A 72,089-nucleotide genomic window follows, 5' to 3' on the forward strand; every position below is an offset into this window, starting at 1 on the left:
ATCTTATAGTTAAATCCATACAAATAAATGATGAATAAGAACTAGACACAGCATATACAAGTCACCAGGCTGCAAGCATGGAAAGTAAAAGGCCTTATTCCACTAGTCTCTGCATAGCATTGACCAAACTGTTAGTGTCAAGAAGGTAAATGCAAAAAGATCATTGTTCAGATGTTGGCAGATTTTTTCATGCAGACCACTGGAGAAAATTCAAGCAGGATTTGTAAGACCATATGAAATACCCCTGTGAAATCAAATGAAGCCTTCATGAAAAACTCTTAAATAGAGTATCAGTTATTTTGAATTATTGCTTTTCCTTAAAATGCACCATTTTGTCTTTGTGCAATGTGCATCAGGGAGTTCACTAGCAGGGATTGCTAACTATGGTAGGCATTAATAAAAAAAAAATTAAAAATAATATTCTATTTTGAAAAACCACATTACCAGACTTTGCAGTGAGAACTGAACTTAAAATGAGAAACAATGTTTACAGTTTTAACATCTTCCATGGAAATGCATCACAACTTTATCAAAATTACATTTTGTTTATAAATGTGTGCATTGCATTGGGCACTCAGAATTGTATACACTACTTTAACGCACATAAGAAACCACCATAGGTGGATTGTTCACAGTCCACACTGATGGGGGAGAGGCCTATGACTCCTTGACAGTCTGTTTCTTGGAAACAGTTATTGAATTTGAATTGTTCCATCATTTTAAACTAATGGGTTATGAAAGATTAGCAAAATACACTGACTGCTTTATATGAAACAGATGCAGTTTAGATTCAAATTCTCTTAAAAAAGAAAAAAAGAACCCAGGCTGTAGTAAATACAATTGTATCTGACAGTCAAGCATGTGATCCTTTTATTTTGTTATACAGCAAAAAATTACAATTTGTGTGTCAGTGGGACCAGGTGAAGCCGCTATATATATAAAAAAAAATTGACTGTGCTCCAGCAAGATTTCAAGTTATTCAAATAGGGAAGTTGGAGGAAAGTGCAGTTAAGAATGCTTTCAGGGGGGATTTTAATTATGTCTAAGATGCCACAATAATGTAAGAAATCATGTGACAGGCTAATGAATGCATTTTTTATTTTTAAAAAATTTTGATATTAGAAATTCTAAAACACCATCACTCTTCCTTTTGCAGTCTTGGTTTGGACTCTCCCTCACGAAACAGATACATTTTTGGTTGGAAATATCCAACCAAAAAAGGAACATGGGTTTTGTAAGAAATGCTTTGGGGTTTTTGACGAGCTCTGGCAAACATTCATTGCAGATGCCACATTTTCAAAACTGTTTCCTGAAAAGAGAGGCTATTCACCAGCACTGTGATAGACAATGACATTTTGTTTTCAATAAGCAAAATTAAATGCTGGAAAGAAACCACAGTTAGGTCACTTCAAGAAATTTGGTACACATGTAATGTAAGAACAGAGGATTACACACTCTACACCATAACAATTCATAGAGTGATTAGGTTGGAAAAAGCCCCCAGAGGCCAAATAATCCCTCTGCTCAAAACATGTCCAATCAGATCAGGCTGCTTGGGGACTTATTCAGCTGAATTTCAAGTATTTCCAAGGATGGCGATTCCACAACCACATTACATCAAGCATTCATGGCCCTGTGGATAGGACAACAGACTGAACCTTAAATCCAATTCCAGTGGTCTTGAGCAAGTCTGTTATGTGACCTTAGATGATTCAGTTTCTCCACCTGCAAACCCTGAACTATTAGTCAAATCTGCATAATGTTCTTTAAGATGTGGCTTATTTTATTGCATTATAAACACTGTCTAAACAATGATATATTTAAAGATGATGCCACTGCACAGTAAATATTGTTACATTTTTTTATTCCACCATGGGAGGGATTAAACTAAAGAAACATGGAGAAGCTGCATTTTACATAAGCTAGCAAAATACTTTGAACAGTTACAGCGACCTCAGCTCATAGAGGCCTCAACTGTTGGCACCTTCAGCACTTGGCTTCTTTGCTACCACTGATACTGGTGACTATTCAAGGTGCACAGATCTCACCTGATAGTGGCAGCCTTTTCATTACGTTTTCAGTGTATGCATTTATTTTGGTTACCTTATTCTCAGATTTTATATGATTTTGGTTTGCTTTGTTTTTTGTTTTGTTTTGTTCTATGTCAGGCCATAGCTATTGTCTTTCTGCTAAAAAGTAATACATCCTGGGATGTCATTCTTATTGGGAGTAGTGCATGTAAGGAATCTGCTGCCTATTTGTGAACAGCCCATGCTTAGAAATTCACAAGATAATTCATCTTCTTGAATTGATAGAGCCACTTAACTTTACGATGCTGATGATGATTTAAGTTCTGATCTGTTAACGACATTCATAAAGAATATAAGCATATGGAGTATTAGCTGCAGTCTTCCTGCCACCAGCACTATTTAGATTATGCAGGTGAAAATCCCAAACTAGAGAGATCTCAGTTTCAACTATTTTTGCTTCCAATGGGGTTTGGTTTAAAGATATTCCCCTTGAATTCATTTATGCCTCTTCCTCGACCCTTTTTTGGTTTTGAGATACATTCGAATCATGGTGAACTTGCAACATCATGATGCAGTAGCCAGACATCATAGTGTCAAATATGAGTAAACAGTTTGGTTCATCTGTCACAAGTGCATCTCATTTCAAAGAATAGCATCCAACTGACCTCTGATGGAACATGTAACTCACCACTTCCACAGTTTGAAATTGTGACCACTGAAGTCATAGAGCTTTTAGGTCAAGAATGCCAAACATTTTAAGTCATGTAGATTCTACCTCTTTATGTTAGTATCACTGCATTTAGCTTTCTCACATCCCATTATTAGGGAACTGGAGAATCTCTCTTACTAAGAGACAGACCTGGGGCTCTTTAGCCTGGAAAAGAGAAGACTGCATATAAATATCTAAAGAGTGGAGATGAAGAGGATGGAGCTGGGCCCTTTTCAGTGGTGGTCAGTGATAGACAAGAGGCAGCGGGTACAAACTTGGTACACAAGAGGCTTCACTTAAACATAGATAAAAACATCTCTATATGGAGGGGGTTACAGGGCACTGGAATAGGCTGCCCAGAGAGGTTGTGGAGTCTCCTCTGGAGATACTAAAAATTCTGTGTTACCATGAGGGTTGGACTAGATGATACCCAGAGGTCCCTTACAACCCCTACCATTCTGTGATATTCCCATTTGGGCTATGGTCATGTGAGCAATGACAGTCAACAAGGATTTCTTCTGAGATGAAGCAGAAATATGATACAGCATTTAAAATTGCCCAAGGGCCAGGTTATAGGACTCCTTCGTTGCCATCTCTTCCTCAGAGACCTTGAACAAACCCAGTGTGCATTCAGTTTCTGACCTTTGTTATGCAGATAATAAACCATCTTTATCACAGCCCCCACAAGGCTTTGCACATCTGAAAATGCTTCAGCAGCCTTTCATTTGTAAAGACTGTGAAACAGCCCAGTTCTCGCACTGGTTGCGTTTGCATGATTTATTACGGTTGTAGCCTGCACAGGCAGATTTGGACGCTGCGTCAAGATACTATTCCGGGACCCTGCGCGCACTGACATCTGTTCGGTAGTAACAGCAATGAAGTGATGACGCAGCGATGGCTATCGCTGCCTCTGTGCTCAGCCCAGAGGCCCCGAGGCCAGCACACCTACCCCTGCAGCGGGGCCTGTATTCGGGTGTGACAGGATGAGGTGCCCAGGTGCGTTTCACCTGCCAGGAAAACACCGCCCACCACCTCCTCTGGGAACGGAGCCCTCCAGGGGGAAAACAATAAAATTAACGACAGGAGAGCCGGGAAGTGGATCTGGGCTGGGCGGTGCAGGACGCACCTAGGCCTGGCGGGGCTTTCCTGGCCCGCTCTGCGAGGTACTTTCCGCCCGTGCAGTTAACCTTTGCGTTACTCCCACTTGGCCCCAAGGGGTGGAAACTCCGAGCAGAAACTTCTCGGGGTGGGCGATCGGAGCGATAGAAGGTAGTTTTAGGTAACGTGAAGTTGGCTGCAGAGGGGGGGCCAAAGGGGTGCGCTGTGGGAGGGCTGTTTGCTGGCCTGCGGGAAGGGCTAGGCGATGTGAGCAGCGGCGCACAGGGACGCCCCGAAGCAGAACGGAGGTGTTCCTGACGCCGGGTGGTGAGGAGGAGGAGACGGGGGCGAGAGATACGGCCGCCGGCAGGGCGGGATCTGCTGACAGGCCACCTTCGGGCCGAGACAGTGGAGTAGGGGAGGCCGACGCAGCGCCCTGCCCGCAGCCTCTGCCCGCCTCCCCGCGGCGGCCTTTGGCACGGACCGGGGATAGCAAACCACGGGGGACAGCGAACAATGGGCGCCGCGAGCCGCGGCCGAACAAAGAGGCGCGGGCGGGCGGGCGGAGTGACTTCACCGCCGGGCCTGGCCCCGCCTCCGTCCGCAGAACCTGCCCCGCTGCTGTCTCCCAGCAACCTCGGGTTGGGCGGGGGGCGGGCAGGGGGTCGTGGGTCCGGCGCGCACCGATCACGGCGGGGCCCGACGGCTCTACAGGCAGCTTGGGCGGCAGCTGCAGCGCAAACACCGCTGGCCGTGCTCCCGTGCCGCCTCCGGTAACGGCGACGCGGAGAGGCGACCCCGGCGGCGGCTCGGGACGGCGGCAGGCAGCGCCCACCTGGCGGCGTGGCGCCCCCGCGGGAGTGCGCGGCGGGGGCGGGAGTGGGGTGGCAGCCGGAGAAGGGCGGGGACAACCCCCGGGCGGTTGTTGCCCTGAGGAAGGTGCGGAGCCGCCGCCGCTCCCTGCGCGGTGCCAAGTGCCTCCCCACAGCCGGGCGGGGCGCCCCTTGCGCGCCGGGCTGGAGGTGGATGGAGGGAGCTGCTCTCCGCGCTCGGCCGGGACCCCGCCGCCGCTGCCGTCGCGGGGCACGGGGGCGCGGCGGGCGCTGCCCCTGAGATGCGGCGGCCCGCGCCCGCCCCGCCGCTGCCGAGCGCCCTACCTGTGCCGGGCCTGCCACCGCCCCTCCCCCGGCCCCGCCGCCGCCGCCCCCGCGGGGGCCGGGACTGAGCGCGCCGTGGCGCCGAGACGCGGCTCCGAAGAGAGGGTGAGGGAGCGGGAGCGGGAACCGTGCCGGCCTTGGCGCATGATGTGGGTGCCGCTGCTGGCGTGCCTCACCGCGGGGATCGTCTCCGTGCCCAAGTGCCAGCGCGGCCCCGGAGCCCTCCTGGGGGCAGCCCGGCTGCTGGCGGCCGTGCCGGGACTCTGCCAGCGCCGTAAGTTGCCAAGCCCCTCGGGCTGCTCGCCGTGCCCTCGGCTGGTTGGAGTTGGGATTGGGGTTGGTTTTCTCGCGGGGGCCATGTGTGGGCGGAGGGCATACCCAGGGTCGGCAAGTGTGCCGTGGGCTCAGGCCGTGACAGCTGGGGCCGGCCGGCGCCGCGGGCACATAGCACCGCGGCTGGCCAGGCGGGAGTTGGTGGTCGGAGGATATACCTGCGGGGAGAGCCGGGCAGGAGCGCCTGGCCCCTGCCCAGGCTTCACACTGCTTCAGTACCGCTAATGCGAGACCGTGATTAAATCGGCCTTCCTAGGAGCAACCGGCCGCCACCGAGCCGTAGCAGGTCCTCGGGAACGTGGGGAGCCCGTGGGGATTGTCGCGCTCCCAGGGTGCTGAGGGTCCTGCTTTGCCCCGGCACCCGCTCCGAGCCGCCGAGAAGTAGCACACAGACATCTCCCTTCCCGGAGATCACAAACTGCAGACAGGCAGTTCTCAGGAATGGAAATGCTCGGGTTTACATCGCTTATGTGGCATTGAGTGGCAGGGTTTGAAGTGGGGAAAGTTAACGTGAAGTTTGTCTGCCTTCGAGTAACCTGTATACTTACAGTACCCTGCGAGCTATGCTACTGGCTCTAGTAAATGCGGGTAACTCCTCAAATTGTGGAAGGGCTTTCCAAACACCCAGGCATCAGGCTTGAACCGTGCAGGCTGAAAACAGTTTGTGCAAATTTATCTTTGTACAGCAGTTGATCAGACAGGTTAGTCAAATATTTCATACAGGAACTTACTTAACTGGTAGTGGTCAGAAAACCAGATCAAGTTGTTTATCACCTTTCCTATGTTTTTTCCTCTCTTGTGGAATAATTGCATATTCCTAGTTTGAGCCTGGAATGAATTTAAAATGTTAACATGTAGCCTCTAAAAATAAGATTTACAATGGGAACAGTGTATTAGTCTTAAATTCTTTATTGCATATGTGACAAATTCGTGCCTAATTCAGTGGGATTTGTCCAGTGCTATTAAAAACAATGGAATAATTTGTTAACTTTCATAGAATAATTTATTTTGTGCTTTTGGCTTCAGATTCTGAATTCAAAACCAAACTAAATGTCAGTAGGAAAAATAAAATATAACATTATTAAATTCCTTATGGAACATGGCATCTTGTATTTAGTATCCCAGATTCTTTTTTATTCAGTTGAATAGTTGAAAGACTAATTGAAACTTTATGGAGAGGATAGTTCTGTGCCTGAGTGCAGTGCTGTGCTTGCTCATGAGTGTCGTTCCGGAGTACACACTAGTGCAAATTGTGCATCAGAGCAGAATGCTATAAAGGAAGATTGTGCATGAGTCTTTTGCTCTCTTTGTTGTGCTTGATAGTGAAAATATACATGGGTGATACGTCATGGGTTATGTTTTCTATGACAACAACTGCCAAATTGGGCAGACTGTAACTCAGACCTTATTTTTTCCTCTTCTTTGAAACCTCTGCTAATTCATGAAAGCTGAAAGTCACAGTGAATTCTTTCCTTCATACATAATCACTTTTACAGGCTAGATCCACAGTTGAATGAAGAAGAATGTTTTTGAGTTTTTTTTCTGTGAATGAAGACATGAATTTTTTTCTTTATTATTGTTATTAGTGATGGTGGTGCATCTTTCTCAGTTTTGGTTGTGATAGCTCTGTCAGCCAGTGCAGCACCACCTGGATCCTCTGAGCAGGCTGCTTTGAGAGGGAATCTGGTCAGCAGCTCCATGTACAGCTATTTGGCTGCACAGCTGAGCAGCCACTCCTCTTTGCCTTGACAGTGCTGAGCATGGAGAAGAGCATAGTGCTGTACCATCAGCGAGTTCAGTTTAGTTAGGCGCAGAGTTGGCAGAACCTGGGTATCTGTTACATTGAATTTCCAGTTCTAAAAGAGACTGGAATGAAAATGAAATGTATGTGGGACTCCAGTTCATTCATTCTGGGTGGAGCATTTGTGACCCTTCTGATTGAAAAATAGATGGTTTGATGTTACCCAAGGTAGTTACTCTGCAAACTGCCATTTGAGTTGTGATTTTTCCACTTGGGAATAAGAAAAGGTAGAATTTGGTCCCAGGTTTGGAGTTAGAAGAAGTGGAAAAGGAAATCTTACAACACTGTAAAGTTGCAAATCCCAAATTAAAGGTTCTGTAAGCTCAGATAAAAAGGTTATTAGTGTTGCCGCCTTCTACAAAGGGTCCCTTGTTCAATAAGTCTTACCAAAGGAAATCTGCAGTTCACTAAGCCAACTAAAACAAATACCTGACATAAGAATGGACCTAGTTCCATAGCAATTTCTACAGATCCCGGATTTATATTTGACACTAAAACCTGACAGGCTTCTAAAGATGTAAACCAGTGAACTGAATAAAATCTGGATTCTACAGCAAGAGCATGTGCATGCATTGTATTAACCAGTTGTGCAAGTGCTGACTTCAGTGGAGACAGTCAGTTACCTTGCCTTATACAGAAACTAAACTATTGAAACTCATTAGTTTTTATGTGCTGTATAAGCACATAGAACATGTAGGGCTTAAATACTGAGGAATGACTGATGGTTCAAGGTTAACAGAGGACATGGATTCAAATCTCAGCAGTGTCTCAAAACCAGTTTTTACTAGCATTAAAATTTGAAAGCTAGGGTATTTGGGGCATTGTGAAAGTCTAGGTGGTTATTCTTCAATGAAGATCAAGTAAGCAATTTACTTGTGATACGCAGAGAGGGATGGAATGGCATGAAAATCTTCAAGAGTTGTAGAACAGCCATACAACAATTCTGTTACAGAGTCATGGCTGACAAATCTCTTGACTCTTTAAAAGTTGCTCTTTCCAGTTTTTAGTGTGCCATTTGGAATAGGAAAAGTCAAACAAAAAGTCAAAGTGGTTGCATTTATGGTTTTATACTGGTGGTTGCATTTATAGTTTTTAAAATATTTCCATGTTGCAGATGTTTGGATGGGGTGAGATTAGGAAAAGAGAGAACAGTTTACCAACTAAAAAACAGTAACTGTACTCTCAGTGCTCTGGGAAGATTGTCCCTGTCATTTAGTACATGCTGTTGCTCAAGGAAGTTGTGAAAGGCAGCCCACAGACTGCTTGCAGCAGGAATACTCTCTATAGCATCTTGAAGAGGCAGTAGCTTCTTTTCTGGTCTTTAAACTTTCAAGGGTTGGAATCACAACATGAATTATACCCCATTAGTCAATAGGCCTGAATAAATTTGATTTTACATGAAAGTACAATTTAAGTTGAATTTGCCTCCCCAGAGCATCAGAAAGATGTCAGACTGTGAGTTTTATGGAAGTTTAAGAAAATCTTCATAAAATAAACCCTCATCTATTTGTATGTTCAACAAGAGGACATTAAAATGTCAGATGATAATCTCCCTTATACTTCACAAAGTACATAAATGCTGGTGACATTTTTTCGAGTCACTAGAAAGAGCTCATGATGACATGTCTGTATTAATTGTATCTTGAATTTGAGACAATCAGTATTAGTTAGTAATCTACAGGAGGAGTTAATGAGAAGAGAAGCATAAGATACTGTAATTACAAATAGTATAAATTGACATGGACTGCTGATATTTATCAGGATGTTTTCGGAAAGCCAGGTTCATCATCGTTATTTTTGGAAGTCCTTAGTTAAAAGATAAGGATCTCACTTCTCTAGAATAGGCTTGATGTAAAAAACATTAGAGTTGCTGTACAAATAAAATCTACACTGCATACATGAATTATTTAGCATCAGTGTACATTTAAAAAACTGCATATAGAAACTGCCCCCATGTTTTTAGTGTCAGGATAGGTATATCTTAAGCAGTGATTGGAATTTAATTGTTTCTGTCATTAGAACAGGAAGGACAATGGCTTTCAGTCCTAAGCTTTAAAGTTTGCTCTGTGTTCTTAAAGTACATTAATGACACTAAAATTCAATGTTATATTTTCAAGAATCACATGTGAACTATCCTGTGCACTGGTAGTGCAGACACCTTTGTATAAGTCTGGCTTTGCAAGTTGAATGTACTAAACCCAAAATTCTGGAAAAGAATATAATTTTTTTTTGTGTTAATAAACTTCTAGTGTTTTTAAAATGAAATTCTCAAGGCCTCAGTGTTTCTCTTTCCATTTATGTCCTTTCCAGAGAAATCCAGCTTCAAAACTCCTGTATATGTCTATTACTAATTGCTGACTTCTGTCTAACCAGTGGAAATATGTAATACTTCTTTCTGATCTGCTTAAATAGGCATAATTTATGATGTTCAAAGCAGGATACTGTCTGTTATTCTTCTCTAAGCACTTGAAATTTATTATTTTTTTTTTCTTTTGGCAGTTTACATAAATGGACTTGGGCTATTTAGTTTAGCTTTTGGGGAGGAAATAGGGCTCTAATGAATTAGTTCACTGTCCTCTGTAATTGAACCTTTCTTAAAGAAGAAAAGTAAGCTTCTTGCCAGACATTCAGGATTCCCCCTTGTTCTGGTGGCAGAACAAGAATAACCCCTCAAGCAAAATGTATTTCAGGATGATTGGAATTTACAGCATTAGAAAGCTGCCAGAAAGGCAACTTCCAGCTAAGACTATTCTCTGCCTAAATTCATAAATTTGCAAAGCTCATAACTGACTTCTTTTCTTCATAATCTTCTATGCTTCTCATGACTTCACTGTCATCACTGTCATACACCTGCAGTGATTTGTGCCTCCTATTACCCATGGTGACAATAGTAAGTCTGAAATATCTATAATTATCAAAAGATACCAAGACAGAAAATTTAATTGTAATTCTTGGTGGAGGAAAATTCTTTAGCTTCAGACAGGTGGAATTACAGTACTGGTTGCTGGATTTTTTTTATATATATTTTTTTCCCTAGATCCTTCTCTGCCCACTGACTTGGAAGTTAGGTTGTTAGCAGCAGTATTTCACTGGCTTCAAATCTTGAATACTTCAGTGGGTTTGGTATTTTGGTGTTGTATCTGTGTTACGAATACAGCTGCATGATGTATGGTGGCATCAGAAAAGTAATCCAAGTGTGATTAATCTAGTAACTGCCCTTTCCAAAATAAATTCTGTTCCTTCTCAGTGTTCAAAAGGATTTAGGCTAAGTGAATTCCACTTGTTCTACTGTGCTTAAAAGTACGATTTATTTCTATGTCATCACTGCAGGGTGATAAGGGTTAGTACAGTGCTGAGGACAGCTTACTTCTCTCAGATGGGAGCTTCTTGCTGGAAAGCTGAACTGAGATCTCATCTTGTACAAACAGGATTCCCAGGAAATAAGTAAACTTGAGACAACTTACACTTGGACAAATGATGCAAAATTACCTAAATTAAACTAATAACATTACAAAGGACACTCTTCCAATCTAAGCAAAGCTATTGGATTGCATTTCACTGTCAAAAATGTTGTGGACTTGCTTCAGAACATTAAATAAACTTGTTTAAAACCTAGAATTTGCATGTTTGAAGGCTGTCTCTTACAGCATTTGCACTGCACCTGCAGGCCTTACACACATGTGAATACTTAGTTCCAGAAGCACAGGCAGAAGCTTGTATTCAAGCAGTGCGTGTGCACCAATAGTTGCAGTTAGTATGTGAGTGCATGTTTTATAGACTGTGGTCATGTTCTGTGTAATCTCTGCCCCCAAATTCTAAAAAAAGCTAACAGGCTTGTAACACCTAAAATAGAAGCTGGATGTCTGTTCCTAGAGAGGTATGGTTGGGGTTGGGTTTTGATTTGGAGTGAGAGGAGGAAGGGATGTGTTGAATATTTGTGAAGAATGATCTCCTATTTAAGAAATTAATTTCTCAGTGTTCTCTTAGAAGATCTTTGTATTCGTCCATTCTTGATCTATATATCCAGAAATGCACTATAGTTTAACTCACCTTTGAAGGATGTGTAATGCAGCTGTTAATCATACAGATGCAATCTTAAGAGTCTCTTGTGCTGTTATCACACAATTAAAACATCACATCTAACTGTTTCTGCATTCAAAGAGCACAAAAGTAACAAAAATAATTTAGAGGAAAATCCCAGAAAGTTTTAACCACATTCCATTTATCTCAGGGCAAATAACCATGTTTGAGGATTGAAAACTCTAGTGAAAAACAAAATACAGAAGCACCAAATGCCAAACACTTTGTGTTCCAGAAGGCAATAACATTTTCTAAATATCCTTGCTGAATGAAAGCTCCTCCCAAACTTGTACACTACTTACTACAAGTCCTTATGGGGTGTTGGCTATCTTCTCTGATACCAGGCATAGCTTTTATTTAATGTTACTGACATTTTCACATTGTGAGTATAAACTATGTATTATGTGTTCAACGTTTTGTTTTAACCTGGACGTGTATTCCAAATATATCTATACACACAGGTTTTGCTTTGGGGCTTCTGGTTCATTTCTGGAAATCTGTAAAAGCATGTTTGGGTTATCATTTTGTGTTCAGAATTGGGGAGCTGGTTGCATTAGGTTTTCAGCTTTGAGACTTAGGGGCTGAAATACAGAGTAGGCTTGTTCCAACTCACTGTGTATGCAAATAAAAGGAAGTGAAGTGAGTTGTGTGCAAAAGTGAAATGAGTTGTTTGCATTGCTGTGAACTGAAAACTTGTGGGTTGGGTGGTCTGTGGTGACAGTCCTTGGGAAGAAACAGCTCTGAGCTGTTGCCCATCCTCTGCACTGTTTCTGGGTGTGTGAATGAAGGCGCAGTGCCAAGATGAGATAGTGGTTTTATGGGAACAAAAGCTATAATTTGATGAAGACTACATATGCAATAGAAAGGTAGATTAGGGAGGTGATTGAGGGTTGAGGGACTGGTTTAAGGAGGTAGAGCTATAGAAGATGTTGGGAGATACAGCTTGGGCTTGTTCTTTATTCAAGACTGAACTCCTTAAGCAGGTAAAAACCAGTCATTTGTACCTACCTTTATATTCATCATGACCTCATATTTAGGTAAATTCTTTATAGTATACACAGAAATATACTGATCATTGTAGACTGTTGTGCTGCTTGGTAGCAAGTTAGCTATGAAATACAGCAGTAGCTGTTCCATGCTTTGCTCGAGCAGCATGACTGTGTCCAAGCTGGCCAGCTCCAAGGGAGATTGTAGCAGCTGGAAATGACTAGAATATAATGATTTCCTATGCCCAAGTTTCATTCTAGGAAACTAGGGAATTAACGCAGCTCCACACATCCTGAAATTTCCTTTAAATCAAGGGATTTAATAATAGTTAAATGATTTAAGCTCTCGGTTCCATCTGCTTTGCTTTTTTTGTAATGGAAAGCTGCACAAATAGGTCCATGAAATCTGTGCCATAAAAGCTGATGGCTGTGGGAAATAAGTATCTTCTACTGGTATTTTCAGAGTAAATTGTCCTGTATGTTTTTACTTGCAAGAAACAGAATAGGTTGTTTTCAGAAGCTAAATAATCTTTGATTCATTGTTTGCAGGCATGGTCTGCATCAACAAAAATTGTGTTGTGAAAAATTTCAAGGTTACATTACTTGTTTTCATTCTGTATTGCAGCTTGGGAACAAAGTCAGTCTAGAATAGTCAATAGCTCTGTCTCCCACAGTCAAGGTCATGTTTAAGGCTATGGTTTGAATGTTGCAAGTCATTCACTACTATACCAGTAGCTATTTTGGGTAGAACCTTTTCCAAAATGCTGCTTTGCACATCTCTCTAAAAAAAAAAAAAAATTAAATACTCTATATTGATATATATACAAGGAAAACTTGAGTTTATAAGCATCTGTGAGGCTTCTGGTCTCCAAGTTTTCCTCGAGTGATGTGCAACATTCATATAAATGACCTAACTTTTCAGAGACAAGGCTAAGAAGAACATGTGGGCTCAGAGAGGTGTCAGGAGCACCTCCATGAAGCCCAGTGTCTATGTCATTCCCTAATTATGGAATTGTCCATACACTGCTTGGGAACTCCATTGCCACATGCCACACAGCAGACTTTTGAAATATTTGCTGTCCCCCAGCATTAGTCATGTCTGTCCTTTTCTGCCAGTGCTTTCCTAATGCTGTGTTGACAAAGGTCTGCCTCTTTTCCTCCTCCTTTTCCTCATTCAGATGATAATCCAGTATCAGTTTTCAAGTTGCATCACTCATAGCTTGCACAATGTCCAAAAATACAAAGATTCTGGTTACTACACTTCATAGATTGCAAAGGCACAAACCTTCATACAATAAGGCTGCATTGTTTTGCATTTTGATGACTTTTTTATATAATTTCTGTCACTCAGTAATGCCCCTCAAGTTCATAGAGTGCTGGGTTCCTATGTAATGCAGATTAATTAGGGACCCCATAAACTATTGGGAGTATTGGCAGTTAGGAAAAGAAGCACGTGTCAGCCATCAGGATTTACTAGTGATGCTTTTCACTACATTTATCCAGGTATGCCTGTATACTTCTTATTTATGTCTCACTGATACCTCTTTTTTTCTTTCTGTATGGTTTATCTCTTCCAGTATACTCCATTTTTCTTGTTAGTACACTGTAACACTTGATTTTTCTTTTAATGAGTGATAGAAGGATTTGGCAGTTTTGTGGTTTCTTGATTGTTTTCATGACAAAGTGGTTTTGCTCACTCCCCATGCTTTCAGAAGTATTTTTCCAGGACTCAGGATTTAACAAGGCCAGACATATTTTGCACCTTTCTTTTACACATCTTCTTTTCCTTAAAAAACCATGTGCCTCTTACATGCCTAGTTTTAGTTTACTGATTCATCCCTTGCTGGTGAAGGACAGTTCAAAATATCCAGTGTGCAGCTTAGCTCCTTCTGTCTGAATAGTAAAATTAAAGTGCAAAGCCCTTAATAGAGAAGTAAAGCCAAATAACAAATCCAGTATGTAATAGAAAAAATGGAACAAAAGTCATCTGATACTTTTGCTCAAGTAATCTTAGAAATTTATTATAAAGCATAATAGATGTACAGTTTTCGAGTTGAAATCTCCTTTTCTGAGCAAGGATGAGGACCTCTTAAAGCTGGTAGTGTACCTTGTAACCCTCTTGGAAAGACTGGCGGTCACAAAGTGTGTTTTTGAAACATGGCATTGTTCACAAAGGGTAGAAAGGATTACTGCTTGTTTGGAAAAAAGGGGGGGAAATCCCTAATTCCAGGAGCACAGACACTCATTTATTTCCTTGTAATCTGAGCAAGTAAGTGTCAGACACAATAACTATGGAAAAAAATAACACCCCTCTCCCCCCGTAGCATTTTGCATCTTTACAATGCTTCTCATTGTGTCTACACATTCAGCCAATGCAAATTGAGAAGCTTGTGTTAGCTGGGATAGTTACTGTCTGTCCCCTCTGCAGGAGTCACGTTGCCTTATCTCCTGAAGACAGAACTGTGAAGGTAACAGCAGTATACTGCATAAAACCTTCAGCTTTTTTTCATAAGTGATGCTACACACAAGTTACTGAAGTCCACATTGTGGACAGGGGCAGCCTGACTGCTGCTCTAGATCATGACTTGATGCAGAATTTAAGGAAGAAAGTTCTGTGGGGACTAGATAATTCTGGATCTTCTTGCCTTAACTAACGTGTAACAGTCTGAAGGCCATGATCAGGGAGTATTTGCTGCTAGCTATATTTTGGCTTTCTCTTTTAAAAGCAAATGGTACACCCTCCAAAACCACCACAAACATGTACCAACAGTGAAACTGATATAAATCCAAATTCTTGGCTGTACTTGAACAGAATGCTGTTTGCAAACCTGTTTAACATCCCTCTGAATGACAGTGTGCATTACTATTGTTATTCCATCCCTGAGATAAATACCCTGATCATGATAAAGTGATTTCCACAGCAGTGAGGCAGGATATGATTGTAACATGGATGATATTTGTTTTGCCTCCATCCCTGTTGTTGCTGAGGCTTTAGGCTTGCCACACCTGTGATTACTGTAAGTAGTTGCAGCCGTTGGAACACGGTTGTGTTTTGTGGAGGAGGCTGGAAGAGTGTAGCTTAACCTGCTGCACTCATTTTTTATTATATGCATATGCCTGTGCAGTTCCCACCACAAAATTTGGCCCTTGTTGAAAATAGCTTTTGGCATACATCAGTTTTAACTAAGCCAGTAGGAGCTTGCCCTTAAGTTTGGCTGAACAGTAACTCAGTCTTGTCTGGGCTCTGTTTTTGGTAAAGTGGCAGGAAAAATCTCAGTTCTTCTTTGAGCCAACTCATAAAAAGAAATGTTTCTTGCTTTAACATACAATTTTTAAAAGAAACTGAGAAGTTTATATTAAGTCAGTTATGATTTTAGAGTAAGTTTGTAACTAAATAATAAATATTTGTTGAATGAAAGCATGCCCATAAATGATACTGCTATAAGAGTCTAGGTACTTGGGAACTACAGTAGTGATGTCACCAGAATGTGTCTCAGGCATTAATAAACCTTTTTCAAGTTCCTCTTCATTCCAAAAAAAATCAACTTTTGGAGCCAGTGGTACCAAGCTTGTGAATTGCCAATCTGTGACTTCATGTTGCGAAAATGGAGCTCTTGAGACTGGAGAGTTATCAGCAAAGAGTTTTGCATCCAGCAAAACTGTGTATCTCATTTGTTAAAAGTATTTCATCTGCCATGATGACAATGAAAACTCAGATTGGATTTTAGTGTCTTCTGCCTTAGTAGTTTAGAAAGGCACACACCTCCCCTGTATTTTCCAGACAGGCTGTATTAATAAACTAAATCAAGCTTTCACATATTCAGTGAACTAATCGTACAGGGAAAGGTAAAAAAGGGACAGTTATTTTTCAGTGAGTTTTCTGATGCATCTGGAAATACGGTACAGTTTTTCCAGCCATAGACACATCTTATTTATTTATTTATTTTTAGCAACTGCACATTACAGTAAGGTGTTAATGTTTTGCTGTGTGGTCAGTGGCACTTAATTTTGGGAAATGTATGTTATGCAGATAGAATTACACCTTTTAGAAAGGAGTCTCAGACATTGCTACAAGAAATTAATTAGGCCAAACTCATTATTTGGTCATTATGATGCCCAGGAATTAAGTTGACTTATTCCTTATCTTCATAGCTAGAAGGACAGGTCTCTCATTTCTTCCCATCAACTATTTATTCTTATCAGATTAGGTCTTTCTCTTACAGTATGTATTAACATGTTTGGTCACTTCAGAGTTCCTGTTTTCCTCCCTGTTTCGTCCCATGGTGGTCTTTAGCCACTATTATACAGCTGATCAGCAATTCATGTCTTTCACTGTCCTTTGACACTTTACTGAATACATCCCTCTGCTCTCTTTTTCTTGTAATGCCTTCTATCTCTGCAGTCTTTGGTATCCAGTTGAAGGTGGGAGTGATGTTTCTGTGCCAAGAACAATTACATTCCTTTTATTTTCATGCCTTCCACAACTTTTCATCCTGTGTCTTTGTACTTTACCAGTACTGTCTAGAAAGGGATCTGTTGCAAGCTCTGCAACCCTGTGCATGTCAAGACCTACCTGGAATCCTCATCGTCATTCTCCTCCCCTGTAGTTTGCAGTAACTTTTTCTATGCCTCCAGCTCTGCTCCATCAGAGTGCAGAACATAAAGTGCTGTTGCCATATTATAAATTCAAAGTTTTATTGTGTCAGTGCCAAATGAGCTTGCTCTGATTTCACATCCAAGTTAAACTTGCTGGTTTGTTTTTATAACAAACAAATAAAAACTTTTTGGATTTTGTCTTGTTCTTCTCCTTAGTAGTGACTCCTTTATTTATCCCTCTTCACCTCTCCCACCCTTTAATCAGTTTTCCCTCTGTTTTACGCCTTCTTGATCTACTTTTCAGCTTATTCTTTCTATCATGCATGTAACAATTTCCTTCCCTTTTGTATACGTTTCTTTTCTCACCTTGCCTGCATGGCAAGGTTTGCCAACAGCAATTTATATGAAGCAGAAATAGAGGTGTGACCTTTGAAATGAATGAAATTTCCACTAACCTATGTGTTATCAGTAGAGTGCTGCAATTGTGCTGCAGTAGGCTTTTTCATCTTCTTAATACTGATAATGATATATATGTTGTTGATAACTTGCAAACTCCAATTAGTTCCTTGAATCATAAGTTATTCAAACTGACCTGTTGAGGACTAGCTGTTCATGTGAAGTCATCTTTGAATCCATAGCTGAAATCATTTACATAAAGACAAACCAGATATATTAGTATGTGTTTTTCTAATAGTTTTCATATACTCTAAAAAGAAAAATGGTTTGCATTATTGCAAATTGGAAAGAAATAATCTGAGAGACAGTACATGTAGCCAAAATTTTGGATGAAAACCAAACTTTTCTTCAGACTCTTGATACAATAATCTACACATTATCATGATTAATTAACCTATGTAGCCTTGCTAGTCTGTAGTAATTAATTTCATTTTTTTTCCAGTATATTTTATGCCTTGGTGATTATGCCACAAAGTTGCAGTGTTGTTAAACAGCATTACTACTGTCCTGTACATTGAAGAGTTGTACTATGGGGCTTCCACATAACTCTTTGCAAGTAACTTCTGTCTTATGTAGAGACACCCCAATCTACAAAAGACTTGTGCTGAATGTGCTAAAGGGATACACTAATGCTGACATTCATGCTGAGCTGACCAAATCTCTTGAAAAGGCTGCCTCTTCTCAATTCTGGCTGCCAAAGCTTCATAGCATAGAGTGATAACTTAATCAATGACCTATAAAAGCAAAGATTTGAGAAGTACATAAAGGACTTTGCTGAAAGACCTGTTGGTAGGCACAATTTTTGCAGTCAGTACAGAGTGATGTGTTTTCTATCTGTGACACATGTAATTTGTATTTGCTTCTGAAAAAAGAATGATGTGCCTTTTCTGGGAAACTATTCATTCCAGAAAATGCAGAAGGAGGAATATTTATAGAAGGTGAGAAAATATTTTGGGTTCCATGTGGAGTGAATAATGAATAACTCAGTGAAGTAAGTGCAAGTGACTTAAAAGGAAAGTGTCTATGAAGAGATAAGCTACCTGGTAATTTTTTAGTTTGTTTTTTTTTCTGTTAGGCAGTAAATCATCAAGGTACATGCCCAAGAAAAACTTTCACTTAAAAATTATTCTAAATCAGGATCTTAAAAAATTGGCTTTGACAATGGTGTGTGTTGAATCTGTACATATAGTTCTAAACTGTAGACTAAAAAAAGTGCTGCAAGTATTCCCTCACCGGGCTGCCTTTGTTCTGTTTTACTTCTGTTTGGATACGTTGTCATCACGCTTAATCTGGTGAAGTAATTTTTGAACTCTTGGTTTAAAATTAGGTATTTTACAATTCCCACATATCATCATAAATCATGAGTGTTTGGCTTTGTGTTTCATTGCAGCGGAAAACAGATGTGCCACTTCAAATGCAGGAACATGCACAAAGTGTCTTGCTTTGGGCCCAGAGTGTGGATGGTGTGCTCAAGAGGTATGGTATTATGCTTCATTGCATTTGAATTTTTATTTTAGCTGTTTCTGATCTTTATAAACATAAAAGACTTAAACAGTGAAAATTATTGTGAGAAATAGCAAGAAAATCTTTTAAACAACTCCTGGAGACAGAACCTGAGAAATCATATATATTTTGTTTCCAAAGGAGAAAACACAATCTTTTATTTGGAAAATTGCAGCAATTTTAAATAAAGTGAGAACTTTTTAATGCATTCCATCTGCTTTGTAGACAGCGTTGGCAGACTTACAGTAGCTTTGAGAGTTCAACAATTTTTGGCTTCAAAAGCCAAATTACTTATCAGTAATTTATATTAAATCCTCATTATGTATCAGAGCAAGTCTATATGTAGATGCCTATTGCATTTAGCAAAAGGTTTTACTAACAATGGGGTAATTTTGACTTCATATATTATGACCCTGTCAGGAATGGAAAAAAAATAACATTTTTCATTTTGACACTTGAAATTAATTAGTTTTGAGACTCAGTGTAGAAGATAGACCTTAGGTAGTGAGAATTTTCTGAATTTTTTTTGCTTTGCAAACTGTTAGAATATGGGAATTTCTGGTTTTGTCTGACAGAAGAAAAAAGCCAAATGATTACATGATTTCAAATAAGGCTGGACCATTTTAAGCACTTCAGAGGAGCAAGGTTTTGCAGAATATCACTTACAATTACAAGCTCATATGCTCTTGAAGGTCACATGCATATTATCTGTAGTAGCTTTCAGGTCAGTAGACAAGGTAAATAAGTTTCTAGGGTGTGCCTGCAGGTGATAAGGATTGTAAGGTGCTGCTCTAATTTTGTCTTAGATACTGTATTATTGTGTCTTGGAATGATTAACTTGGTCTGCAACAAATACAAGGGTAAGTAATGCAAGGATTAAGAGAGGCATGGATGGCTTGTTTTTTAAGCAGAGCCTTAGGGCCATGTATATATGACACAGTGGGTTACGATGAGGAGTGGTCTGTTATTGTGGCCTGATGTCCTGCCTTACACGGGGCATTGTTTTATTCTGCTGCATCTGTATTTGTCACAGGACAGCACTTGTTAGCTTTCCAGGGCTATGGAGCTGCAGTAGACACTCAGATTTGACAAGGTTTCACTTCTGCTCTGATTCTCTTCACTTTTCACATCCTGAGCGCGTGGAAGATGACTTTGTCAAACCCTCTTCAACCATGCTTTGTAATAGCCAGTTCAACACAACTCTCCATGGTTGTGGAATGGCAAAACCCATTATATTGGAGAAATTTTCCAGAATTACAGGAGCAGCTTCCACTTAGCCTGGTTCATCTAAACCCTGTTTGGAAAGGGAAAATTATCTCTGAGGAACACTTGCAATGCTTTGTAATACTCTCACGTAGTGAACTTCAGAAAATGCTACCTAACAGTTGTTGCTGCTAACAATGAGAGTTGCTGAGTTCTTTATACATTTAAAAATCTACCTTTTTGAAATGTATATACATCCAAAAGGGTATATAGGTAGCAGTAAGCTAGAAAAGTAGTCTCTGTTGTCTAGGTTAAAGAAAAAATATATCAGAGGTAGACTACAAAAATGAGTTGGAATTTGGAAAACAAGATTCATGACTGTCAAGTTTTATTCTTCAGGGGCTTTCTCTGGTCTTTTTGAGGTCTAGATCACTATTCTCTAATACACAGTTGTTTGCACTTTTTGATTGTCTTCCCAATCTGTCTGAAATATCAGAGATTGTCCATTGTTTGGTACCCAGCTGCGGCTGGGATGAGCCAATGCTTTGAAAGAGTACAAAGGATCTTGTCTTTTTTTCCCCTTCCATGATCAAGATCATGATAATCATCAGATCTGTGGTCAGAAAGGAATTTTGCATTGGAGCATGTTGGTACAATTTTGACAACTCTGCACTTTTCACTGCAACAAAGGATGTGGTGCTTCTGAGCTCATCCCACAACTAATCACTTTCCTGTTGTTACAGGGTGGGGTTTTTTGTATCTTAAACTGTCCAGTCCTGTAGTGCATAGCTTCCTCTTCCAGGGCATTGAAGTTATATAGTGCAGCGGGTTTTTGGATTTGGTGGAAGGTACAGGGTAAAATTTAACATCTATGGTAGACAAATTCAGGTTAGATAAAACTAAAGTTAATTTTTGCTGCTACTTTTAAATTTTAGCCTGAGTAACATTACCAGTGGATTCCTCTGAAAACTAACCTGCTTTGATATATCATGTGAATGAAACTTCCTTGCTATAACTAACCCACAGCATAGCACATAACTTCTTTTAAGGACATAGTGACAGCTGCTGGTTTTCTTTTTATCCAAAGTCAGCTTGTTCTTATTGTGCAAGATTCTCTTTCTCATACAAAAGTTTTGTCCTTAGGAGAAAAAAGTAATTGTGGCAGTTAGGTTTAACTTGTAATTTAAATATTTTGTCATTGCCCTTATTAAAAACATGTGGCTTACATGAATTCGTTCTACAATTTATGCAATTATAGTAGCATATTTTATTGTTTCAAAGACTATTATTTTAGTTTTCCCTTTGAAGATATTATAGATGTTTTTTTTTTCAGCTCGGTTTGTTTTGTACTTTTTGTCTTTTATAAAACAGGATTTCATGGCCGATGCAGCACAGAAAGGACGCTGTGACACTGTTTCAAACCTCATGAAAAGAGGCTGCCACTCAGACTTTGTAGAAAATCCCACAGTTGATGTCACAATACCCAGTGACCATGAAACAAATACACAAGTGACGCCAGGAAAAGTTTCAGTCCAACTGCGTCCAGGTTGGGTTGTCTAACACATTGATACTGTAGTCAATTTAAGCTAAATACAATGCTAGTAAGTAGAGATACTTTGTGAAGAAGCAGCTGGAACAATTATTTTGAAGAGCAATGCTATAGCATATTGTAGAGCTATGATAATGTTGCTGCCATATTCAAGTACAGTCTTCAGCAAGAAGTGTTTCTGCCAAACACAGCTCTGAAAGTCAGAATAATGCAAGTAATAAGTGGAAAAGGGATTTTAGGTAGTATTTTCTGTTGTGGTTTCCTGGTTCTTTTTCTTTAGCATCTTACACAAATTATTTTCCCTTACATATGTATAAACTGTATTCCTTACTGAAAGTGAATTGAGTTAAAGTTTCTATATTCATTATTTGATAAGCTTCTTGATTAGTTGGTTACTTTTAAGTGCATTAACTAGACAACTATGAAGATGCCAAGGCCCTTATATAAGAAAGGACTGGATTTCTAAAGGAGAGTTATGTATTAACTAGACAACTATGAAGATGCCAAAGCCCTTATCTAAGAAAGCACTGGCTTTCTAAAGAAGAGTTAGATAATCACTTCCTAACATTTCATTCATAAATTGTGAGACACCTGACCCTAGAAGAATTTACAAGTCCCTTTATGGAACTATTTAGCTTCAGCTGAACTTGGGTTAAATCAGTGTATATTCTCTATCTCTAAAATAGATGTAGCTGACAGGAGAAGGGGAAGGTGATGCAAAGGGTTGAAGAGTATGTTTCACGTCATAACATTTAATGTATGTCTTTCTTTTGCAAACAATACATAAGTCATTTCAGAGGCATCAGTCTTTGGTAGAAAAACATGAAGGGAACAGGAAAAGTATCTTGCTGGTCATCACTGTATAAAAGATACTTTTCTGTCAATTATAAGGTAAAAATGAAGGATCTGTATGAGTGTAAACCACAAAGGAACTCTTAACTTTCCATCGTTATAATAGTAAAACTGAGAAAGTAACATCAGCATTTCCTCTCCTTTCCCCATTCTTCCAAAGAAATGACTGATATTCTGCTTTGTACTGAGAAATGGTCTCAGAAATTGAGGTGGCTTTAGATGTGTCTGTAATCACATTTATTTCCAGAGGCATACTGGACTCAAAGGAAAAAAAAGAGCTTTCTAATGTTTGATTTAATGAATCTTTTTGCCAATAAATACTGGTTTAGAGTTCCACATGTTTTAAGGAAGTTCGTGCATCAGGGAGACAGAAGACTGAAATTTTGAGGGCTCCAGAAGAATAACTTTTGACACACAGATATATGCCTATATTTGTGCCTCAAAACAGAAATATAATAGAGTATAATCATGCAGAGAAAGATGGGTTTATTTTGATACTGGAGGAGTTTGTCACTGTTTATATATACCAAACTGTCAGAATTTATGTGGGGAAAAAAAGCCAAACCTGCACCAGACATCTGACTGTATGGAAAGTGGAGTCCTGCAGCAGTTATCTACAAAGAGCACTGCAATTTACATTGGCAAAGAGAAAATATAAACAGTCCCTTTCCAGCCTGCCTGTAGGCCCCCTTCAGGTACTAGAAGGCAGCTGTTAGGTCTGCCTGGTGTCCTCTCTTCTCCAGACTGAACAACCCCAGCTCACTTAGCCTGTCCTTCTAGGAGAGGTGTTCCAGCCCTCTGATCAATTTCATGGCCTTTCTCTGGACCTACTCCATCCGGTCCATGCCCTTCTTGTGTTGAGGGCACCAGATGCACCAGAGAGCTGGATGCAGAACTCCAGGTGAAATCGCACCAGAGCAGAGTGAAGTGACAGAATCACCTCTCTCGATCTTCTGGTGTTGAACAGAGAAGTCACATCTCAGGTCTTTTTATAGTGATTCTGTTTCTGATTGTGTTTAAATAGCTTTTCTTGAAAAGTTGCCTAATTCTTTTATTATGTATCCCTTCTTCCCATGCTTTCCTCATCTTCACATTGCACTGCACTGTGAAGAGTCATTTCTTCTGTGAGCTCACACTTTGGGTGACTTAAAGTAATGAACGATTCGATGTTATGCATGACTGTACCAAGGCTGCCCATGCTTCAGTCACTTCACTCTGCTGCTATTAACAAAATATTAGGCAAGCAAAAATGTAGACACTATGTTTAGTGGCTTCCAAAGCATTTAGAAGTTTTTGTTATATATGAGAATGTGAATCGTTCTGTAGGAGGGAGAGACTTTTGTCATCCTGAAAAAAAAAAAAGAAGAGTTCTGTTGTGTATATGCCAAAAGATGGAATTTTGTTATATTAAAACCTCTTTTTTTTTTTAATGTTTTGATCCTATTGATTTCTGTCATGGAATCTCTGGAGGTATATTGGTATAAATTTGAACCATAATCTATGTGAGTTTTTCAGGTACATACGTAGGTACATATGTAGGCTTATATGGCAAACTATTTGCAGACTGCTCTTATGTGCTTAGATGTGTCAACCTTGAAGTGACTGACCACAATTTGTATGCAGATCCATGTCCTTTGTGAGCCATGAATGCTTTTTGGTATAATGCCAGAGGGATTGCATAACCAGGAGTTTAAAAGGAAATGGAAAGAAGTCAGATTTTTACAATAAATTGCACAGTATTCCTGCAAGAAAAAAAAAAAAGGCAAGATGACCTACAAAGAGCCTCTTTATGACCTGTTTTTGAATGGTGCTTCAAGGTTTCATTTACTCTTGGGAGATTTTCTTGTTTGTTTGTATTTCTCTTTGCTGACACAGGCAACTTTTTGCTGAGATTGCTACAAAAATAAATTTATTTTTAAGAGTGTCTATGCAAAAATAGTAAATAAACTTATTTGTTTCCTTTGAATCAGGAAGTGAAGCAAGCTTTATGTTGAAAGTTCGTCCTCTAGAGAAATACCCTGTGGATCTTTATTATTTAGTTGATGTCTCAGCCTCTATGCACAACAATATTGAAAAATTAAATTCCGTTGGATTTGCTTTATCTAAAAAGATGGAGAATATTTCTCTTGATTTTCGACTTGGATTTGGATCCTATGTGGATAAAACTGTGTCACCCTATATTAGCATTCACCCAGGTAGAATCCATAACCAATGCAGGTATGTTGTTTTTGTATATTTACTGTATGACTGAGAAATTGTTTAATTACACAAACACACATTATGCATATTTATTTCTAAGGCTCTTAAGAATCTGCCTTTTTTTCATTGTACTTTGGTTCTCCAGCAAAGTTCTTAAGAAAGTGCTGAAAATTGTTACACAGTGGTTACTTCTGAAATACCTGGTGAGTGGTTTCAGAAGAACTGTTCCTGTATCAGGAAAAAAAAGTACTGTATTTTCCTTGGCAGCACAAGCCAAGCAGCATACTGGCTTGGTATATTTGAATATGTTTGGCTTTTAATTTTATAGTTAGCGGTTGTGTTCTTAGTTATTTTGGGTATGTTGCCTAGATTAATCAGAAAGCTTTGTACTTTCTGACCTGGGACTTCTCTTGTGTTGTGAGATTGTGTATTCATTAACTCTTCTCTTAAAACTCTTGCTTTTTTGATGTGATGCAGTTTCTTTCAGCTCACTTAATGAACAACAATGATCCTCTGGTTTATTTCCACAATTGTAATATGAATGAACTCCCATTTTAAATAGGAAAGATGTTCTGACTTGCATTTCTTTTTCATGCCATGTCTTTTATACCTTGCATTCAATACTTGCATTAACTTTCAAAACCCTTTGGCAAACAAGATTATTCACAACAAACCCAAATCTGTATAAAATGTAATGCAACAGAAGTGAGTTGGGTGAAACCTGCTCAGTATCTCTGAATTAGAAGAGCAGTTCAGCATGTGCAGTAAATTCCACTGCTGTAAATAGGTCACAGAGCAATGCTCTGTAGAAATGCTGTGGCATTAGATTCCTTATGTCAGACTTCATACTTTCTCCCTTACATGTGATTTCAAAAAGTATCATTTGCAACTAAAATGTTACTTGGAATTGTTTCCTATCCCTTTAATGAGGTAGCTGTCATTATTCTCAACATTCATTTTGTGTGCATTTACTTACTACTAATGGATGTAGGAACTTAAATTTGATTTTGATTTTGATCCAGTAGCCTGTGTGGCAGGTATTAAAGGACCTTAATGTTGTGATGGCCTTTCTCAGGATAATGAGCTGTTGTGAACTCCTTCTTAGGATAAGGAAGAGCAAAGCTGTACCCATCTGTAGATGTTCCAAAAGGGATCATGAACTCTCTGGATCATACCATCACTCTCTGTTTCTTTTCATTCTGTAGAGAAACAAATATTAACTAAGTTCTATTCTATACATTTCCATAAAAAACAAAAATTGAAGTAAATTAGAAGTAATTCCCACTGCACTTTGTCTCACATGGAGTTATTCTTCTTTCTTTCAGTACTTGTTTTGCTGTGCATATGTACATCTGCATTAGTCACAGGATTTTATGGGTTAATAGGGATACAATATTTACACCTCCTTAAAACGGCAAATATGGAATGTATTAGACTTCTGTTTTGTTTTATTTTTATGCAGTGATTATAATTTAGATTGTATGCCTCCTCATGGTTATATTCATGTGCTATCCCTGACTGACAATATAGCAGAATTCAGAAATGCAGTGAATAAGCAAAAGATTTCTGGGAATATTGATACACCTGAAGGCGGTTTTGATGCCATGCTCCAAGCAGCTGTGTGCCAGGTAAAGAACTTCTTAAAAAGAGACTAAATTCAAAATATCAGTTCTAGGCCTTAAAATAGTACCAATCTTTTTTTCCTTCTTTGCCATTATTTCCACTTTAATTATACATTTCTTTTTCCAATTGAAACTGAAAAGGAGAGCATAAGGAAGTATTTCTCAGTATTGGTTAATAATGTTCATATTCTGGCTTTAACTAGCCCAGCCTACATAGGGTGAATGATGAAAGTAATTGCTTCCTGCTTGAATAAACACATGTATTAATTCAGACAATTACAAAATTAATTTCAAAAAATCATTAAAACCCTCCTTGTGTTCCTAAGTGAAGACCTACCATTTGACATTTCTTCTGCTTAAGAGTGTATTTGAAAATGGAAGCATCAGTTACACCTCTACTTATGTAAATGAGGAAAACAAATGCACTTCAGTGTCATCTCAGCTTTTAGGAATGTGTATGTAAAAACTGTACAAATCAATTGAAAAAAAAAGCTTTTGTGTACTGATAAAATTTCATCACCATCTCTCCCATGCAGAACAACAAAAATATGCATCAGTAACTCCCAAGCTTATAAGCATATTAAATACTAGGAATTTGTTTGCTCTAAAGGGCTATTTTGCTTGTTGTTTCTCTTCTGTGTGTAGTACTGCAACAAAAGTTGTGGAAGTTGGCTGATTTGTGATTTTGCTAATGCTCTAGAACATACTCATCTCTGGTCCTCTTAAGGAAAGGCATTGAATTCCTATCCAAATCAGAGGCTTGGTGTGTTTCTCATATCTTGGGATGATGTCAGGACAATGCTTTTATCTTGTCCATCTTCAAAGTATTTTTAATTTTTTTTTGAGCATGGGATGACTCAAGGACAAAAGAAAATCCAATAGTTTGATTTTATTTTCAAATTTTGATAAGCTGTAAAACAGGTTAAAAAATGCCACTCTTCCTGAGTTCTTACAGGTGTTACAAAAAAATATCCTGGAACTTTGGAAATGCTTTAAAATTCAGTGTTGCTCGTTGGACACATTCCACACTTATGACATGAGAGCTCTAGAATAATACATGCTTCCAAAAACAATGGAATGGAAGCATTCATAACAATGGGGAGGTTTTCCTGCTAGCTGTATTGTGAACCAAAATGGATGAGAACAGTGCACAATTCATAACAATCATCATGATGTATACTTTACAGTGCACTCACTTTGCCTACAAAGAACTTTACCCCTTGCTCCCTCTTGCTTTAACCAATACATACTTGTTGCAAATAGTAACACATTAGGACGTGAAAGTACTTTAAACTTTGGCTGCTGTGACGTGTAGGTAGGAGTCTTGAAGTGATAATGTAAAATGATGGAGTCTTAAGAGCAAGAAGTTTCTGGTGCTGCAGAAGAATTTGGCATTATTTAAGATGCAATATGTTTATAAAGAAAACTTAAAATACTCCTTCTTTAGGGGAGTGCTATCTGGGATTGTCAGAGGGAGGCTGATACCTAATGTGTAAACTGGAACGGATACCACACCCCTCTGTACATACCATCCCTACTGTTATGAGATACTTAACCATGCAAAGCTAGCAGGGAATGAGCTGGAGAAGGAAGCTAAATCCCTCTGCAAAGCAAAGAAAGGATGGTAAGAGTAAGTCACGAAGCCTGGCTGAGTACAGGGATGGTATCACAGATACACATCTCATATGAGGTGAAAGATACCTGGCAGTGTTGAGAGAAATGGTAGAGATGAGACAGTGTTGTAGGAAGGAGGAGCAAGGAATGATAAAAATGGAGTAAAAATGGAATTGATGAAGAAGATGGAATAATTGAGAGGGGTAGTAATGAAAAACAGGATGAGGTGATTTGTGGATGCCACTAGAGTTTGATTTAAAACAGTTTATTCCTTTTAGGAAAATAAAATATTATGGAAATACAAATTTGCTATTAAACCCTTAGGATGGTGATCAGATGTAGTGTTTTGCAGGTGCATAAAGACACTCAAATTCTAGTTTACTCGTTTGTTGATCATATGTCAATGTGTCTTCTGGAAAGCTGTACAGGAAAAAGAAATTCTAGAATGATGAGATTATAAAGTAAATATAAAGTAAAAATAGAAGAGGGCAGGAAGTGCCAATATGAATGAATGCATATTTATTTGTTAGAATGCTCTTTGAATCCCAGACATACACGGTGTGACAGCTGTTACCCATGCCCACTATAAAATGTATAACTTGTATGTATTTTGAGAGACCTTTGTTTAAAAAGCAAAGAAAGTGGTGTGTCTCAGACTCACAGTGTTAGCTTTCAGATGTAGGCCATGATACACATTTCCACATTCCATTAAAGAATGCTTTAAATGGCCTGTTTTAAACACAGTGCTGTTAAGCAGTGTAATACCTGAAAGAAGACTTTGATGTTCGTGTTTCATTTTGTTGTTTATTGTTTTTCCTGCTTTCTTATGCTTAACTTTGTTTTCTTTTTAGAGCCATATTGGATGGCGTAAAGAAGCAAAACGGCTGCTTCTTGTGATGACAGATCAAACTTCCCACCTGGCCCTTGACAGTAAATTAGCAGGGATTGTAATTCCCCATGATGGAAACTGTCATTTGAAAGATAATGTTTACGTCAAAGCTACGAGTATGGTAAGGTATATGTCATAGATTCTGCCTTCAGAGAAGCAGTGTAAAACCGTAAAGAAGGTTTCTAAATTGCTACCAAATCATTGCTTTTATTTCAGTTCTTAGTATAGGACTTTTCCAGGTAAGCAAGTTGTGGAATGAAGAATCATTCACCTGGAAATATGAACATTGTTTTTGTCTGGGATAAAGTATTTTGGAGTCTGAGACTCAGCAGAGGAGAATATGTTACTGGGATTGGTGTGGGGGGTTTATTATCATTTGATAGTAATGAGCAGTTCTTACATGTGTATATAAGAATCATGCTAATCCTGCTAATGAGACACAGGTAGTAGTCTTTATGGTCAGAAGATGCATAGTTGCATTGATTGAAAAGGCTTGGTAAAAGTAAAACAGAAAATATGCAACAGCAATGGGCTAATTCAGCCATGATGAACCAGAAGACACTCTTCGTGCCACAAAGCTGTGCTGTAGCATTAAATACATTTGAGTCTCACATTAAAAAGCCAATATGTGGTAATACAAACCTGTGCAAAACGTTGCATCAAATTCACTGTAGCAAAATAATACACCTTCATGTGCTTTTAGCTTCCAAGTGACAAGTGACTGATGAATCATTTAAGAAACATGAATCACTACTTAATTGCCAGAAAACAGAACTATGGTATCATTCAAGCACGTTACAGTTTCATTCTCTGTGTTTTCTGTGCATAGTTAAATTATATAGCCTGTGTTCAGCCCAAGCCAGCAATGAGCTGGTGAAGTCAGTGTGGGCTGTGTGTGCAAGTAAGGCTAGTCCTGAATTCATTCCCAGCAACTGGTGTTTACAAGGATGGTGGGGCCACAGGAAGTGTGGCTGTGTTGTGTGTGATCATGAAATACGGGAGGTTTCTGGGAATTGGTGGGTGTTCTGGACCTTGCTAAGTAGAGGAGGGAGCTGACTGTGTGCTGACAGGAAGGTTGTTTGGATTCCTGATTATCTGATGTTCTTGCATTCATGTACTCCCTCTGTCACCTCTTGGATATTCCCTCACAGATGTCAGGATTGTTTCCCTCTAGCCGATCTGTTCAGTTTCAGTATTTCTGCAGTGTCCCTGGGATAAAACCAACCTTCCTCTGTTCTACTAAAAGCAAATAATCATGAAACCTTCCTTTCCCAAAGCAGAGTATGCTTACAGGTTATGGTGTCCCTATCTCTTAAGGGAGTTTTTTTGTGGTTTTGTTTTGGGGTTTTTTTGGGGGGTTGGGCTTTGTTTGTTTTGTTGTTTTTAATGTTGTTTTTGGAGGTTTTTATCCTTACTTCTGTGCTTATTAAACAGTTGCTGAAGATACAAATCTTTTTCTGGTGTTCAGGATTCCTTTGGTAGTAAAGATACTGTCTGTTCAACCTATATTTATTTATTATCCAACTTGAGAAATTAATCAACAATATAAGATACAGACAAAGTTAATGAATCTCTTTCTAAGCACCTATGATAGATTGATCACTGACTGAAGAAAGACTTTGAACTTACATTTTGAATTCTGTTTGGGAAGATCCTGATTTCACTGTCCTAGATAGAAAAAGAAATTTCCATGATTATTGCTCTTGATACCTTTTATGAAACGAAATGAGGTAGGCTTTTTAGCCACCCAAATCAAGTGACCTTGAAAGATGCTTAGATCTGTGGTGGCTTATTTCAGCCCATGTGTTTACTGACTGCCATCTCATAGTTTTCTTACAACCAGGGTCTAATTCTCACATGCCCACATGTAACAGGGGCAGTAATAGAAAAGGGACAGACTGGAAATCTTTCTCAGTATCAAATATTTTCTGGAGTGGCTTTGATATAACACAAGAGTGTCTGTAAAAATAGGTGTACTAGTTTTCTTTTTTTTTTTTTAATTTTCATGGGTGTGTGTGATTATTTTAGTCATAGGGATCCCTAAAGAAGCTTCAAATGAACAAGTAAAATTGATATGGTGGGTAAAATACTATTTGATGGTTAAATCAAATGTCACAAAAGGCTATCACCTTTTTTAAAAAAATAAATCATATGAAACATATTTTTGCTTTCTCTTTTCCTTATCCAGTTTGGTTGTGATATGCTAAATTAAAGAGCTGCCTGTAAGCACATTATTTTCCTACTTTGATTCTTAGATTGTAGTAGTCTTGAGAAGATTGCATTTTGGCATATATTTATTATATCCTCGTGCCAGTCAAGAGGACTTTGCTTTAGTTACTTGCAGAAGCTTAGCCTTTACATCAGAGGTGTTTCCAGTTACTCACTTTTCTGCCTGTTTCTCTTTAACTTTTGCTAAGCAGTCATGCAGAGGTCAGCAAAAAAAAGCATAGACAGGAAAGGAATCTAGTCCATTTTAATGAGATCTGTGCTTGGTTAACTCCCTTTCTGAACTGCTTAACATCTGTATTAGTTATCTTCTCGGCTCAACACAGTAGGTTAAAATAGTAAGATGAATGATGTAATTCAAACAAGAAAGATGATCTAAAATGAAAGTATGTTCACCTGAGTAGTCATAGAAAGAGATAAGATAAAACCACATAAAGTATAGCAAGGTTTTCACATTAAGCATAGCAAGGCACTGCAAGTGACCAAGAATTCATTATGCCATGTTTTTACATGCTTAAAAGAAAAAAAGATAGTGTGGGTCTGTTGATGCTTTTATATTGCAACTCCCTTCTAATAAAAAGAAAAAAAAAATCTTTCTAGTCTGAAGTGAGACTTTAATATGCTACTAACCAAGCTGGATACACTTATGTGTTAGAGCTGACAAACCGATGAAGCTTTAACTTTACTTGTAAGCAGAGTAGGTAGTTTGGGGGTCCAATCTCTGCACCCTTGCACATCTACGCATTACATCTCTTGACTTCAGTAAGCTCCATCTGAATAAATTTTTGAATCATGAGAGCATGGAAACCCATTTCTGATACCACTAGTCCTAGTTCTGCTGTTAGTTGCAGAGATGTTGAGGGGCCACTCTGCTGGAATGTGAACATGTCTAGTGTCACATGTTAAGCAGGAAGACTGGCTTATTTGACCACCATCTCGTGATCTCTCAAAAGTACTCCTGTCATTCATACATTTACAGTGCAGGAGGTATATGCAGAGCATCTGGCTTCATTCACTCATGGCCTTGGGTCACCTAATGTTTCTGTGGTCTGCCAGCTAGTTGAATGTACAGCACCATGGAGGCTCACCACTGTGCTCTGTGGTCATGGGGAAGGAAGGAGGTTCTAGTACTGTGCTCTAGGCTACTGAAAAGAGCAATAAAGCCACTGCTGCTGCAGTTCACCCACAGCTACTGTGTAGTGAGAATGCATGCTCATTGGACCCTCATGTATGGCACACTCTCCAGCTGCAGCTGTCAGAAGGCCCTTTTACTGCTGTTACCTACCTTCCATCCCTTAAGGAATACTATCTCCTGCCAAAGGGCAGAAATGTTGAGCATGGACCTTGACTAAGATCAAATTGCAGCAAGGAACTCCTTTGTTCTTTTTATACAAGACTCTTTATGATGGTGCAATGTGATGGAAAATGGATTTTGCTCCCTTGCATAACTTAGTCTCAGATGTCTTGGCATTCAGATTACTTACTTCAGATTTTCAGGGTGTCTGGAGTAACAAGTATCATTGAGGAGAATTTAATTGTGCAGGGGAACTGTGTTTGTGCAGAAGAGAGACAGTATGGGGCAGATGGTGAAAGATACAGGGAAAAGAAAGGCATCAGAAGTATAGAGGGGAAAGAGCTTGAAGGATTTGACATAAGTGGAGGTGTCCAGATGGTATCTCTGTAAGGGGAAACACAGGTCAGGTCCCCAGTCACTTCTCTATATTTAGTCATGAATTCTAAATGTTGAATTTACTTCTTGAGAGATGTTTTTGAGTGTATAGTAAATAAGCAGTAACTTTCAGATGCAGTTTATTTGAGAGCACTGGAGCTGGGGGGTTCTCACATAGCCCAAGTGTACAAAGCCCACTGGGACTGCATAAACACCCTTGTGCTTCCCCAGATCTTGGATAACATACCTCTTACTTTCAAAGACATGTCAGACCTCTCAATAGGAAGTGTACAAGGGCAGGTCAGTGGCACAGGACACACCGTCATAGGTACTTCACCAGACAGAGCAATATCATTACTGGGAAGAGATGTGAAATTCATGCTACCTTCTTCAAACACAAGTCTCAGTAAGAAAGCGTTGCAGGCTGTAACAGTGACGACTGGAGACATCACTCCTAAGGCAGGTCTGGCACACACAGAGAAGGAGAAAGCTGTTAGCCATAAATTACATATGGCAGAGTAATGACATTGCTAGAAGGTGACCCAGTGGCTGCATTTAGCTGATGTGTCTGATCCCTTGTGCCAATATACATTTTGGAGAAACAAACTTAATTACTCACCTTGCTGTTCCCAAAAGCACACCTCATCTCAGTGCCCCCATATGGTACTTTCTCCCTGACTTTCACTCAGGAATCCACCTATCACTCTCAGATGTCTTGTTATTCTTCGAGACAGACCATGGGCAATACCTTAGCCATACCTCTTAAGCATCAGACTCAAATTAGTACTGTATGAAGCCCACCGTGCAGCACCCCTGCACAGCTGGCAACAGATAACCTTGTCACAGTCTTAACTGGTGCTCTAATGATTTTTTTCTCACGATCTGTTTATTTAGCTGGTCCCATCTTCTTTTGAATGTAGGCTGAGCATTGCTCTGTATATTTAGAAATAAAGATTGGGAGGATTTTGGAATCCTATGCTGCGTCCTATGTGGAATCTAAGTTTTTTACCTTCTAATCTGCAGTCTTCTCTGTTGTATTTTGCAGGAGCATCCATCTCTTGGGCAGCTGTCTGAAAAACTGATTGACAATAACATCAACGTTATTTTTGCAGTCCAAGGAAGCCAGTTCCATTGGTATAAAGTAGGTTAGAAACCTGATTTATTTTTCCAATTTTGAAAGCACAATATTTATATTAAAAATTAAAACCGGGCAATAATGATTATATTTTTCATAGGACCTGTTACCTCTGCTGCCTGGCACTGTTGCAAGACAGATAGAGTCACAAGCAGCAAATCTCAATGATTTGGTGGTAGAAGCCTATCAGGTATGATCAGAGTGACAATATTTTATGTAATTTTATGTGCAGAGACTTTCTACCTTTCGTAGCCTGAAGTTGGAATTTCCTGAATCTTGGCTCTTATCTGAAACAGACAAGGATAAGTTCCTACTTTCCTGAATATCCAGGTTGGTAGGTGACGCTGTCACACGATAACTGTCAAATTCTCAGGCCATCAGTATCTCAAAGCCAAGAGCTAGCACTTTTTCTATTCTAAGGATGCTTCTAAATATGCTTTTTTATTCTCTGCCCCTGTTGCTGTGTCTTTGGAAGAACTGTCTGGCTTACTTAAATTTTGGCACCTCAGATCATTACTTACAGACCAGGCACACTGTCTAAGGCACTATGTAAATTCAGAGCAGAAGGATAGTGCAGTATCTAGAAGGTTTTACAGCATAATTCTTAGAAAATGGACAACAGTTCAAAATTTACAAGGAGGTAACTTGACAACAGTGGGTATTGTGTAAAGCAGAATTTATACTGCACAAAGCAGTGTAATTACTCTGAGTTTTGAGACATAGCAGGGATTGGGGAGAGACAGGATTAACAGGGATTCGGGAGAGAACAATGGAAATAGCTTTGTCAAGTCTCATGGGGAGTTCTCAGCTGCAAGTAATGGTATGGGACAGAGAAAGTAGTAGTATGGGAAAGGGTATAAAGTCATCTTTCATTGATGATTGACAGGGAATGGCAACTTGAAAGTGGCAATTGACATCTTGATAGTGAATGAAAGATAGCCTGATAAGAGGTTCACAAACAGCTTTGAAAATGAAGCCAAGTTGTATATATTTGATGTACTAGAGACAAGGAGCCCACAGAGCAGTATCAAAATGAACATGATGTGTTAGATGGTTGAATGATGATGAAGTGTGTGGTTTATGCAAACATGCAAGTTCAAAGGTTGAAAAATCTGTTACAAAGCTATATGCAAGATATGGACATATATCACATTATTTTTAATTAATTGGACATGGAAGGCTGAAATTATCGATTGTACTAGGTTAACTATTTAAAACAGGCTATTTGCCTTCAGCAAATTGTCTGTAACAAAGAGCCAAGTCTCAACTCTCTTCCCAGTCAATAGAGTGTCTCTGTGCACATTTTTCTCACTGTCATGTTGGAAGCATTATACAGAAGGCAAAGACATTCCAAAACAGGAGATTAGGTGCAGAGAAATTGCAGAGTTGTCATTGATATTGTACTTTCTCAAATAAAATCCAAGAATCTCTTTTTGAATATGGAGGTTTGAAAAAAATTGCTGGCAAAAAAATTTTGAAGATCATGGTCCTTTAGTATGCCACTTCTACACAGTCTAGCCTAAATTGTGTCCTGGTTTTTAGAGTACAGCGCAGGGCAAACATTCAAGGAGAGGAAATGAAAATTTACAAAATAATTATTTAGATCAATGGAAGATTCTGTGGGACTTTCCTGTTCCAGCCACCCCCAGTTTGCTCATGCCTCATTTTAGTGATTTAGACACTGTGTTCCTTCCCATCCTAAACTTTATTGGATTTGACACTTTGAAATTTTTACCACAGGTTTAGGAGCTTGTGATATACAAACACAGAGTGAACACAGGGCTTGAATGTTTTGCTTTCTTGAAAGCAAAAGTAGTTAGATAAGAAGTTGATGTTCAATGACAGTGGGCCTCTTGCACTCTTGTTCTAAACAGGGAAACCTTAGGCTTAGTTGTGGAAAACCCTGGCTGAAAAATCCCTGGCTAAAGAGCCAAAGATGAGTCACTACTTTTTAAAAAGTTACTAAGATAAACATGTGTTCAGATTCATGCAATTACATTTCCATTTGTAGCGGTAAAAATATCCCACTAAACAGAATTTTTTAATAGGAATGTGCCAAGAATTTTAATAATCTCTTTGTTCAGTCTTCAGCTCATAAGTTTGTACAGAGCTCTAATAAATTGTAAAAATGTCCAGAAGCAATGTTCCTTCTTGGAAGGAAGGAGGATTTTAGAGCATGCAGTAAATACAAGTTACAAAGTAGCTGGCTTTTTTATTATTTTATATTGCAAAAAGCCCTAGTGGGAATCAATCAGTCGTTGACTTGGGTCCTAGCTGACCCAAGCAGATCAGTAAGCATAATCCCAATAGGTTTAGATCTCCATAAAGTTTACTGGGATGAATTTTTTTCCAAGACACATGCAAAATACCAGAAGTTTATAAAATAGTGTCAAGTCAATTAGGGACGTTTTCTGCTGGGTAACACCAGTTGTATGTATGCTTACTGTTCTATTTCAAATGTGTGGCTAACAGGCAGTGTAGTCCCTCAAACAGTAAGTTTTGTAGTGCATGGTTGTTAGAATAGATTTTCAAATTGTGAAAAAAGCAGCCTCGAAACCAGCTTAAAAGAGCTGAAAACATTCTTATCTGGAAAATGTAATCCTCTTTATCAGAATTACCAATTCACTGGTTGTGTGTATTTGGAATGTAATTGGGTCTTTATATGGAAAACAATGCTTTAGTTCATTCCTTCACTCACAGAGGCAAGCTTTCTTCATTTTTAGTCAGACATAGTAGCCTTACTTGTTATTAGTCACTAATGTGCCTTACATGTAGAGATGCAGTGTGACTAAAACTTGTTTTCTGGTTACAGAAACTGATCTCTGAGGTGAAAATTCAAGTGGATAACCCAATACAAGATCTTCATTTCAATATCACTGCAATCTGTCCTGATGGGAGTAAAAAAATTGGCATGGAAGGATGTAAAAACGTGGAATATAATGAAGAAGTATGTTGGTAGTTCTCATTCTTCCAGGACCTGGAATACTTATTTTTCTGTTTAGTTGGCTTTCAGTGCTGTGAAGTTCTCTAGGAATTTACTTAAACTGAAAATGGATTTATGTGATTAATGATCACAGACTCTCTATTATTCTCTGGTTTTATTTTCCCTGAATCTTATTTTAATTCTCACTAATCTTGTGGAACTAAGGCTCAAAGCTTTTCCTGAAAGCTAGCATCCATTAAAACTCTTCTCCTTTGTCCTCCACTGGGCACAATGGCTATGTTCATTGTGATGAAATCTGTACATAAAGAGGCTGAAAGATAATCACCCAGTGGAAAAGAATCACTGGAATTTGTATTCCTTGGCTCTGCATTAGACACCACCTTTTTTCTCCTTTTTCTAGTAGTCTTCATGCACAGTCATGGTAGTGGATAATTAGTTTATTTTGTAAATCAAATTAATAAAATGATTTATCCTCATTTGGATCAGTGCCACCTACTGAATGAAACGGATTGTAAAACTGGAGCATCATGCACCGTGAAAATGTGGGGGAAGATGCATGGTTTTCTTCCCAGAACAACTTCTCTGTGCCTTGATATATTTATTTAATTGCTTGGACTAGCAGAGTAATTAATTTAGCTTGCCAGGAAGATGTCTGTGTTTCTGGAGAGCAGGGTCAGGGAGTTGTTTCCTTCTTGACATGTACATATGTCTCAGCTGGTGTGACTTGTGTTGGTGTGTAGAAACAGCAAACCACATCAGCAGATTAAACATGTGAACATGTTCATTTAGATGTATTTTATGCTCTTCTAAATTTTATCTGCATGACTTGCTGCTAATTAGCTTCTGCAGTATAAGGGAGATTTGCTATGTTTTTCTTCTTAACTCATCTCTTCTCCAGTGTTGTTCTCTGTGCATGTCATAAAGAATAAGGATGGAATTTGTTCTGTTTAATGAAAAGAAAAATATTTATATCTGTTTCTTTTTAATAAAAAGCCAAGTCAGTTGATTGTAAAAGATTGCATGTGGTCCTAAACCTCTGCTGCTGTTGAAAATGAGCCATCCTTAAGAGATTAATTTATTTTAACCATAAATCCTCTTTTCAGTATTTGTTTACAGGCAAAATGCTTTTCCCTGATTCTCACATTCCTTTCATTGTCTAATCCTTCTTTCTTCCTTCTCTTACCAAAACACAAAGTGTATTATATGCTGGAAGAATCCTACAGCCTCTTCAGGGTGCAAAACTAACTTTGGCCATGAGGAAGTGTTAGTGTTGACCATGGTGTAATTATTTAATCACAAATTTCATGACTCCTATGCAAGACACATTTAGCCCTCCCTCACATCTCCCTGCCATCTCCAGTACTGTGTTGTACATGAAAATGATGTTTTCTAGCAGGGGTCTCTGTTGAACAAACAGCACATTCTCTAGCTGCAGCCTGTCCTCCCTGCATGATACACACCTGCCATATGAATTAATTGCCGCAGAGCCACACTTTTGGCCTGTAACCAAAGAGAAGAAGTCTCATGCATGGAGAGCAGAGGCAACCAAGGGGTTATGCGTGTAGTGATGCATTTGGGAAACAAGAAGAAGAAAAGCAAAGGGCAAGACAAAGCCTGTGTGCCCCCTCGATCCAACATGATGCGCATGCTTCTGCACAGCATTCTTCTCCTGTTGTCTGTGTAGGCAGCCGCAGACTCACTCACCACAAAGCCACCATTGTCCCCAAAAGCTTCACTGTTCTCATGTGGGGGCACAGCGGGAGTAGGGGACAGTGGTGAGAAATGAATGGCCTCAGTCTTTGTGGGTAGCTTCAACTTGTATGTAATCAGTTTCTTAGTTTTCCCCTTTTCCTTATTTTATTTTATTTTATTTTATTTTATTTTATTTTATTTTATTTTATTTTATTTTGTTTTGGTTTATTTTATTTTATTTGAATATCTTTGTTCTTTGGTGGTAAAGAGTAAAGGTATTTGCTTCTGTTGGGCTCCTCTCTTATCTTTTCCTCTTGCTTGTATTTTCTCTGTGAGGAGGCAAGGAAGAGTTGTTTTCTGAATAGCCCTAGTGAGAATACGCTGTCAGAAACCTTCCAGTCAAAAAGAAAACCCCAAAAAACAGTTGTGAAGTATGAGATTGATATCCAGTCAAAGTATTGCACATGTCAGGGCTGCCAAAGAGTTTTAGTAGAGATTGATGCAAACTCTGTAGTAGTCATCTAACCACCAAAATGATCCAGGGTCCTGTGCCAGGACTCCAAAAAGCCACAAGAGCTGCTGCTGCAGTGGGCACTCATGAGGTGAGGACCTGGGGCATGGCCATGCCATAGACAGGAGCTACACACTGGGTTCACTCTTAAGCAGCAGTTGGTCTGCCCAAGACCACAGTAAGAGCAACAAGACCTTTTCTCCATCCCCATTATAAGAATTGAAAAAAATAAGATGCTGTTAAGAAGTGAAAAATAAACTGCTGCTAAGATGTGAGCCATTTCTGTAGGAGTACATAAAAAAACTGCGTGGTTTCTACTTGCACAGACTGTTTCTGCAGCAAGAACATTCATTATAGGTTCTGTGTCTGTTCATTGTCTTGCTTAGCCTAGTCCCAGTTCACACCTATTTCTGTAGTATATCAGAACATACACATTAAGTAACAACCAGAGGGTGATGATGGTAATTCTATTACTATTTAACTTGTATTAAACTTGTCTTTTGCAGCTGTGTTTCCTTGGCATCAAAAGTAAACTGATGTCAATTTTCTATTGCTAGGTTTTAACAGTATATGTGATGCCTATCATTACTAATACATCAAATGTGACAGTTGGCCACTGTGTATTTTATTTCGAGCTAGTGCATGTTCGTATACAATGTAAGAGTCTACTTTATTTATGTGTTAAAAAGCATTAAGCAGTATTTAGGAAATAATAATGATGTAAAATCCATCTTTATTTCTTCTTAGGTGCTTTTCAATGTCTCAGTGACAATGAAAGGATGTGATACGACTGGAGGAAGAAAATATGCAATACTTAAGCCTATTGGTTTCAATGAAACCGCCATCGTTAATGTGCAGAAAAGCTGTGCCTGTCAGTATGGAGACAGCACAAGGCACAAAGGAGTATGGGCTGAGGAAACCTCTTCTGATGGCAAACAGTCCCATTGCAGTGACAATAGTTGTAGCTCTAATAGAGATACATTTCCTTCTGAGAGGTGCAGACAACACCAGGACCAGCCCATCTGCAGTGGTCAAGGAAATTGCATAGATGGAAAATGTTTCTGCTACAAAAGCAAGCTGGGCAAGGTGTATGGCAAGTACTGTGAAATGGATGACTTTTCCTGCCCATATCACCAGGGAAACTTATGTTCTGGTAAGTTGCAAAGTTAATCTCTGATATGGGTTTTGATTTTGTTTTGTTTTCTGAAGCTTGTATACATGATACAGCGGAAAAGAATTATTTAAGGCTGTCAGGTATGAGAATTCTGTGAGCAGAACTGGTGTGTGAAATGTCCTGGACAGCCTTTAGGAATTTGTGCTCCTGATCTGTCTTTACCAGAGAGGTATGCACTATTTTCTGAACTTCAGCACTGCTTTTTGAGGGATTTACTGTTTTTTTGTAAGATCAACTATTTAAAGATTTAAATACCCAACTGGTTCAGAAGTAATGATACTGATACCTTGGATAAAACTGTAGCATTGTTCCAGAAAGTAAGCTGATAAATTCCAGCCTTAACAGGAATATGAGATACTAAGAGATTAGGAGGAATCATAACTTCCAGAGGGGATTCTGGTTTTCTGACACTCTAGATCAGCCTTGTGAGAGATACAGTGACACTTGATTTGAAGTACTGATACAGAGGCTAACACTGTTTGGAACACCTGCTCCAAAAAGGAGAGCGTAAGTGAAACAGAAAGCTGTTAACTTAAAAGCTAATTAGCAAGCCAAGGTCTAAATTATCTGTCTTTAATGTAAAGCACCAGCAACACAATTGTATGCATATAAAAGTTGACTTTCTATGTTTTCATATCAGCATGTGACTGAAGACTATCTGATGTTGTAGGTAATGGTGAGTGTGAAGCTGGTAAATGCAAATGCTTTGCTGGCTGGGAAGGTGACCGTTGCCAGTGCTCGTTACATTCATCAAAGCACTGCCTGAATGCAAAGGGCCAGACTTGCAGTGGAAGAGGAAAATGTGTATGTGGAAGGTGTGAGTGCACAGATCCAAGGAGCTTTGGCCGTTTGTGTGAATATTGCCCTACTTGTAACAAAGCCTGTGAAGAAAACTGGTACGTTTCTTGTGCTAGAATTGACTTTTTAACAGTGCAGTGTTGAAACGTGGACAAATACTTCTGTTTGCCTACATGTGTGCTATAATTCATAGAAATGCCAGTTTGGATGGGGACCCAAAGGATCATCTCATTTAAGCTATATTCTTACCCTGAAAGGTTGGACTAGATGATGCTTGTGGTCCCTTCTCTCCTGGCATTCTATGAATCTCTACCCTTCAGTTCCCACGTGTGTCCTAATGAGACTGATAGGATTGAATTGAAGGCTGATAGCTAGAGAAAGGGTGCTCTCATATGACAAAATGCAGAAACGGGCCAGATGAAGGTGGCTCAAATCCAAAGATTTATTTTACTGTAAGACTTTTTACTAGTTATTTCTGAGAAGCATCACAGGGAGAAAATGCTGAGAGAGGCATCATGTTTCAGAAAAGAAATAAATGAATGTCGCAATGTTTTTACTAACAACAGGAAAGCAGCATGTGCCAGCAATACGTCAGCCTGCTGATACAATCTCTTGAAAAGGAGTGCAGAGAAAGACAAAAGGGTTTTAATTACATTCTGATTTTACAGGAATTGTGTTCAGTGCCATCAGTCTAGCAATACATCTCAAGCAAAACTTGACCACTGTACAACCTCATGCACTTACCTGCTGCATTATATTGACCAAACTTCAGGTAGGTGACATTCTCTAGGTAATTACAATATGAGATGTAAAAATCTGTTGGGATTAATAATTGAATTAATCCTTGTTATGACGTCTTTCAAATGTGTGTCATATTATTAAAGAAGCAAAGAAATGAAGGAAGAAAAAGAGAAAAATCACTCACAGTTTCAGGGGAAATAAAAGATAAATAATAACAGGAAATGTGATTGGCAAGCATTGCCAAATTAGATTTCCCAACTCATTGAGAATTCACATCTAGCAGTAATGAATCCTGCCTGAGCAATGCTTAAAGAAATATTTATAAAAATCTGTTATGGCAGCTGTATGTTTTATTACTGTGGATATGCTTACATTATTTGGCATTACCAGAAAGGAGGAAGAATGAGCATTCAGTAATGTTTAAACATTGCTTCCAAGTATGAAAATCTGCACAGTTATGAGGGCTGTGGAAGAATAAAACAAAAATTTAATAAAATCTCCTAAAGCTTAATCAGTCCACACTGCAACAAAAATGCAGGTAAATGGTTACTTTTTGTCACATTTTTGTACATCTTTGTATCTTACAGTTGTTGATAAAGTAGGAAAATTAGTATGAATACTTTTCTCATAACTTCAGTATTAATTAAGGAAAGCTTACAGTGTGAGAGAGGTCAAGCAGTGAGGAGAGCACTGGACAAGGATTTGAATAAACCACATTTTCTTTCATATTTTGCCAACGATCTGCACTCTAATCTTGTGAAGATCAAATTGTCTTGGCTTCATACATTTCTAACACATCATCCTCTCTATTTCAGCTAGAAGCTCGCTGGCATACAGAGGATTTATGGTGGCCAGCACATTGAAGCCTGAGTCTTAGCTCTGTAGGTTAAAGGAATAGATTCACTGATTTTCTGCAGTGGATCTTGATTGGAATGACTTTTCTTTATATGCCCTTCTTTGAAAGCTTGCATATGGCAGCTTTTCCCATCAACACTCCTTAAGTTATTTTCTCTTGACTTTTATCAGGCTCATGTTACATTTTTGCCAGTTTACAATGCAGTGGTTGATACAGCTGTGTTTTACGGGATGTGCCTGTTCTGTACCTTAGGCTTTACATTATGTTTCCCTTTCGTTGCAGAATGTTTCTCTGGACGAAGCTACTTTAGAGTCTTTTCCATAATCTTTATAGTTACCTTTCTGATCGGGTTGCTTGTTGTCCTTATCATCAGGCAGATAATTCTGCAGGGGAGTAGCAACAAAGTTAAATCTTCAGCTGATTACAGAGTGTCTGCAGCAAAGAAGGTAATTGATTTCAGAGCTGACATATTCGGTAATCTTTTTCTTGCATGTAAAAATCTGCTAATTGTTGATAAAAATTGTATCTCCTCCTTCAAGGATAAGATGTTTTTGCCTACTGTTTGTACAAGAACAGTAACGTACAGACGTGACAAACCAGAGGAAATAAATATCGACCTCAGCAAGTTACGATTAAACGAAACTTTCAAGTGTGAATTCTGAAGACAGTGTGTTTTCTGCAAGCGTGTATCTCCATCATGCTTGACTTTTTACAAGTTACCTTCTGTACCTTTTGTCAGAGGCTTGACTGTTGTCCTATGGTTTTGTGTTGTGCATTTTGTTGAATACTGTAACAAAGCGACATGTAAGCATATTCACGTAATGTGACTATGTTTGAAACTATAGCTGCTGTAATTTTATTTTTTTTACTTGTTTGGGTTGGTTTGGGTTTGTTTTCTTTTTTCTTTTTTTCTTTTTTTTTCTTGTTTTTTTTTTGAAAGAGAAATGTGCATTACTACTGTTCAGGAACATTAGTGTTGATGTAGCACTTTAGCATCTTCTAATTTATTTAGGCCTAGAATGTAGATATGAACTGGTCTGACAAAGCACTGATCTCACTGTACACGTAGCTAGGACTGATGTGCTCTGTGGGAATGGACAAAAACTGTGACTGAAATATTAACATTGCTGTATATTATAGCAATAGATGAAACTATTCAAGCACTCTTAAGTAGAGTAAATGGTACTTTTATAGTCCTCTCAGTTGAAAAAATTCCACTGATTTGTCTGCTTTAGCCTCTTAGCTCTTCCTCAGTACTTAATAAAAACAACTAGATTAAATGAGTGCTTAGTTACTATGTGGGTGTGTAGTGTTGTGTGTATGCACACACACATATGCACGCACACACAGAGGTGAATTGTATGTATAGTTTTTTATGTGTGCTTAAAGATAATTTATGTCTGATAAAGAGTAATTTTTAGCTTTTTTTTTACTTGTTTCGACATAAAAAGTTCTATACAAATTCTGTTTGGAAACTGAGTGGCTACAGAGAACAAGAGAGTTCCTTTTTTCAGCAGCATAGTCTACGTGGTGATCACTGCCAGCTGACTTCACCTTTGGAGTCAGCAGTAGCAACTTCACTGCAAGTAGATAAATTATACCAGGGCTGTGTTTGCTTTGCCAGCTACATGTCAGTGTTTTGCCAAATAAGGGCTTTGTTCTTCTCATCCTCTGTCAGACATAAGTCTGATTTTACACACCTGCTCTTTCTTCAATATAAATTAGTTGACAGGTTTAGTTTTTTGTGAATTCTTGTGTAAACACTTCCATTTTGGTGACTGTGCATTGAGAAATGTGTTCATCGTGGTGTGAAAAAGAACCTGCATTTGGGAAGAAGGTGAGGAAAACAGGAATCTTCCCTCAAGAGAACACGCTAATTGACTTCATAAATACAGGATCAAATTCTGCCTTCAGAAATGGGCAAGAACTCTTTTAAACACAGTGGGACCAATATAAGCTTACCTGAGAGCAGAATTTGAGCTACAAGGTCAAACAGAACCATTTTTTCACCCCTTAAACTGGCTTTAGTGGTAGAAGGCATGTTACTGTTATATGCTAGTTGGAAGAATCAGCCAACAGTCTGAGTTACTAACTTTATGCTGCCAAAATCTTATGAAAATCTGATCAACCTCTAATGCACTAAAATCTTGCTGGCAAAAAGAAAAATCATCTCAAAAGACAGTATGCGGTCCCTGAGCTTTCTACCAGACAGGTAAAAGTGTCTCTTTTCTTTAGAAAAGCAGGAGTTCTTCAGACTGACCCTGACTTTAGTAATAGTTTAATTGTAATACCTGAATTTTAGATTATTTCTGTAATCTGTCAAGTATACCTTAAACTCTGTTTTAAAGCATGTAGAACCATCTTCCTCTTGTGTAAATTAACAGATTCAAAACATTGGGATAAAGAAGAAGGACTGATAAATGTTTACCTGCAACTATCCTTGTCAGGATTTATTAATATTTTAATGCCAGTGGGAAACAAAGTCTCTGGGTATCTGTTTTACTTAACCAACCAACCAAATTTAAAAGCTCAGTGGAGAATTTCTGAGTATGCAGCAAAATATGTGATTATGTCTTTCAAAGTGTGATTTAAAGATTCCTCAGAACATATTCCCCATAATGGCCTTTGATACATTTCCTGAAGTGATAGCTAATGTTTTTTTCTTAAGGAATTGCTTCTCACTGTTAGAAGAAGTTAAATTATATGGGTAGGGGACAATGGAGCTGTGTTCTTTGTGGAAGAAAGACTTTGAGCTGTAACAACCATCTTCCAGACACATGACACTGCTAATGCTTTTCTGCTGTAGCACTTGGTTGGCACTGCAGTGCTGCCCGTGCAGCACGGCCAGTATTTCCTTATCAGACACCTGCCTGAGTGTTTAATATGCTCTGGTTAAATAGAATGGGCTCACAGGAGAAATTGCATTGTAAGCTGCTGGCTGTCCTGAGGTTAAGAAAAAGTATATTGAAAAGAATACCCCCCAAAATTGTGTAAGATCACAAAACCTAAAAAGAAAAAAAGAAAAAGCTCTTCTTGCCTCTCCCTCATGGCTTTGCTGTATTGTGGAGGAAGCTAGTGAAAAAGAATAAGCTGCTGCTAATGTGACAGGTCAAGGCTTTTAGAAGGCCCATGGGGAGCTTATACAGAGCAGGATCCTTGGGAGGAGGCTTTGTTTCTAGGGATGGAATCTATCCATGAGAAACTCTGGCTTCACTTGGTACTTGTTTCCCTCTGCCTTTGACCATGTTTTTCAGAAGAGCTGCTGCAGGAGATGAATAGCCCAACAAAAGCCTCACTATTTAGGGAGCTGTGTTCCCTCAGCACATGACCTTAAATGAGAAAGCAGCCTGTAATTCACAAGGAATTTCCTCAGTGATTGCAGAAGGACTGGGCTTCCTATAGGGCTTAATATGGGAGATATTAAAGACAAATTAGTTCATTTTAGTTTTCAATGTATTGTACATCAAAGATGCTCATAAAAATAGGGGGGAATATCTAGCTTCACAATAGAACATTCCAGTTTTCTTAAAGAAAACTTTTTATACTCTGTTTCTTTAAAAAATTAAAATATTTTAAAAAAAAAGTTAATAGTTTGACTGCACGTTGTACCCCAAAATATACCAGCAGATACTGTTGCATCTCAGCATTGGTTTGAGGAGTTGTTTTTAGGTTTGCTTCCACAAACAGAGTATGTGCATGACTTTTCCACAGCACATTTGTTAATGTTAAATCTCATATATATAATTCTCAAAATCTAATTGCACTTTTTTTTAATTTTTTACCTTTTCAACTTTCTTTTTTTCCTGACATTTCAGAAGTGACATGTTTGTGCAATTAAAAAACATGCATTTTACTTCAGGGTTTGTTTTGCTGTTTTTTTAAGACTCTAAAATTAAGAAATACTATGAATTAATTGTTCCCAAGCATCATGAGTACATTAATAACATTTCCACAGAAGCGTGTGGGAAAATAGCTGTTTCATCCAGAAAACGTGCACATGGTATGTAAGGAATTTTCATTGTGCCCAGCTGAAATTCCCTTACGTTCACAAAGAATGTTGAAGTGAACCTTAAAAAGGAAGGACATTTATATAGGCATAGTTTACATTTTATCCATTATTTTCAAATGGATTTATTTTTTCCTTTCCATGGTGTCATGAAAGCCTGCTATGTAAAGTATTCTTCAGACTGCAGTGGAAAAAAAATATATTCCCAGTCTGATCATGTATAATATTGGTTTCCTGCTAATGTGCATACCTAAACGTACCTGTGTTGCAAACTGTGGGAGTGAGCATCTGAAGCAGCTTCAAGGAACCCTTAGTCCTAAAGTAGCCAAAAGGCCTGGTGATGCCCAAGGCAGAAAGGTGCAAGGGCACTGCTGCCTGAGCAGGCACTTGGAAAGGGATGGCTTCCTCAGCAGGGAAATGCCACCTTCAATTCCCCACACTATCCCCTGCAGAAATGGTGCTCTGAGACCACGTCTCCATTTGTCAGGGCAGGAAACCTCTTTGAAGTCAGTTGGCTTGGCAGAGGTCCTACAGTTTGTGTCCTAGGCGCTGGGCTGCACGCTGTCCTCAGCACCGCAGGCTGCACTGCATCTTTACTCATCCGGAAACGCTTGCATGTAACATTGCAAGGGACCGCCTGTGCCAGTACATTCTGTAAACCTGGATGCTGCAGACCTCCCTTGAAATTTCTGGGAAGTCTTTGGGCATCTGCCTGTTGACTTTCCACCAGCCCCAGGATCTGCACTAGCCAGCCTTAAGGAACGTACGGTGTAGCTGGGAAAGGGCAATTCTGACAGAGGCATTCGTGCTGAGTCAATGCTTGGGTGACACTTGGACTCTAGGGGAAGCGTAGTACCAGTGGTTCTGGCTGTCCATTTGCAGGAGAGGGGAGAGATCTATTAGCTAAGCAGAAATGGAGCAGTAGCTAAAAAGAACACTACTTTTTAATGATGATCTTGACACTGCTCCCAGACATCTCGTGGATTGTACAGAGAATTGAAATTCATGGAGAGGGAAAAAAGGGTAAAATTAGTCAGCATGAATGCCTTTCTGTAGGAAGCCAAATCAGTGGGGTTTCACTGAGTGCAAGCCAGCTGAACATGGTTGGCCTTTCTGGGGAACAAAAAAAAAAAAAAAAAGGAAAGAAAAAGAAAAGAAAAGGAAAAAAAACTAAAACTAATAGATTCTTAAGCTTTAGAAATGCTGCTCTGGATTGCATGATCTTTTGTTTCTTTTTCTGCACACTTAAAAAAAAAGGTACTTATAAAAAATTATAATAAAATGTCTGTTATCTGTTAAAATAAGGGCTTCTGCCCAAATCCTAATATTCCATCCTGATACCTGTGTTTTGTTTGGTCTGCTTCAGTTATATCTTGAAGGGAGATGTTGAAAGATGCAAGATTTTTGGGGGAAAGGCATTAGTGTTGAATGAATTCACTGTGCTAATATCTTCTTCACTTTTACCTACTACTGCTTTCAAAAATAAAGTTACTTTAAAGTGTCTTATTTAGCAAGGGTGTGACAGCTATTAATAATACTACAGTTTTTAACTTTCTATTTAACATATGCTACCTTTTGTAAAAAAAATAGATACAGATAAATAATATTTCTCTAGATTTTATGCATAGAGAATGTTAGGGAAGAGGTTTTAAATTTATAACTTCTTACTGTTCATTTTACATTTTAAATGATACTTCTAAATCACTACTTTTGTTTGTCTGGAAATATACTGAATATTTTATTATTTAAAATAGTATACTTTTATAGCTGTTTATTAATTTCAGTTGACTACTAACTTCTATTTTGATATTTATTAATGAGTTGACACTGTAGTATATTGAGATGTTTATTTTTCTATCAGAGCTGTAACAACTATGACATAGCATTATTTTAATGCGACATCATTGTACTTGCTCTCTAAAAAATAAAATCAGTATTTAATCCACCTGGATTTTTCATATTTTTAACGTTTAATATGTCTGTGATAATTTAAGGAAGACATGCTTACCTGCTTTTAAAAATAAAAAGCACTTTCATCAAGGTGCACTAATGTCTGCAAAAGGTAGTGTATGATTACGGTCATTTTTAAATGCAATAATATTGTGTCAGGAGAGATAAAGTCACAGAATGTTAGCGGTTGGAAGGGACCTCCAGAGATCATTGAGTCCAACCCCCCTGCCAAAGCAGGATCACTTAGGGCAGAGTGCACAGAAACGCACTCAGGTGGGTTTTGGAAGACTCCAGAGAAGGAGACTCCACAACCTCTCTGGGCAGCCTGTTCCAGTGCTCCATCACCCTGACCATAAAGAATTGTCTCCTTGTGTTGTGGTGGAACTTTCTGTGTTCTAGCTTGTACCCATTGTTCCTTGTCCTATCACTTGGCAGCACCAAAAAGAGACCATCACCTTCATCTTGACACCCACCCCTCAGATATTTATAAACATCAATCAGATTCCCTCTCAGCCCTCTTTTTTCAAGACTAAACAACTCCAGCTCTCTCTGTCTCTCTTCTTAGGAGAGATGTTCAAGTCCTGCAATCATCCTCGTAGCTCTCTGTTGGACTTTATCCAGCAGGTCCCTGTGACTCTTGAATTGGGGAGCCCAAGTGCATACCTGATGAGATGGAGGCTGTGAGATTTCCTTTCGCAAAGGCAGGAGTCCTTAGCCTTAAGTGACATAGAGAGCAAGCACATGCAACCAGGCATCAAACTGAGAAATCCACATTTTCCCTGAAAGCTCTTTGTTGAGGGAACAGTAATGTTGTCACCAACTCACAGTAAACATAAACCCACATCTAAATTTCAGACATATAATTTAAGCACATAACCTGAGCCACAGGCTTCCTTTTGCTGCTTGATAGTGATCCTGAAACTACAGTTAGTGTTAATGGTTAAATCTTCTATAGACAGTGATCCTGGCACCGAGCTCTGTTGCTCACCTTACATGTTGTGGAGTGATGATAACTATTCGTCATTAAATCTTTCTTACTATGTCCTGAAATCCAGCAGTTAAATCCAATCCTGCCTCTATACCTCAAAATATCCAGATAATGACAGATAGTGGCTTTGTATTTAGCAGTTTTTACACACATCCACCCCAAAAAAAATGTCAGTGAGGACACAACTGTGTCCTAAGTTGACTCTAAAGTAATCCAGCTGCTATTTTGTTGCAGATACCATTAACAAGAAAAATGCTTGCTCCTCAGTCTCTCCAAAGAGGAAAGAAACTTAGGTTTGCAACCTCTAAAGGCAGAGGAGGAAAGAACTTCTGATTTCAGCCACTTTTTTGACTCCTGTCATGTAGGTGCATGCTATTACACAATTTCTGTCCCTGCATGATTCCCTTTGTGGTTTGATCCAATACACAGTGGATGGCGTTAAGGACAGTTCCCTCTGTGGTTTGATCCAATACACAGTGGATAACACTAAAGACAGTTGATTGGCCTGAGGATCTGAATATGCGTGATGACAACCAAAAGGCAATGATTAGAATTAAGAGCAAAAGCTTTGTTAACAGACTGATTTCAATTAGTAAGGAGTGAGTCTGAAAAGTGGGTGGTTTCGTCTGTTTTGGGGCTTACAACAAAGACAAGAACCTCAGATACACATTCCTCCTACCCTGGGTTTAAAACCAAATAGATTATAAACGTATTGTATGAATTAAATAAAAGGTCTAAGTTTACAGAAACCCAATGGTCTGAAGCTATGCTCAGAGCACAGGTAATGTCAGTGTGGCACAGGAGCTTTGGCTGCTTGTCTTCCTCTTGGGAGTCTTGGAATGGTCCAGATTGGGTTGGACTGTACAGAATTCGTGTTACCTAAACAGTAGGATGCCTGATTGATTAGCATTAAGGAGGCCCTAATGCTATCATCTCCCGGCCCCTCATCCCAGGGAAACTGCTGGGTGGCAGAAAGCAATATCTTACTTTCCTCTAGCCGTTCTAGCATCTGCTCAATTCCAGTGCATGATATGGCCTCTGATTGTTTTCTTGGCCTTGAACTGCATGATTCATGAAAGACAGTTACTGTTTAATAAAGATGATGTGTATGCAAGCTGATAAAACTAAATGATTAACCACAAAAGCATACTATTGCCAAGTTATGTCACACATGCTTATTGAAATCACTGCGTGTGATTTATTTCTTTCAGCTTTGCAGCTTGCCAAGTCCCCTTTTGGGGCCCTAAGCCTCATCCTAAGCCTCTTGTTTGTGCCTCTGCAATCTGAAGAGCTCAGGACCTGTTCCTGAGTGGGGTTCCTCTGCTCTCAAAACTGCTCATAGGAGCAGCCTTTCCCACAAACTTCCTTCTGACTCTTTGGCCTTTGACTACATCCTTAACACACGCATTCTGATAGCATCACTGGGCTTTAAGCTACATGGCTGAAGTGCTGAGGAGACAGGAGACATGTCAGAGGATGGGTTTTTCATGAAATTTTTAGAAACACACAGATTTTACTCTGTTCTGGACAAAGCAGGAACTTCAGAGATTTCTGCAACTTAAAATTGGATTACCTTCGTAAGCACTGAAGTTTAACTTCTGTCCTTGAATCATTCTGCAGCTGTACCCAGGCTTCTTGTGCATCTCTCCATACCTAAATTGGGCTGTCAGAAAATTTTCCTCACTGTGCCTTTGGAAATTGCAGATACTGAGTCAGAGGCCTTCATCAGTGAACAGCTGATGAGAGGTTTTTTTATTTTGGGACAGAGAGGAACAAGTTAAAGTCTGCAGTGCAAAGCTAAACAGAGCATCACAAAACCTGCTCAGATGCAGGTGAACTAACCAGACCCTTAGATATCCACAGAAATTCTCCAGCCGGAAGCTTTAAATCTGGTACTCACAGCTTCTTCAAGATGTATGCAACATACAAAACCCAGACATGCATTTCCCTTCCAGTACCAGCATTCTGATGGCAGTTTTCATCATTTGTAAATTTATGTTCATCTGTAAATATATCTTCATCTGTAGGTGTATATCTTCTTATGTATGTATCTGCATGTTCTATCCAAATCAACTTCTACTCAGCATCAAGAAGTCCATCTTTAATTGCTAAAAAGCCTACCAGACCAAATGATACAAATAAATGTACCATATTTACAGAAACAGTCTCACATACCTTTTCTGTATATATTTAGAGTGGGATTCCTGCCCTAGTTTCTCATCCATAGCAGAATCTTCCTTTAAAATTCCTATACATATCCCAGTTTCTATTAATGACTAGGCTGCTATCACATTGCAAAGATGTTCATCTCCTTAAGTCTTTGGCACTTTTTTTTTGCCAGCTGCCTTGAAAACTAAACCTAAAGCATGGAAGAAAGACAGCATCTTACACAGGGATTCTTGGTTCATAAGTAGGTTCTAATCATGATGTTAATAAGCAAATACTTCTTTAGCCAATGTATTCCTCATGCCTTTGAAAGTGAGGTCTTTCTTTTTAAAAGGGAAAGAATCACTAGGTGAAAAGAAAGAAAAAATAATATATCAAACATCATTTCATGAAGCAAAAAAAAAAAAAAGTGGCATCCTCAGCAGGAAGATTTAGTTGTATGACAGACTGAGAGTACTTCATGCTGCCTAAAATGAAAACCAGGTAGGCAAATTTCCAGAAAAAAAAAAAAAAAAAGGAAATAAACACAAAAAAAAAGGCAGCCAACTTTTCATGTCAATTATTTTGTCCAAGGTTCAATTCTGTGAAATTGCTGGGCCCTTGTGTTTCAGCTGAATGCTGTTGGGATGAACATGCTGAGCATCTTTGACTATTGAGTCTATAAGGGCCACTTTGGTCTAATGGATTAGGAATATTACTGTAATGTGTTCTATTCCTTTAAAAAATAAAAAAAAATATATCTTCCAGAACCTGTTTGGCATGCCAAAACATAATAAGCTCTATTTATTGTCTTATCTGATGCTCCCTCTTGGATCACCAAGAATTTATGCTAACAACTATTGTGGAATATTCCTACATTTTCTATTTACCTCTTTTTCACTCACAAGCAAGTAGTTTGGATTTGAACTACCTGAAAATAATGCAATGCGTAATTCACTGCAAATTCCTGTGCTACCTAGGAATTTTGCTTGTCTAGTTAGCTGGCTTTTTGTCAAGTGGGTTAATGTACTCGGTTATTCTGGGGGGAATGAAAAACACCCATGAACAAATGGCTCTCAACATGACTTGAAATGGCTTGGAGGAAAGTGTGTTCCTGAGTTTAATTGCTATCACTTAAGCTATTTGATACATTTGCTGACCTAGTTCCTATGGGATTCAAATGCTTTTACTTTGCCAAGTTTTACTCCCTGCTTAGTCAGTGCCCACTTACTGCTGCTTCTCTGGGCCAATGCAGGTGTTTACCAACAAAGTCAAGTCTGCAATGTCCTTTGAACCAGCAAGATAAGAGAATTTTTATTCCTAAGCATGCTTTGGCAAAGAAGTCAGTATTATAAATTTGCTGTGATTACAGCACCTGGGTTGTTGAAGTTTTATTGGATAAAAAATGTGTAGTCAATTTATACACATCTACTCCTGAAGTCACCAGTACAGCATACCTAAAATCTTGCTAATTCTAAGGATTATTGTATGAGAGACTTGCCTGAAGATTTTTTTTTTTTGTAAATTTAGATTCTTTTTGACATGCCCCTTAGACTTATATTTTTTAGAGACTTTGTTTCCTCAGGGTGCCTCCCTGCAAGACAGTAAAATAGGATTCCATTCACAGTACCCCCATGGAAGGTGAGCAGCACTGTGCCTTACTTACCTTAGGGATACAGAGTGACAAGCACTCTCACAGCATCAGAACCACATTCTGACAAGAGTATTTACTTTTTATATCAGCCTTTCATAAGAATAACTGCATTTTTTCAGACCTGGAGTCCATCCAGTCCAGTGTAGCTGTCTCTAATGGCAGAGACAAGCTGCCATGTGAAGCATAAGCCCACTCCAAGTGTGTGTTACTTCCCTGAGTTTTCCCTGGCCTCCAATCATTTTTCAGCTTAGGGAATTTCCTACATCTGATTAGTTTGTTTGCTCAGTAACCCTCACTTTTAAGTATGTGCCATTGAACTTACTTTAAAAAAAGAAAAAAAGTCCGCTGACTTTGGAACTGCTGCATGAAGGATTGCTTCTGTTTGTTCTGAACCTAGTGCTGTGCTTGGTTGCACATAGCTCCTGCATTCAGTGGACATTGAGCCCCAGCCACTTTCTTCTGCAGAACTCACCACAATCCCCAGGTCACCTTTCCCTGACTCCTTGCAGAGTCCGAGCACACATGGCCTTTCTTTTTACCAAAGCCTTTCCTTATCTCTGATCATCTTTGCTGCCCTTTTATGATCCTATCACTGGCATACTTCTTCCTTAAGGGTGAGGGAATAGAGCTTTTTTTTGAGATTCAAAGTGCAGATGAACCACCCATTTACCCAGGGACATACTGGTATGAGTCTTTTCCTATTCCTTTTATAATACATCCTAACATTTGTATGACTTTATTTGATACAAAATGTTCATATCTTTCTCCTTAACAAAGGTCTTATACTGGTCATAACTGTCCTACCATGTTTAGCTCTAAAACCACTGAGTGAAGGAAAACTATCTTGAACATAGATGCTAGCAGTTTGGTTCAAGCAGAATCTCTCTTCTTCACAGCTTCTGCTTAGTCTGGAAGTAGCCCTGTTCCTAGTGAAACAGAAATCTTCAGCTATCACCCTTCTACCACTACAGTTATGTCTTTCTACTTCTCTTTCCCATTCTGCACAGGGTACAGTGAATGTTTCATAGAAAAATCCCACCAAAGTGCCAGCCTCCAGTTTTTTAGTAAAGAGAAAAAATTTGTGTGTCCAGAATGGAGGCAAAAATAAGTGAGGCACAGCCCATTGCCTCTGAGGTTTACCAGCTTTGCACTAAGTAACCAAATTTTATGCTTGTCTGCATGTGTCAGCACCCTTGTACATCTGTTTGATGACTGAAAGCATCTTCACCCTCTTCTCTTCCTGCTGGACACCCCAATCCCAGAAGGGAGTTTGCATTAAGACACATATATATAATGCAGCTAAGAGAAACACATTACTGTAGTCATGCTTCCTTTCATATGCCAGTATGACATTGCTGGATGTCTCCTCTGTCACCCTGGGCTTCAGCAGAAGTAAGCTGCTTTTTTGAAGACTTAATTGCTCAGCAACTTCAATGTGTCCTCAGTGAGCATCTCCATTAACCCATCTGCCTATAGGTCAGCTATCCTATCCTGATATCCCTGTACACCTTTGCTGGCTTCCCCACAGGGGAAGTACTCGTATAAGTCTCTCCCTCAGCCTGCAGGAAAAGTACTTCTAGTGTTCTTCCTTCCTTTCACCTTTCTGAACAGGAGCAAGAGCAATTCTTAAAGCTGTCTCTTTTACCTGCTGCTCCTTCTTGCCTTAGCCTCCCAAAGCACAAAAGCCAGCCACCAATCTCATCTGCTTCTTTCTCACCACAAGAGTGAGAAATTTTGTCTATCCACTTCCTTCTAGACTCCTACTCACTCTCCTAGAACTGTCCTTAACAGAGGAAGGCATGTACACCTGGGGCTGGCTGCCCTTTCACTCACCCCCACCTTCCAAACTCTCCCCTGCTTGTGTTGCTGTCCTTGAATGCCCTTGGATGGCTACTTGATTGGCTAATTAGCACCTAAGATGTTTCTTAAATGTTTCTTGGATTAGTCCTACAACTTGCAGAGTTGTAAGAGGGATGTGCAAACAAATATATTTCAGGAACTGATAAGATTTACAACTGAAAGGATTGCAATATTTAAAACCTTTCTGTAACAGACCTAAGTTCTTCAGCTCCTATTTCAGCTTGTTACTTCTTTCTAGCTTTTCTGTTTACTGGCCATTTCACAGCTTCCCACAATGGGGAAGGTACCTTAGCAACAATTGCTCAGCAAATCTGCTACCTTCTGGCTAAATTTCTTTATCCATTTTCCATGTGTCATAGCACAACCCTTGCAGTGCCTAAGCCTGAGTTCCTGTGCATTGATTCTGCATCCTTTGGGATCTATCCCCTCCTGTCTTTGGAACTGATGCAAAAGTATTGAAAATTTTGAAAACAAACAAGCAAACAAAACCCACTAAACTTCATCTGTGGTTGGGTAACTTCAATTCAGATTTGGTAGCTCTTAGTCTAGAAATCTGAGGAGGTTTCAGGGTTTGGGGGCCAGAATTAATAGCTCATGCTTGAGTCACATAGAAGATGAAATTTTTATATGTTGGCCCTAAACTCTCCTACTGTAAGGGATGCCATCTATAACCAGGTCATTTGGTAAGTGAGGCTCTCACAATTACAAACTGACTCTTTAATTAGACACAACTATGGCAGTGGGAGGGATTGTTTTGAAGACAAAAAATTGAGTCAGAAAGAAGAGTGCATCTGAAAACGGTTAAAACAAGGATTATCCTGTTCTTTAGTGGCTATCACCTTAAAAATGGTCTTTTGGGATGGAAAATCATTATTTCACTTTTAGGCTTTGTTTAAAGTCTAAAGTTCTGAACTTAAAAATTTTGGCAGAGATTCCTCCAACTTTTGGCACAGCACACGCCCAAATGCACTCCTACATTTGTTGAATACCAAGGAGTGGGGGAATGAAAGAGACTACTGGGACAGCTCTGAAAGTAAAGCATGGTGGAAATCTATTAACATGTTTTCCATAGTATGAATCTCTAAGGCTTTTCCACACAGGGTAAGTATTTGGATTAAGGCAGCTGTCTTGACAAGCTGGAAGAATGGGCCAACAGGAGTCTCGTGAAATTCAGCAAGGAGAAATGCCAAGTCCTGCACCTGGGGCAGACTAACCTCTTGCACTGAGCCAGGCCAGGGTCTGCCTGGTTGGGGAGTGGCTGTGTTGGGAAGGATCTGGTAGACACAAGCTGAATGGTACCAGGGCTCCTTGCCAACAAGCCAGCAGCATCCTGGGTTGTATTAACAGGAGCAGAGAAAGTAAAATGATGGAAGCAATTGCATCCTTGTACTTAGCACTCTTTAGAACACATCTAGGTATTGCATCCATTTTGCTGCCTCGGAACAAGACATTATGAACCCTGAGCAAGTTCAGAGGAGGGCGTCTGAGATGGTTATGTTTGCAGCACTTGCCCAATAAGAAGAGGCCAAGGGAGCTAGGTTTGTTCAGCCTGGAGATGAGATGGCTTCAGGAGACCAAAAAGGAGCTGGCCAGGATCTATGAGGAGGTTATCAAAGAGGTGGAGTGAGGCTCTTCACCAAGGTCCATGGTGAGGTAATGGACATAAGCTGAAATAGGAAACTGGATATAAGGAAAAATGTTCATTTTCAGAGTAGTTAAGTATTGGAAGATATTGCTCAAAGAAACTGTGGAGTCTTTGTTTTTCAGTGTTTTCAAAATCCATCTGGGCAAAGTCCTGAACCAACCAGCCTGATGCAATGTTGACTTCTTTTGAGCAGGGGCTTGGACCGGAGACCTCCCAAGGTACCTTCCAGCCTGCATAGGTCTGTGGTAAATGTGGAGCCTGGTTAACTCCCCAAAAGACCTCGTTGTTCCCTTTCATATTAGCTGCATTTACTTCAAGGAGCTTGCTGCATACAAGTGGTGAGTGGTACTGCTAGCAACAGCTTATTAAAGATCTGCTGAGAAGGAAAAGCTGCAATTTTCAAACTACTTTACAAAGCAGACATCTTCTTCATTGAAGGAAAGGCTATATAAAGAAAACTCAATACAGTGAAATTTATAGCATATGTTGATTTTTGGATGTGTATTTCTCATTTGGCCATGGAAGTTTTGCCATCTAAAGCAAGCACTCTGAGGCATACACAAATCCCCTTAGCTTCAACAGGAATAGCATACACATAGCTGAGGGCATGGTTTGGCCTATGGTCAATAACCTCCTGAAAGCTTTTTCCCTATTTTTTTTTTAATAGTATTCATCTTTTTCCTTTCAAAGGTTTCTGATGTCATTGTTGTTGCTGCAGTTATAGAGTTCAATTTAGTGGGAACATCTTTGAAGTCTAATTAGATTTCTTGAGAAAGACCGTGGGTAATCTGAAATACAAATACACAACATTGCTTCAGGCCTAAAGTGTCACACAGCCATATTAGACCAAGTATTATGCAATTGTTCTGTAATTCATGATCCCTTCCCACTCATGAATTGGGTTTGAAAACCTTGTGTAATAATACATGTGACATATCAGAGACATGCCAAATGCTCCTCATACATTCCATTCTCACATTTCCTATGGAAAATGTCCCTTCTCACAATCTTCCTCTTCTCACATGAAGCTAAACTTTGTCCATTGCACCAGGGTACTATCATCCATGTCCACAAAGTTTCACTTGGTTCCCTGCAGTTTAGAAATACTGTGAAGGATATTGTCAAATTACAGTGAATTTAAAGGGAATGTATTGCACTTCACAACAGGCTGAAGTTCATCTCAAGTGATTATGCAGAATTATTCACATACTTGAAAACTGAACCTTAAAGAAATTCTGAACCAGTCCTGGCCTTGATCATCGGCCATGCTCTTTGCAGTGGGTATAAAATAAGGACTGGATTGTCTTCGAAGGCAGAGACAAGACAGAGAGAGGAGGGGATGAGATTACACATGTACACTTCTGCATAATTCAAGTAATCCCTCACAAGGTGCCCTGGAAAGCGCTGGGGAGTGGGAAGAGACATTGTATCCTATCTTCTATCACCTCAACACTCCCCTCATGCCCAACAAGCAAGTGCCTCTCCTTTGCAGAACAGAAGGGAGCAAAGCATGGACTGCTTTTACACCACAGCAACATCTTGTTTACAGCTGCAATGTTTTCGGTCCTGAAGTGTATTTACAAACTCTGAGTTAAAATTTACTCTTAGTAACTTGCTCCTAAGCCATATTCTGTCTTCAGCAGAATAACGACAGTGAAGCCTGTGTCAGGCTTGTGCTAAGACATGACTGTCTCCATGGGCTGAGCTCAGCCATGCTCATCTTGAAAGACCACAGCTGCTAACGCAGCCTAACACTGCTGCTCTTGAGCGGTGGGTGCTATAAAGAGAGTCTCTCCTGGATGAATTGCTCCAAGAATTTAACTGGAGAGACTGTAATGGCACAAGATGAAATAAAGGTGACACACCAGCTTTGGCAGCCTGGCTGAGCAGAGAGCAAGGCACCTCAGTCCTGGTGGCAAGTGCTTGCTTCATGTATCCTCCGCACTGTCACCACTGCTTTGCCAGGGACAGGAACCCCAGGGCCACGAACCCCAGGGCCACCTCCTCCCAAACCCTTACTTTCCATGGAGGTTTCTCACTGAGCAAGGCATGACCCAGTTAAGATATCAGGAGACTGTAGCTCAGGGTTGTATGGCCACAAGTCATTAGGAACACACACTGAACAGGCTAGGAAAAACAGCTGAGGTTTCCGTTTAGAAACCCCAAACTGAGACACCAGAAATCATACAATGGGTATGTGTGTTGCTCAGAGTCATAGAAACAGCTTTTCTATGTGTGTTGCTTAGAGTCATATAGAAGCAGCTTTTCTTTTTTGTTTGTTTGTTTTCCCCTTCTAGGCACCCACAATATTGCCTAAACCACTGTGATGCAGTACTAACATTTATCGTATTAAATTGGAATCCTAAGGGGGAAACTCTTCTCATAAATTTTTGAGGTGAAAACAACTGTGGGGATGGCTATAACCGAGGGAGAGATGTAAGCCCCCAACTGCTGACTGATAGTTTATTGCAAAGATAGAGCTTGGCAGGGAAAAGCATGATTATGAGAAAGCCTAATCTACTGCCAACTATGTTATTGAATTTCAGAATCAAATTGCAGGCTCCAAGCTATTTTAAGTATTAAACAGAGGAATATAACATAGAGATCCTATAAACAAGGCAAAATGCAATGCCACTTTTGGTGACTTTAGGAAGGCACTCTGGCACTGTAGCAGTGAAAGGTAGATTGATTTCATGGAGCAGGGGGAAAGGAAGACACTGGATATATGTATATTTTTGTTAATGCTTTTCTTTTCCCATCTAAAAATGGACTGATTGACAGTCTAAAGTGAAACTGCAGTGTTGATATTTCAAAAAAAAACAAAACGAACTAGGATTCCTCAATCTAGTGTTAATTTCCCATTTTATGTAATAAAAATGCCAAGAATGAGGCTAAAGAAAAGCAGTATTGAGTTTAACTTTTGCATCTGTGTCTTCTCTGAAGTTTTGTGATTGTTTTTTAACAAACAAGGAGAAAGGTGGAAGCCCTAGATTGAGACACAAACTGAGTGTTTTCCCAAAATACGCTTTAGCTTGATTTTTAAAGGGTGTATTTCTATAAAATGTTCTCTAAAATAAATCCTCATAAACTTCCTATGAATGGCATGTTCACATTAGTGATAGAATGAGAGGCAATGACTTCAAGCTACGACTGGGTAGGTTTAGACTGGACATTAGGAAACATTTTTTCACAGAAAGAGTGGTCAGGCATTGGAATGGTCTGCCCAGGGAGGTGGTTGAGTCACCAACCCTGGATGTGTTTAAAGGTCGTTTGGATGTGGTGCTTGGGGATATGGTTTAGGGGTGAACCTTGTAGAGTAGGGTTATTGGTTGGACTTGGTGATCCTGAGGGTCTTTTCCAACCTGAACATTTCTGTGATTCTGCAATATCCAACAAAGTTTTCGCACATTTAAGTCTTCATGTGACAGATTAGCACACCATGAAAAAGTATTAACTATCCCAAATATATTGCCCAACAACTCTGTTTTGTAACATACTCCAATTCCTAGCCCATAGTCACAGACCTTTTCTTAGGCAGTGGTAGGAGACCTGTGATGCATTTCTTCTAGTGGACTCACAGCCATGAAATTTACATTCAACTGTTACTTTTTCAGCAGGTAATAAGTCTGAAAATTAAGGAAAAACAAACTATTAAAACATTAAAAAGCCAGAGTCATCCAAGCATCATTCTAATGTTAATCTAAATGCCATTTACAAAACTGGATTTATGCCATAATGAATCAGGCCTCAAAGCTATGCACTGTAAACAGATGGTTGTGGCTGAATGTGAGCTTTAGTTCACACCAAGGGATCTGTTGCTGTTTGTGGGCTGCGGTATCAGCAAAGCTCTGAGAATAAATGAGGGGCCTACAGTATCTTTATTTTATGGGCTCTAATCTCTTGGCAATTGCTTTAAATTCTCTATGAGAAATAAGCACAGAATGTACAGAATGGAAGGCTTTTATCCACAAAGCTTTAATTTCAGAGACATCCAAAAACTGCTGATTTGGCCTGTGGATTTGGTAGATCCAAATAACTCTGTGTGTACCTTTAACTCTGTCCAAAGTGGGGTTATTAATTTTCCTGCAGGAGCAGCCAAGATCTTGGTTATTCACCCATTGTGCTGTGGACGACGCAAGCCCAAAAAACACAGATTCTGCCCCAGGTCATCCATCAAAGTCAGGATGACCCATTGGGAATGCAGTGAACAAGAGAAGCATTTGGTTAGGGGCAATTCGTGGGTGTCCCAAGGTGACAGAGTGGGAATTTGCTTTCCATCCTTTGGGTAGGGCCATGCAGACAAGCACAGGTGAGTGCAGAGCAGGGTGGAGCAGAAGGGTAGAGAGCTGTGTAGGGCCCATCCAGCTAATACTCCTCTGGCTGGACCTCTCTGACCTATCCTGCTTTCCTCCCCACTTTCTGTAGTAGAAGGAGGATGAGAGCAGCAGAGCAGTGCTGGGGCACAGGGACAGCGATGGCTAGCTCAGGAGGAGCCCCACAGGGGAATCTCAGCCTCAGCTCAGGATCTGCAACCAGCACCCCATTATCAAGGCCCCTTTGCTCAGCAGCACCCACACAAGTCAGCTATTGTCCTATTAGTGTATCATAGTCGTCTTTGTCACTTTTTTCTTCATTTTAGTCACTGAGGAAAAAGAATTAAGTTCCCTAACTCATATGTCTTCTATAGGAGAGTCAACTTGTGTGCTAGAGACTGGTGCTGTGCCAGGTCTTCTCCTTACAGAAAAGCAAGCTCTTCCCTTATGCTCATGCCTTAGGTTTGTGTAGGAGTCTTCAGTAATATTAAGTACAGGCTTCTTTTCAGTTTCATCCAGTGGTTTTAGGTCTCAGGGGTACTACTTTTTTCCCCATCAAGAGGATCCCTCCTCCACACATGAACTGGTCAGCTATTCATACAAATACTGTTTATTCTTCTGTTTTTGAATTATGCCTATTAAAGAATTTGCTCTGCTGTGAGAGAGGCGTCCCTGGGATTTGGAACTGGCCACATGCCACTGTTTCCACATGCAAACCCTTGGAGCTACTGTCAGCCTTTCCATAGTGGCTTTGTGCTCCTACAGCCTTCATGGGTATCGTTGCTGACTTCATTCCTCCTTTTTTTTTTTTTTTTTTTTTTAATGTGCATTGGAAACTAGGCATTTGGTTGTGCTTTTCAGACTTCAAAACAAGTTAAAAAAGCATGAGTGGTAGATCTGATGAAATTTGGCTGCTCTTCACCAGCAGCATCCCCATCTTTCCCTAATAACACCCTTACCCTCTTGCATGTCCCTGTTTATTTGGTTGGCAGATCAGAGGTGGAAGCAATGCATGCACCTATCACCAGGCTGGTTTGCCAACATGCCAGCAACAGGCAGCTTTCAGAAAGGGTAATAGAACAGTGTTGCTTCATGTCTTGTGTCCCCAAGTACCATTTTATTCTACATCAAACAGGGAGAAATTGATACATTTAAGAACTGTAAGCTGTCGAGAAGTTATTAAAGGCAAGTGGCCAACTGAAAAACTACGTGATCGTGCAAATCTCTCTTCCTCCTGCCTTTTGGGTTTTTGTTTATTTGTTTAGGGGGGTTTGTGGAGGCTTTTGGGGTTTTTTTGTTTGGTTGGTTGGTTGGTTTTGTTATTTTTTTGTTATTTTTAGAAAACCACAATGAAAGTTAAATCAGCAGTTCTTAAACTTGTTTTCTGTGGCTGATCTTGAAGGTCTTTTCCAACCTGGTTAGTTCTGTGATTTTGGCAAACAATGGTGCCCACCCACTTTGCAGTTGTCATTGGATTTGTATCTCCCCAAGAAAAAAAAAAAACCCAGTCAAAATCACAGCTGAAAATGAAATTGGGGAGGAGAGGTCCCATATGAGCAATAGGCTCCCAGTAAAGCCTATCAAAAGGCTGTTGCTGCTGTTGCTGTGTATTATTATTGTACTACCAAGGCTGAATATCAGCTTTATATGACTGTTTTTACTTCACCTAGAATAATTTAGATGGGAAAAGACCTTCAAGCTCATCAAGTACAACCATTAACCATACTCTACCAAGTCCACCACCAAGCCATATTAGCAGCATCACATCTACACGGCTTTTAAACACATCCAGAGATGGTGGCCTTAAGATCTGTTTTTATTTCTCATTATCTTATTCTGATTTGTAATAAATTAAGCTAATTTCCCCAAGCCCAGTCTGGTTTGCTCCTGATGGTACTTGGTGAGTGATCTGTCCCTGTCCTCATCTTGACCCACCATATTTTCTCTCTTCTGTCCAGCTGAGTAGTGGACTGAGTAGTTGCCAGAGTGGCTTTGGTGGGCACCAGGCATCCCAATGAGGGTCAGCCTGCCACATGGGGTGCAATTTTTGCAGGCACAAAGCCAAGGCATGGAGACTAGAGCTCTCTTCCTCCTATGAGTCCCCAGGACCTTTTTGGGTGACAATATTTGACTCTCAGGAACAGGCCACTGTAGAATTACTCTATTATAGATTATTCATGTAAATATAGAATGATTGACTTACTGTAGATTATTCTTCAAATTCTAAAAATGCTATGTGGGTAACTACTAATGTATCACACTGGAGGCAAACTTCACAGTCTCCTGTGCTATGACTTGTGGAAATCTTCCCCAGTTTTCTTCATGGGAGGAAATACAGGTGGGGATCCAAAGGATGTCAACGAGAAAAGAAAAATCAGGTAATTCCAGTACACTTGGCACCAGGAAAAAGGGGCCTCGAAATGAAATAGGCAATGAGGTTCCAAAAAACTCAACCAGAAAATTAGGGACACTTCTGTGATGTCGATGTTTAGACCTATAAATTGTAATTCATTTTTAAAACAGTATTTGATGTTAGATATTTATGCTTCTACATTTTCTGTTTACTGTTTCTTCTTTTTTCTTTTTTTTCCACGATTTTGAGGATAGTGGAGCTGCACAACCAGGGGAGGAAGCAAAGTTCAGTGTTATGATAATTCCTCCAATAGTGGTTTTGGTTGCTTGACCTGTTAAAGCAGTAGTGCCTGTGGGATGTCAGAAATTGTGCAATGACAAACTGTACTCCCTAACTGCTCTATGGCTTTAGTTTTTCCCTTTGGCTTATTACACTGTAAATAACTACCTTGCATCTGGGTTGATTTGTTTATTCACTTGTATCTGAAGGAAAAAAACAAGCCAGTTTTGCAACAGTTAAATAGAGCAATTGTGCCATCCAGTGGCTAGCTAGGTTAACTCTTCCCCCCCCCCCTCCTTTTACATGATCATTTGGTGTTTATTATTCAAAAAATATGTAATTATTGTAATGAACAAGGTTCGTTCCATTGCTGCATCCTATTAACATACATAACAAACATATTCATTTTTTTTCTAATATCTATCCTACTCAAACTGAAGGCTCAGGAGAGAAGGAAGATTTGCTTAAATGCTTCCTGATTAATTAGAGGCCAATTACAGGTTACTACACAGCCTATCATCAAATATCATGAGACACTGACAACACTGAGCCAAGAAAAATGTAGCTCTTGACTCAGCTTGTCTGCTGTGCCCATGGACCATGACAGAACCTTTGATGAAGTGTTCCCAAAATAGCTTTTTGTAATAACAACTGTAACTGAGTTTATAAATCAGTTCATGAAATATCTCTGTGGCTGAAAGAGTCAGAAGGGGCAGGCAATATGACAAATAATCCTACAGGATGATTACAGTTTTGTATGATCAGCCCCATTTCACCACCAGTTCCCTGGAGCACAGGGTGAGATCTGGTCTTTGTTGCCTGAGTCTGTACTGACTAGGACAGGAAAAGGCCTCCTCATTTCCAAAACAAAGTCCACTGTAGTCACTTCTGAAGAGGAAGGACCTCCCTGACTGCAACATTTTGTTGGGGAAACACAAGTTTGTTTTGGGGGAAAACCTCATTGTGCAAATTAACTTTCTGGCATCCATGTGAAACCCCCAATTTGGGCAAAACCAATGTGTGGGAAACAACAAAACAAGCAGAAGGTGTTCAGTGGACGGCAAACTCAAGGGAAGAGGCTCAGGCATGTATAATACTACACAATCTCTACAGTGTTGAGGAAGGGAAATGGATTCTGGTAGACCATTCTGTCTCCTTTTCCTATTCTGTGTCTTGAGAACTTCCATTGCCCTGAAACAATAACCTTGTGCAGATGAAGATGCACAGCTGAGGGACTGTCACCTGGAGAAAAAGAGTATTGTTAAAATGGAGTGAGGGCTTTGTGCTGTGGACATGGCTTATGAAGGGAGATCTCACAGTCCCCGCACAGAGTTGCAGTTTGGTTCTCGTACAAGAGCCCTGCGCCTTCGTGACCCTAACAACAAAAGGCAGAGGAATGCCCAGGTGCCTCTCTTTTAACAGCTAGACTGTCTGCTTATTTTCACTTGGGTTTAATTGCAGCTTTTCAGCTTCTTGGGCTCTGCATGAAGTCCAGCTGAGGAGTCCTTCCAGGAGTGGCATAAATACATGCCATGACCCCAGGCAAAGTGCCCTACTTCCAGATACAGCAGCAAATCCAGTCCCCATTCTGGTATGTCCTCCCTGTGTCCCTTCTCCACTGCATTCCCAACATAGGTGTGACTCACTGTATCTCAGTGTGATTCCTCAGGGACTAAGCATTTCCCAACATATTTTCTTGAACACAAGCAGCATCTTCCCTTATGCTAAGAAGAGCTTCCAGGGAAATCCGTGTGTAACTCTGTCCTGCCTTTCAGGGACATGAATCACTGCATCACGGTGCCTTATGTACTCCCCCATGCTGTGAGATGAGAGACTCCTTAACACACTGATAATCCTTCTGCTGCAGAGACACAGGAAGGCTCTCCCACAAGGAAACTCTTTGATCTCAACAAAACTGTATCTTGGCCTGAAGTTTAGGAGGTGGCTGCAGATTTAGAGAGTGTCTTGATTTCTAGAAGGCCAATGTAAAAGAGACTTAAAACAACTTTTCTCCTGGCAAGAATCCAGCATTTTCAAGGCTTCTTAAAAATGAGGCAGCAAAATCACTGGTCACTTTGTAAAATGTTGTTTGAGAAACTTTGTCCCTGATGCACAGAGCTCAAATTTACAGAACAGTCACACCATATCTCCACATCTGTAAAGAACATTCATACCATTCTTTCTATTTCAGCTATCAATCATACTTCACATATGAAAGAGTGATTACATATAATATATTATGTTATATATAGATGATTTATCGAATTTTATGCTATGTTATATTGCATAATACATATTGTATTATCATATTTTTATAATATATACAAATCTATGCCCAGAAAAGAGATTAAGAACAGCTAAATGCAGAACTTATATGCTAGTTGGAGAACTTTTTCTAAATTGTTATTGAAAACTAAAGCATTTTAAAACCACCAACAACAAACAAAAATACCACTGAAACCAACCAACCAACCAAACAAACACAAACAGTTGAAAAATAATTTATTAATCAAAACACCAGGACAGGAAACAAATCCCAGCATCAAAAGATCAAGAGAGATGGAGAAGAAAAAGTTTCCCAAGCCAAATTTTTCTCATCTCCTCAGTTGTCAAACTGTAAGAAGGCCAAATGACTGCTTTGAATGTTCGTGGAAAAATAAAAATCTTCCCCAAGAGCAATACCCAGCCTCCCAAGGCAGATGAAGAATTCACTGTTTTGGTGCCCTTTGAAGAAGGAAAGTGCTGACAGTTGTCACTATTACACTCCCACTGAGCGTGTGTCTGCCAGGCAAACCCCTGCATCCCTCCTGCATGGATCCCATTGATCAAATCCAGCTGAAGTTGGGGCCAGGTGTGGGTGTGGATTTGTGGCTGAGATCAGCATTGCTTGATAACCATAGTTCTGATCAAAGGGCAAAAAAAACTCAGCTTGAGCTCCCTTGAAGAAACATTATTGAATTTTTACTGAAGTTTTACTGGACAGATGACCTAATGTGATCTGGGAAAGCTCAACACACCCTTACAGCCTACATGAGTATTTTATGAGTTTATAGTGAACCACAGTCCTCATAGGTAGCACCCAGAGAAGAAATCGGTTAGTGCTTTAACATGGCTAATACCCTGGCCACGTAGTTAATAATGAGACAGATGAAGTGCTGGTAGGAATATTTTTTCATTCTCACCATATTGTTACAACCATTGGCACAGCTTATTAAGTCAAATCTGAGCAGGAAGGAGACAAAACCATGATGATTAATTAGAGCAAGCCTCCCTCATAGAGGGAGCTTTCCAATTTACATGATCTCCTGAGCATTAGATGTAGTGGGTAAGATTTTTTCAAAGGTGTATAAGAAGTTTTGAAGCTTTTGAAAGTTCCCCATGGTACCTATTAACCAGAAACTCAAAGCTAGTCCATCAGTGATACTTACTCCATACTCCTCTATCTTGGAGCAGCTCATTCATCTAAGTTCCCCAACTGTGGTGAAGCTCCAATGATTTCAAACAGGCCATGGTGAGACTGTTGCTATATTGCACGGGAACATACCACCCTCACCCCAAAAACCCAGTGCTTTTCACCACAAGACCCCAGCATGCCCTGCCACACTGTGGCCTTTCAGGAGTTTTGAGCTGACTGCATCCATGCTTGATATCAGTTCAGATTAAAAAAAAATAATAATAATAATTTCCTCTGCTTCTAGCAGTGAGTCAGATTGCTAAACCAAGAGAGTCCTGTAGTGCAGGTGATCACCAGTGCAAGCACTAAGGGGTGGCTGCTATTGAGGACATGGGCTCTGAGCTGGAGCTGGGGCCCTGAGCCTGTGTGGTCATTCATGGCTGTGTGTTATTAACAAGTGAATCACATGCCTGATAATGAGGTGGGAGGAGGAAGAGACACACTAAATGCCCTCTGCCTCATAAACCTGCCTGTTGATCAAAGCTAGCTAGGCTGGACCTGCAAACAAGACCAGTCGCTGGACTGAGCTTTTAGTTGACTTAGTTATACTAAGCTTCAGTTATCCCACTGCATGCAGACTCTCATGTGCTGGTTTTCCATGGTTCCCTAATTAAGTAACTCCCCTCCTTCCCCATTCATTTTTGCGTTCCTAAGCCTGGCTGCTGATGTCCATTCTCCTCAGGGAGCTCTTGGCTCTAGAGACACAAACTCTTGTTGACACTGAAGCTAATTTCTGATAGTTTTGATATGCCCTGGCCATCTTCCAAGCTTTACTTCATAAAAGCAGAAACAAAATGATGAGTCAGGCTAATGCTTTTGGGGACTGTGTATTTGGCCTGTCTATGGTTTATCTACAGTACAAGATATCAGTCAATATATCAAGTATGAACTTTGTCAAAGACAATCATCAGAGATGATTCTCTCTTTTCTTCCAGCTATGAATCCTTCCTCAGTATTTGTGAGATACTCTGACACAAATTACTCTCAATAATTAATTTCTCTCACAGTGGTCGCCACCCAGGGGAGGATGCCAAACCTCTTTTTGTGCTGTCTCATTAGTCACAAATAATGAACACATGTACAAATTGCAGCTCTGATTCCTAAAACTTCATACAGAGAGGCAATGTCAGGAACAAACTACCAAAACTCAATAACAAGTTTGCTTTTGGCAGAGCTGTTTCATGTCCACATCCAGATCTACATCTGCTTGATAACCTGTGTCCATTCATCTTTTCTCACCATCTATGGTCATGGTAAATAAACATTTCCCTCATTTGTAGTACTGTCATCTCACATATCATTATCCTGATATGTTTTCCAGTGAACTTCTCATACTTATGGTTTTTTGGTTTTTTTTTTGTCTTAGAAATTTATGTTCACTTTTAGAGGAATTATGGGGTTTACTTTAAAAGCCTTCTGTAATATGTTGCATTGAAAGCTCAGGACACAGTCAGCAGTTTCTCTCTGCTTTCAGTACTGCTGCAGAGTCTCAGAGATGCAACAGTACTCTGAATTCTTTCTAACATTCCCGCTCCCCCTAGAAGTATTTTGATTGCTGATTTATACAATACAACTGTGAAGAGAAGCAGATAACCTGCAGCATAGTAAGAGCCTACCTGGCCTTAATCCTTCATGAAGCTGCTTCCAGAACTTAATCCACTGTCATCTTCTACATTTGCAGCATCACTGATCTTTTGGAGAAGGAGCAGAACAACTGAGTAGACAAGCTGTGGACTATTAAAACGTTGATAGCATCGAAAGGTACAGGCTTCTGGCCACCATGTCTGTGCTTTCCTCAATATTGTTCCCCTGACTTGACAACCTCTGGTGTTTGAGTGGTGGCTCTGGGTCTGTTTTTTGTGTGTATGTAACCGTGACAGGTCATAAATGCACATTGGTTACAGGTGGACTTACTAATAGGGTAACTGGTTATAAATGGTTACAAGAGGCATAAACTCTAATTGGAAGAGATTATCCTCAGTCAATGTTAATAATAACTGCACATGGTGTAACTTACAGATCAAAGGAGCTCCAGCACTGCTGGAGCTTTCATGGCTTCTAGAAAAAATTTCTCCAGTTGAAAGGTCCTAGTATTCATTTCTGCCTGTCTGCAGCTGATTTGATGAATAATTACTGATTTGGGTTGACTTTTCTTTTGTTCTTTGGGAGCTTGCTACAATTTCATCCAGCTTTTATGGGAGAGCTTTATGGAAATACTTTGTCCCATTTGGGGACAATTCACCACAAGGTCCCCATGCTTGTATAAGGAAAGTGCAAGCAGGGCTTTTTTGGTCATTCAGGAAGAGGCCAGCTGCAGGGCAGATGTGCACTGGCACACCATCACATGTGGAGCAGGTGGTAGCTGTGTGAGCTGGTTGACTGGTAGGGACAAACGGCCCCACACTCCAAGGGGACTGTCACCACATAGAGAAATGTCACAAGGCTAAAGCTGTGTCAGGGCAGGGACAGAGCAATGTGGAAACTGGGCCTCTTACTGTACACTTTAAGCCTCCAAAGTGCTTTAATTTGGGTTAGTCTAAAACACTGAGTAACAGCATAGAGAAGATTTGAAACCAGGAATGGTACAACATGAAGAGGAAAGAGATGAAGATTTTCTGAGATGAGGTCAGCTGAGTGAAAAGAAAAACCAAGCACAAAGGAGCAAGGGTATTTCAAATTTCACCTCAATGTAGGATTTCCCAGCTGAATTCATTTTTACCATGAATTAAAAGTGAATTAAGATAAAGGTAAGTAAGCATTGAACAAGAAGCAGACATCTCCTACAATTACACAGATATGCAGTTCTTTTGCTTGCAGCTCCCTTCCAAATCACTGGAAGCTCCTCTGCTCAGAGAGACATTTCACTCTCATTCTGTAAATTAAAACTGGTCACAGTCAATTTGCTAGACCTGACCATCAGGCCGCCACTGGGATGGGAAAGCAAAGCTTAAGGGCAGAGTAGCATTATGGACTCAGTTTGCTCATGAGGTCTTGGAGTTGCTGTCATGTCAGTAGCACAAGGTACCTGTGTGGAAACAGGTTGAACAAAATTCAGCTGAAAGCTTGCTCCCTGAAAATATTGACTGTGCAAGTTCTAAGGGAGGTTTTGATTCCAAATTCCTTTTGTAAAATAAAGTGGGCACAGAATCATTGCCAGCTTTTTCTGAGATAAAAATCACATACTTAGGAACTTGTGCTGAATTAATTGGTTGTTCATTTACTTCTTTATTATTTTTTAACAGGCTGCCTTAATTCCTTTCTCAAAACTGGAACAAAGGCTTCTGCTGAGTGTTTTCTGGCAGGATCTAGGAACTGGTGGCACCAGATTGAACACTACTGCTTAACCATCCAGTTGTCTTTTGCTGAGGGCAATGGAATTGCATTACTGCATTTTCTTTACCTCTGCTAAAGTGACACAAAGACACCCTTACCAGTATCCAGTCTTTTCACATCAGCTGCAATATGCAGAGCTCTATGATTTAAATAAATCTGTTAACACAGGGTAGAAAAAGGAAATGCTTAAATTTAGCATGAGAAAATAAGAAAATTAGGGCAAGATAGCAATGAAGTTGTGACAGGGGGTACTCAAGAACAAGCACTTGTGTAAGGTCAGCTGTGGGGACATAGCTTTCCTTGCAGAGGCCTGCCTTAGGGTGGATTAAATGCTGAGTGCAAGCAGATGTGGAGCTTATTCTCACATCATTGCTGCTTCCTATTGCAGACATTTCTAGAGCTGAAGGTAGGTTTTTTTGTAAGACTGGAAGACCTTCTGTGCAAGAAGCCTTCCTCTCTTCACCTACTGCCACTGAATTTACGAGCTCCAAAGAAAAACACAACCATTCATACTGAACAGTACAGTCTGCTGTGCCTGTACAAAATGCACTTGCAGGTAATAGTGGCAATGCTGAACATTTGTGGGCTCCCAAGTATAAGATGATGTTTTCAAATGTTCACCAACTAGAAGCTGTTAGTCAATGGGCACTTGAAAAAAAAAAAGTTTTTATGAAGAGTTCTCCTTCCTTACCAAGTGCCTTATTCAGCAATTAATTGACTCCCAGCCTTGGTCTCCACAGTTAGTGAATAAGTTGTTGATAAGTTATTTTTGAAAGAACCTTGATGACGGAATTTTGCTTCTTCTTTCCATCAGGATAAAGTACAACAACAGGTTTGGGAAAATAATTGGAGTCTGAGGCCAAAACAAATTTATATTCTCTCATCCAAACAACCCAAAAGGTGTAAACATACGTTAGGTGGGGAGAAGAAAAGTTTGGGCTTTATTCCCCCTAGAACAAATTGTTTGAGTGCTATATTTGAGGAGAAAAAGGAAAGGAGAACTCTACTTTTAAAAGGTCAGGGGGAAAAAATATAAGCTGTAATTCAGAATTGAAGAAAAGCAAAATGTCCTACTTTTGAAATCTCAGTTTTGATTTTTTTCCCTTATTTTTGGCCAGAAGTACATGTAGGATTTGGTAAAAGCTTACAAACTATTTTGGCCAGCAGAAAGCTGCATTTTTCTGTGGAAGTTGAGGATTGTTTTCAATTTGGATCTGGTTTCATTTGTAGGAGCTGCTCCAGCGAGACTTGTCAGTACAAGAAATGTGTAAACTACACCTCCCTACTCCTCTTCAGCACTGGTATCTCCAGTTCTTCCCCTATGCTACCAGTACAGGAAGACAGAGTTCCAGAAGCTGTTGTTTGCTTCTAGCTTCTGAATTTGTATTTTAAGTTCAAGATGAAGGATCTGGAGTAATGATGGGGCTCTGGAATCTCAGTACCACCCAGGAAGGATCCAAATCTCAGAGATACATTGCAAGCCTTGGTCCTCCCACTGCTTGACTGTGCAATTTGCTTTTGTGCTGTTGTAGTCTGGAAGCACTGAAAGGCTTGGGGAAAAACCCAGGCATCAAACACCATGGATACTTGGTCAATACTAAAGTACAAATGACCAGAATGAATGAGAAGTTCAATTTTCTAAGCTTTCCCAATGTGTGGGCTGGACAATTTGCCTTTTCTAGAGAT

At 39.7% G+C, this 72,089-nt stretch overlaps 1 protein-coding gene across 1 annotated transcript; it reads left to right on the plus strand.

Annotated features, from left to right (window-relative positions):
- The first annotated feature begins 18,641 nt into the window (after nucleotides 1-18,641).
- Nucleotides 18,642-43,085, plus strand: ITGB8 (integrin subunit beta 8). The gene is made up of 13 exons (XM_054384930.1): nucleotides 18,642-18,722; nucleotides 21,324-21,498; nucleotides 24,324-24,570; nucleotides 26,015-26,180; nucleotides 28,640-28,798; nucleotides 33,618-33,713; nucleotides 33,808-33,897; nucleotides 36,520-36,654; nucleotides 39,602-40,007; nucleotides 40,699-40,924; nucleotides 41,495-41,598; nucleotides 42,706-42,869; nucleotides 42,963-43,085. Exons 2-13 carry the CDS (start codon nucleotides 21,330-21,332, stop codon nucleotides 43,083-43,085), a joined length of 2,085 nt encoding a protein of 694 aa, XP_054240905.1. The 5' UTR covers nucleotides 18,642-18,722; nucleotides 21,324-21,329.
- The last annotated feature ends 29,004 nt before the right edge of the window (nucleotides 43,086-72,089 follow it).

This window comes from Indicator indicator, chromosome 11 (genome assembly GCF_027791375.1).
Source record: "Indicator indicator isolate 239-I01 chromosome 11, UM_Iind_1.1, whole genome shotgun sequence".
Taxonomy (NCBI): Eukaryota; Metazoa; Chordata; class Aves; order Piciformes; family Indicatoridae; genus Indicator; species Indicator indicator.

What these genes read in the sequence shown, in the direction of transcription:
- ITGB8 (XM_054384930.1), top strand. Translation starts at nt 21,330, where the DNA reads ATGGCCGATGCAGCACAGAAAGGACGCTGTGACACTGTTTCAAACCTC. An exon ending in TTATATTGACCAAACTTCAG is followed by an intron (nt 41,599 to 42,705) that starts GTAGGTGACATT and finishes CTTTCGTTGCAG; the next exon opens with AATGTTTCTCTGGACGAAGC. An exon ending in GAGTGTCTGCAGCAAAGAAG is followed by an intron (nt 42,870 to 42,962) that starts GTAATTGATTTC and finishes TCCTCCTTCAAG; the next exon opens with GATAAGATGTTTTTGCCTAC.